Source organism: Nicotiana sylvestris, chromosome 10, assembly GCF_000393655.2.
Source record: "Nicotiana sylvestris chromosome 10, ASM39365v2, whole genome shotgun sequence".
NCBI lineage: Eukaryota > Viridiplantae > Streptophyta > Magnoliopsida > Solanales > Solanaceae > Nicotiana > Nicotiana sylvestris.
In genome coordinates, this window is record NC_091066.1 from 79,061,497 (window position 1) to 79,133,585 (window position 72,089).

Below are 72,089 nucleotides of genomic sequence, written 5' to 3' on the forward strand. Positions count from 1 at the left end.
GATGTTGAGAGTTAAACATGGTGTATGCTGAGCGGCACATTTACACATTGTTATTGCTTTATTTCTGTTTTTAAATTGTTTTACAGCTGCAAGTTTGGTTTTCTTCCGCAAAGTTAGGCTTACCTAGTCGTAGAGCCTAGGTGCCGTCACGATGATTCACGGAGGGAGAACAAGGGTCGTGACAAGATGGTATCAGATATCTAGGTTTATAGGAGTCATGGATCACAAGACAGTTTATTAGAGTTTCGTTGATCGGTACAGAGACTTCTGTACTTATATACGAGAGGCTATGTAACTGTTAGGAAAATTCCCCTTTATTTGATTTCCTTGTCGTGCGATAATTTTTGACATCACAATTCTAAACTTATGTCTTCTATTCTCTCGCAGATGGTGAGGACACGTGCTACCTGAGATGATCAGGCACCCGCGCCCCCTACTACAGCCGTCAGAGGCTGGGGTAGAGGCCGAGGACGTGCACGTGGTACAACCAGAGCATCTGCGCAAGCTGCCGTCGAGGTACCACCAGCGGATCCAGCTGGAGCCCAGGCACCTGACACGCCCACTGCTACTTCTTCTCCAGCTCTCTAGGAGACTCTAGCACAGTTCATGAGTATGTACACCACCTTGGCTCAGGCAGGGCTGCTTCCCCTTTGCTGCAGCCACATCCCAGGCCGGGGAGGAGCACAGACTCCTACCGCTCGCACTCCAGAGCAATGAGTGCATGTTAAGCAGGTCTCAAAGATCATTCCAGCACCGCCTGCAGTGCCAGTTCAGCCCGAGGACGAGGCAGCTGCTTCAGAGGATGAGCAGCGGAGACTTGAGAGGTTTAAGAAGTATGATCCTCCGGTATTCAGTGGACTAGCATCAGATGATGCCTTGGGATTTCTGGAGGAGTGCCATCATATCCTTTGCACTATGGGTATATCAGGATCGAGCGGGGTTTCCTTCACTGCTTTCTAGCTTCGGGGATCTGCCTATGAGTGGTGGCGCACCTATGAGTTAGACAGTCCAGACGAGGTTGTTTCACTGACTTGGATTCAGTTCTCAGAGCAGTTCCTGAGAGAGTTTGTTCCTCAGAGCCTCAGGGACGTGTGACTCACAGAGTTTGAGCATTTGAGCATGGGAGCTATGACTGTTTCAGAGTATGCTATCCGTTACACCAGATTGGCTAGGCATGCACCAGCCTTGGTTTCCACTATTCCCGAGAGGGTAAGCCGGTTTATTGAGGGGCTCATCCCCAGCATCTGGTCTAGCATGCCTCGTAAGTTGGAGATGGATATCTCTTATCAGTAGGTGGTGAGCATTGCTAGGAGGATTGAGGGTATGTATGCTAGGGAGAGAGAGGAGAGGGAGGCCAAGAGGTCTCGAGAGTCGGGCCATTATTCTGGTGCCCGTACCCCAGCTTCCGGTCATCATGGTAGGGGTTATATGAGCCGCCCCATTCATTCAACCCTTCCAGGCAGCAGTGCTCCATCTCCTCCTAGGCCTCAGGAGTCGTATTATGCACCTCCGGTTTCTAACGCGCCTCTTGTGCGAGGTGTTTTCAGAGGTCAGTCCAGTAGACCTAGCCCTAGCCAGTCACAACCACCACGTCCTCCCAGAGCTTGTTTTGAGTGTGGTGACGCATGCCATATGGTGAGGGATTGCCCTAGACTTGGGAGGAGTGCACCTCCACAGACTTCCCAGCCACAGCGTGCCCCACAGAGTTCTTAGGCTATGGTTACAGCTCCAGTTGCTACCCCACCTGCTCAACTAGCTAGAGGTGGAGGTCGGGCAGGTAGAGGTCACCCTAGAGGGGGAGGCCAGGCTCGATACTATGCCCTTCCTGCCCGTACTGAGGTTGTTGCCTTTGACTCTGTCATCACAGGTATTATATTGGTTTGTCACAGAGATGCATCGGTTCTATTCGATCCAGGCTCTACTTATTCTTATGTCTCTTCTTATTTTGATCCACATTTGGAGGTCTCTTAGGATTCTTTGAGGTCCCCTGTTTATGTTTCTACTCCTGTGGCAGATTCTCTCGTTGCAGACCGCGTTAAACGATCGTGTTTGTTTGCTCTTAGTGGTTTTGATACCAGAGCCGATTTATTGTTACTCAGCATGGCTGATTTATATATTATCTTGGACATGGACTGGTTGTTGCCCCATTATGCTATTCTTGATTGTCACGCCAAAACCGTGACGTTGGCTATGCCAGGTGTACCGCGTGTTGAGTGGAGGGGTACCTTAGATTACACCCCAGTAGAGTCATTTCTTTTCTTAAAGCTCAGCGTATGGTTGAGAAGGGGTGTGACGCATATTTAGCTTATGTGAGAGATGTCAGTATTGATACCCCTTCAGTTGATTCAGTTCCAGTAGTACGGGACTTTCCTGATGTGTTTCTAGCTGACCTTCCAGGCATGCCGCCTGATAGAGATTTTGATTTTGGCATTGATCTGTTACCGGGCACTCATCCCATTTCTATTCCTCCATATCGTATGGCTCCTCCTGAGTTGAAGGAGTTGAAAGATCAGTTACAGGAATTGCTCGATAAGGGTTTTATTAGGCCCAGTGTATCACCTTGGGGTGCTCCTGTCTTGTTTGTGAAGAAAAATGATGGTTCTATGCGGATTTGTATTGATTATCGCTAGTTGAACAAGGTTACCGTGAAGAAACGTTATCCTTTGCCTCGTATTGATGATCTGTTTGACCAACTTTAGGGTGCACGAGTGTTTTCTAAGATTGATTTGCGCTCAAGCTACTATCAGTTGAAGATTAGGGAGCCAGATATCCCGAAGACTGCTTTCAGGACTCGGTATGGTCATTACGAGTTCCTTGTTATGTCATTTGGGCTGACCAATGCCCCAACAGCCTTTATGCATTTGATGCACACTGTGTTTCGGCCGTATCTTGACTCGTTTGTCTTTATTGATGATATTCTGGTGTATTCCCGAAGTCGGGAAGATCATGAGCAGCACCTGAGAACTATGCTTCAGACTCTGAGAGAAAAGAAGTTATATGCTAAATTCTCGAAATGTAAGTTTTGGTTGGATTTAGTGGCATTCTTAGGCCACATGGTATTAAGTGAGGGCATTCAGGTGGATCCGAAAAAGATAGAGGCCGTGCAGAATTGGCCCAGACCATCCTCATCTACGGAGATCCGTAGTTTCCTTGGTTTGGCGGGTTACTACCGTCGTTTTGTGAGGGGGTTTTCATCGATTGCAGCCCCAATGACTAGGTTGACCCAGAAGGGTGCTCCGTTTCAGTAGACAGAGGAGTGTGAGGCGAGCTTTCAAAAGCTCAAGGCAGCTTTGACCACAACCCCAATTTTGATACTGCCTACAGGTTCGGGGTCTTATACAGTCTATTGTGATGCCTCGAGGGTTGGCCTCGGAGCAGTGTATATGCAGGACCGTAGGGTGATTGCCTACGCGTCCAGACAGTTGAAGATACATGAGAAGAACTACCTTATTCACGCTTTGAAGATTTGGCGCCATTATCTATACGGGGTTCCCTGTGAGATTTATACTGACCATAGGAGCTTGCAGCATTTGTTCAAGCAAAAGGATCTAAATTTGCGCCAGAGGAGGTGGTTGGAGTTGCTAAACGACTATGATATCACTATTTTAGATCACCCGGGCAAGGCCAATGTGGTGGCTGATGCTTTGAATCGCCGGGCAGAGAGTTTGGGGAGTTTGGCTTATTTTCTAGCATCAGAGAGGCCTATGGCGATGGATATTCAGGCCTTAGCCAGCCAGTTTGTGAGATTGGATCTTACGGAGCCCAATCGGGTTCTAGCTTGTGTGGTTTCTCGGTCTTCTTTATTTGATCGTATCAGGGAGCGACAATATGATGACCCTCATTTTCTTTTCCTCAAGGACAAGGTTCAGCACGGTGATGCTAGGGATGTGACCATTGGTGATGATGGGGTATTGAGGATGTAGGGTTGGATTTTTTTACCCAATGTTGAGGGGATTCGGGAGTTGATTCTGGAGGAGGCACATAGCTCGCGGTATTCCATTCATCTGGGTGCCGCAAAGATGTATCAGGATTTGAGGCAGCACTATTGGTGGAGGCGGATGAAGAAAGATATAATTGGATTTGTAGCTCGGTGTATCAATTGTCAACAGGTGAAGTATGCGCATTAGAGACCGGGTGGGTTGCTTCAGCAGATAGAGATTCCGGAGTGGAAGTGGGAGCGGATCACCATGGACTTTGTAGTTGGGCTCCCACGGACTTTGAAGAAGTTTGATGCTATTTGGGTGATTGTGGATCGGCTGATCGAGTCTGCTTATTTCATTCTTGTGAGAACTACTTATTCTTCGGAGAGGTTGGCGGAGATTTATATCCGGAGATTGTTCGTCTGCATGGTATTCCGGTTTCTATCATTTCAGATAGAGGTACCTAGTTCACATCACGGTTTTGGAGGGCCGCTCAGCATGAATTAGGTACTCGGGTAGAGTTGAGTACAACATTTCACCTTCAAACGGACAGACAGTCTAAGCGCACTATTCAGATTCTTGAGGGTATGCTCCGTGCGTGTGTGATTGAGTTTGGAGGGTCTTGTGATCAATTCTTGCCATTGGCGGAGTTTTCTTACAACAACAGCTATCAGTCTAGCATTTAGATGGCACCGTATGAGGCTTTCATTCTTGTGTGTACTACTTATTCATCGGAGCAGTTGGCGGATATTTATATCTAGGAGATTGTTCGTCTGCATGGTATTCCAGTTCCCATCATTTCAGATAGAGGTACCCAGTTCACATCACGGTTCTGGAGTGCTGCTCAGCATGAGTTAGGTACTCGGGTAGAGTTGAGTATAGCATTTCACCCTTAGACGGAGGGACAGTCTGAGCGCACTATTCAGATTCTTGAGGATATGCTCCGTGTGTGTGTGATTGAGTTTGGAGGGTCTTGGGATCAATTCTTGCGATTGGCGGAGTTTGCTTACAACAACAGCTATTAGTCCAGCATTCAGATAGCACCGTATGGGGCTTTGTGTGGTAGGCGGTGCAGATCTTCGGTAGGTTGGTTTGAGTCGGGTGAGGCCAGACTATTGGGCACAGACTTGGTGCAGGATGCTTTGGAGAAGGTTAAGGTGATTCAGGATAGACTCCGTACAGCCCAGTCCATACAGAAGAGTTACGCAGAACGGAAGGTTTGTGATGTATCCTATATGGTTGGAGAGCGGGTTCTGCTTCGACTCTCGCCTATGAAGGGCGTTATGAGGTTTGGGAAGAAATGGAAGCTGAGACCGAGTTTTATTGGCCCTTTTGAGATATTGAGGCGTGTTGGGGAGGTTGCTTATGAGCTGGCCTTACCTCCCATCTTGGCAGGAGTTCATCCGGAATTTCATGTTTCTATGCTCCGGAGGTATCATGGCGACCTGTCGCACGTGTTGGATTTCAGTTCAGTCCAGTTGGACAAGGATCTATCTTATGTTGAGGAGCCGGTGGCAATATTGGATAGGCAGATTAGAAAGCTAAGGTCAAAGAACATTGCTTCGATAAAGGATATGCACAACCGTTACCCTCATCTTTTCACTACTTCAGGTATGTCTCTATGCTCGTTCGAGGACGAACGAATGTTTAAGTGTAGGAGGATGTGACGACTCGACCGGTCGTCTTAAGAATTAATGCCCTGATCCTCTATTAACTGCTTCCCCAAGTTTAATTCTACTAATTTGATTCGCCGAGATGTTCGGTTTTGAGTTTCGGAGAGTTTTGGGACACTTAGCCCCTAAATGAGAGCTTAAGTGTTGGGAAGTTGACTATAGTCGGAATAGTGTGAAGATGGTCTCGGAATGGAAATATGATGGTTCCGTTAGCTCCGTTATGTGATTTTGGGGTTATGAGCGTGTTCGGATTGTGTTTTAGAGGTCCGCAGCTAATTTAGGCTTAAAATGCGGAAGTTTAATTTTTGAAGTTTCTGGTCCGATGGTGAGATTTTGATCTGAGGGTCAGAATGGAATTCCGAAAGTTGCAGTAGTTCCGTCATGTCATTTGGGATGTGTGTGTAAAAATTTCAGGTCATTCGGATGTGGTTTGATTAGGATTTTGATAGAAAGCATTTTTTGAGGAAAAATTGGAGTTCTTAGGCTTAAATCCTTGATTAATTTGAGTCTCCGATGTTGTTTTAGGTATTTTAAGGATTGGTACAAGTTTGAATAATGTATTAGGTGATATTGGTGCTTTTGGTTGAGGTCCCGGAGGCCTCGGGGTGATTTCGGATGGTTGACGGAAGAATTTTGAAGTTGAAGAGTTGTAGATTTTTTGCTGCTTCTGGTATTTTTGTATCTCCGGTTTAAGGACCGTAGATCCGGCTTTGGAGACCGAAAAAACGGAATTTGGGTGTCCCTTTAGTGTGTGCAGATGCGGAAGTTCCACCATAGATGCGGTTTCGCATCTGCGAAAGTAGTATCGCAGATGCGGCTCCTGTGCCATTTAATGAAAGTCGCAGATGCGACCAATGTTCCACAGAAGCGGGACCGCAGATGCAGAAATAACTGGGCTGAAATATGAAATTCAAGGGTTTAGTTTCAAAAGTTAGAAAAGTCGAATTAGAGCTCAGGAGAGGGCAATTTTGAGAGGGATTTGAAGAGAAGATCATTAGCTAACGATTCTTTACAACTTTCTAGTTATATTCCATCAATCTATAGTTAATTTCATCATCTAAATTCGTATTGGGGTTCGAGGTAAGTGGCTTGTCTAACCTTGTGTGGGGGACCTTCCCCTTAGGATATGATATATTTGGTAATTGAGATGCCTTGTACGTGAAGTGTCGAGTGCATACTCGAGCTAATTGTTGAAAATCCAGTTTTACTTTAAGTATTTCGATTGAGTTCCTTTATCCTGCTTTATTCTACTTGTGAATTTAGCATGTTATAGTTTAGAAAAGCATGTTTAGTTGATTTAATTGCCTATCTGCTTAAACTGCCTTAATTGCATTACGTGAAGCATGTTAGGCTAGAATTAACTGTTAGTTGGTACGAAATTTTGCATTTAATTGTGTATTCTTGTGTTGCTTCTATGTGTTTTTAATTTGGGACTACGGGACGGTATCCCGGGAGATCCCCTGTATGTATTTATGATCTGGACCGAAGTGCGGGATACCAAGAGATCCCTGGCACGTATATTGAGGATACCAAGAGATCATCGGGATACCAAGAGATCCCTTGCATTATTGAGGATACCAAGAGATCCTCGGGATACCAAGAGATCCATAACATATATTGAGGATACCAAGAGATCCCTAGCATACATTGAGGATACCGAGAGATCCTCGGGATACTAAGAGATCCCTGGCATATAGTGAGGGTACTAAGAGATCCTCGGGATACTGAGAGATCCCCGGTTATCATCCTTGTTATGAGTGGTACTTCCTAGTGTTTGCCATTATTTCTGTTTCCGTTATTGTACTCCTTATTAACTTTTGTAGATTCTTACTGTAGATTTTCAACTGTGATGCTTATCTTATACTATCATGTCTCATATTCTCTATATTTGTTTAATCTCAGTAGGACCCTTACCTTCCTCGTCACTACCTAACCGAGGTTAGGCTTGGCACTTACTGAGTACCGCTGTGGTGTACTCCTGCCCCTTCTGCGCATATTTTTTCATGTGCAGATCTAGGTACCACTGATCAGGCCTACTATCATTGAGAGAGGCGATTTCTTAGAGACTCCGAGTTACATCTGCCGCTTTCGCAGACCAAGGAGTCCATTTCTATTCCTGCCTGTAGTATTTAGCCTTTCTGTACTTTCTTTATTAGAAATTCCAGAGTTAGAGCTATGTAGTATTTTTGTTCTTAGCTTGTGATTCATGGGTTTCCGGGTATTGGATTTATGTTTGGTGTTGAGAGTTAAAAATGGTGTATGCCGAGCGGCACATTTACACATTTTTATTGCTTTATTTATGTTTTTAAATTGTTTTACGCCCGCAAGTTTGGTTTTCTTCCGCAAAGTTAGGATTACCTAGTTGTACAGACTAGGTGCCGTCATGATGGTTCACAGAGGGCGAACCAGGGTCGTGAAAAATTGGTATTAGAGCTGTAGGTTCATAGGAGTCATGGATCACAAGCCGGTTTATTAGAGTCTCGCTGATCGGTACTGAGATATCAGTACTTATCTACGAGAGGCTATGTAGCTGTTAGGAAAATTCCCCTTCATTTGATTTCCTTGTCATGCGATAATTTTGACATCACAATTCTAAACTTCTGTCTTCTATTCTCTCACAGATGGTGAGGACACGTGCTACCCGAGACGATTATGCACCAGCGCCCCCTATTGCAGCCGTCAGAGGCCGGTGCCGGAGTAGAGGCCGAGGACGCGCACGTGGTGCAACCAGAGCACCTGCGCGAGCTGCCGCTGAGGTACCACCAGCGGATCCAGCCGGAGCCCAGGCACCTGACACGCCTACTGCTACTACTACTCCAGCTCTCCAGGAGACTCTGGCACAGTTCATGAGTATGTACACCACCTTGGCTAAGGCAGGGCTGCTTCCCCTTGCTGCAGCCACTTCCCAGGCCGGGAAAAGACCACAGTCTCCCGCTGCCTGCACTCCTAAGAAGCGAGTGCATGTTGAGCAGGTCGCAAAGATCATTCCAGCACCGCCTGCAGTGCCAGTTCAGCCCGAGGACGAGGCAGCTGCTTCAGAGGATGAGCAGCGGAGACTTGAGAGGTTTAAGAAGTATGATCCTCCGGTATTCAGTGGACTAGCATCAGATGATGCCTTGGGATTTCTGGAGGAGTGCCATCATATCCTTTGCACTATGGGTATATCAGGATCGAGCGGGGTTTCCTTCACTGCTTTCTAGCTTCGGGGATCTGCCTATGAGTGGTGGCGCACCTATGAGTTAGACAGTCCAGATGAGGTTGTTTCACTGACTTGGATTCAGTTCTCAGAGCAGTTCCTGAGAGAGTTTGTTCCTCAGAGACTCAGGGACGTGTGACGCACAGAGTTTGAGCATTTGCACATGGGAGCTATGACTGTTTCAGAGTATGCTATCCGTTACACCAGATTGGCTAGGCATGCACCAGCCTTGGTTTCCACTATTACCGAGAGGGTAAGCCGGTTTATTAAGGGGCTCATCCCCAGCATCTGGTCTAGCATGGCTCGTGAGTTGGAGATGGACATCTCTTATCAGCAGATGGTGAGCATTGCTAGGAGGATTGAGGATATGCATGCTAAGGAGAGAAAGGAGATGGAGGCCAAGAGGTCTTGAGAGTCGGGCCATTATTCTGGTGCCCGTACCCCAGCTTCTGGTCGTCATGGTAGGGGTTATATGAGCCGCACCGTTCATTCAGCTCTTCCAGCAGCCAGCAGTGCTCCAGCTCCTCCTAGGCCTCAGGAGCTGTATTATGCACCTCTGGTTTCTAGCGCGCCTCCTACGCGGGGTGTTTTTAGAGGTCAGTCAAGTAGACCTGGCCCTAGCCAGTCAAAGATACCATGTCTTCCAAGAGCTTGTTTTGAGTGTGGTGACACACGCCACATGGTGAGGGATTGCCCTAAACTTGGGAGGAGTGCACCTCTATAGACTTCCCAGCCACAGCGTGCCCCGCAGAGTTCTCAGGCTATGGTTACAGCTCCAGTTGCTACTCCACCTGCTCAGCCAGGTAGAGGTGGAGGTCGGGGAGGTAGAGGTCGCCCTAGAGAGGGAGGCCAGGCTCGATACTATGCCCTTCCTGCCGTACCGAGGTTGTTGCCTCCGACTCTATCATCACAAGTATTGTATTGGTTTGTCACAGAGATGCATTGGTTCTATTCGATCCAGGATCTACTTATTCTTTTGTCTCTTCTTTTTTTGCTCCATATTTGGGGGTATCTCGGGATTCTTTGAGTTCCCCTATTTATGTTTCTACTCCTATGGGAGATTCTCTCATTGTGGACCGCGTTTATCGGTCGTGTTTGGTTTCTCTTAGTGGTTTTGAGACTAGAGCCAATTTATTGTTACTCAACATGATTGATTTTGATATTATCTTGGGCATGGATTGGTTGTCGCCCCATTATGCTATTCTTGATTGTCACGCCAAAACCGTAACGCTGGCTATGCCAGGTATACTGCGTGTTGAGTGGAGAGGTACCTTAGATTACACCCCTAGTAGAGTCATTTCTTTTCTTAAAGCTCAGCGTATGGTTGAGAAGGGGTGTGACGCATATTTAGCTTATGTGAGAGATGCCAGTATTGATACACCTTTAGTTTATTTAGTTATAGTAGTATGGAACTTTCCCGATGTGTTTCCAGTTGACCTTCCAGGCATGCCGCTGATAGAGATTGATTTTGGCATTGATCTATTGCCGGGAACTCAGCCCATTTCTATTCCTCCATATCGTATGGCTCCTCCTGATTGAAGGAGCTAAAATATCAGTTACAGGAATTGCTCGATAAGGGTTTTATTAGGCCCAGTGTATCACCTTGGGTGCTCCTAACTTGTTTGTGAAGAAAAAGGATAGTTCTATGCGGATGTGTATTGATTATCGCCATTAGAACAAGGTTACCATGAAGAACCGTTATCCTTTGCCTCGTATTGATGATATGTTTGACCAGCTTCAGGGTGCACGGGTGGTTTCTAAGATTGATTTGCACTCAGGTTACCATCAGTTGAGGATTTGGGAGCCAGATATCCCGAAGACTACTTTCAAGATTCGGTATGGTCATTACGAGTTCCTTATTATGTCATTTGGGCTTACTAATGCCCCAACAGCCTTTATGCATTTGATGCACGTGAGTTTCGGCCGTATCTTGACTCGTTCATCATTGTCTTTATTGATGATATTCTGGTGTATTCCCGAAGTCGGGAAGATCATGAGCAGCACCTGAGGACTGTTCTTCAGACTCTGAGAGAAAAGAAGTTATTTACTAAATTCTCGAAATGTGAGTTTTGGTTGGATTCAGTGGCATTCTTAGGCCACATGGTATCGAGTGAGGGCATTCAGGTGGATCCGAAAAAGATAGAGGCCATGTAGAGTTGGCCCAGACCATCCTCAGCTACGGAGATTCGCAAATTCCTTGGTTTGGCCAGATACTACCGTCATTTTGTGGAGGGGTTTTCATCGATTGCAGCCCCTATGACCAGGTTGACCCAGAAGGGTGCTCCGTTTTAGTGGACGGAGGAGTGTGAGGCAAGCTTTCAGAAGCTCAAGACAGCTTTGACCATAGCCCCAATTTTGATACTGCTTACAGGTTCGGGGTCTTATACAGTCTATTGTGATGCCTCGAGGGTTGGCGTCGGAGCAGTGTTGATGCAGGATGATAGGGTGATTGCCTACACATCTAGACAGTTGAAGATACACGAGAAGAACTACCATGTCCACGACCTTGAGTTAGCTGCCATTGTTCACGCTCTGTAGATTTGGCGCCATTATCTATACGGGGTTCCCTATGAGATTTATATTGACCATCAGAGCTTGCAGCACTTTTTCAAGCAAAAGGATCTAAATTTGCGCCAGGGGAGGTGGTTGGAGTTGCTAAAGGACTATGATATCGCTATTTTATATCACCCGGGTAAGGCCAATGTGGTGGCCGATGCTTTGAGTCGCCGGGTAGTGAGTTTGGGGAGTTTGGCTTATTTACCAGCATCAGAGAGGCCAATGGCGATGGATATTCAGGCCTTAGCTAGCTAGTTTGTGAGATTGGATCTTTCGGAGCCCAGTCGGGTTCTAGCTTGCGTGGTTTCTCGGTCTTCTTTATTTGATCGTATTAGGGAGCGGCAGTATGATGACACTCATTTGCTTATCCTCAAGGACAAGTTTCAGCACGGTGATGCTAGGGATGCGACCATTGGTGATGATGGGTTATTGAGGATGCAGGGTCGGATTTGTGTACCCAATGTTGAGGGGCTTTGGGAGTTGATTCTGGAAGAGGTACATAGCTCGCGGTATTCCATTCATCCGGGTGTCGCGAAGATGTATCAGGATTTGAGGCAGCACTATTGGTGGAGGCGGATGAATAAAGATATAATTTGATTTATAGCTCGGTGTCTCAATTGTCAGCAGGTGAAGTATGAGCACCAGAGACCGGGTGGGTTGCTTTAGCAGATAGAGATTCCGGAGTGGAAGTGGGAGCGGATCACCATGGACTTTGTAGTTGGGCTCCCACGAACTTTGAAGAAGTTTAATGCTATTTGGGTGATTGTGGATCAGCTGACCAAGTCCGCTCATTTCATTCCTGTGTGTACTACTTATTCTTCGGAGCGGTTGGCGGAGATTTATATTCGTAGATTGCTCGTCTGCATGGTATTTCGGTTTCCATCATTTCAGATAGAGGTACCCAGTTCACATCACAGTTCTGGAGGGCCGCTCAGCATGAATTAGGTACTCGGGTAGAGTTGAGTACAACATTTCACCCTCAGACGGACAGACAGTCTGAGCGCACTATTCAGATTCTTGAGGGTATGCTCCGTGCGTATGTGATTGAGTTTGGAGGGTCTTGTGATCAATTCTTGCCATTGGCGGAGTTTGCTTACAACAATAACTATCAGTCCAGCATTCAGATGGCACCGTATGAGGCTTTATATGGTAGGCGGTTTAGATCTCCAGTGGGTTGGTTTGAGTTGGGTAAGGCCAAACTATTGGGCACAGACTTGGTGCAGGATGCTTTGGAGAAGATTAAGGTGATTTAGGATAGACTTCGTACAGCCCAGTCCAGACAGAAGAGTTACGCGGAACGAAAATTTCGCGATGTTTCCTATATGGTTGGAGAGCGGGTTCTGCTTCGGCTCTCGCCTATGAAGGGCGTTATGAGGTTCGGGAAGAAAGGGAAGCTGAGTCCGAGTTTTATTGGCCCTTTTGAGATATTGAGGCGTGTTGGGGAGGTTGCTTATGAGCTGGCCTTACCCCCCAGCTTTGTAGGAGTTCATCCGATATTTCATGTTTCGATGCTCCGGAGGTATCATGGCGACTTGTCGCACATGTTGGATTTCAGTTCAGTCCAGTTGGACAAGGATCTATCTTATGTTGAGGAGTCGGTGGCAATATTGGACAGGCAGATTAGAAAGCTGAGGTCAAACAACATTGCTTCGGTAAAGGTTCAGTGGCGGGGCCAATCGATCGAGGAGGCAACTTGGGAGACCGAGCAGGATATGCGCAGCTGTTACCCTCATCTTTTCACTATTTCATGTATGTCTCTATGCTCGTTCGAGGATGAACAAATGTTTAAGTGTAAGAGGATGTGACAACCTGGCCGGTCGTCTTAAGAATTAACGCCCTGATCCCCTATTAACTGCTTCCCCAAGTTTAATTCTGCTAATTTGATTCGCCAAGATGTTTGATTTTAAGTTTCGGAGAGTTTTGGGACACTTAGCCCCTAAATGAGAGCTTAAGTGTTGGAAAGTTGACCATAGTCGGAACAGTGTGAAGACGGCCTCGGAATGGATATCTGATTGTTCCGTTAGCCCCGTTGGGTGATTTTGGGGTTAGGAGCGTGTTCGGATTGTGTTTTGGAGTTTCGTAGCTATTTTGGGCTTGAAATGCCGAAGTTTAATTTTTCAAGTTTCCGGTCCGATGATGAGATTTTGATCCGAAGGTCAGAATGGAATTCCGAAAGTTGCAGTAGTTCCATCATGTCATTTGGGATGTGCGTGTAAAATTTCAGGTCATTCAGACTTGGTTTGGTTAGGTTTTTGATCGAAAGCATATTTTGAGGAAAAATTGGAGTTCTTAGGCTTAAATCCTTGATTAATTCGAGTTTCCGATATTGTTTTAGGTGTTTTAAGGATTGGTACAAGTTTGAATAAGGTATTAGGTTATATTGGTGCTTTTGGTTGAGGTCCCGGAGGCCTCGGGGTGATTTCAGATGGTTGACAGAAAAATTTTAAAGTTGAAGAGTTGCAGATTTTTTGCTGCTTCTGGTATTTTCGCATCTGCGGTTTAAGGACCGCAGATGCAGATTTGGAGACCGCAGAAGAGGAATTTGGGTGTCCCTTCAGTGTCCGTAGATGCGGAAGTTCCACCGCAGATGCGGTTTCGCATCTGCGAAAGTAGTATCGCAGATGCGGTTTCGCATCTGCGAAAGTAGTATCGCAGATGCGGCTCCTGTGCCATTTAATGAAAGTCGCAGATGCGACCAATGTTCCGCAGAAGCGGGACCGCAGATGCAGAAATCACTGGGCTGAAATATGAAATACAAGGGTTTAGTTTCAAAAGTTAGAAAAGTCGAATTGGAGCTCGGGAAGAGGAATTTTTGAGAGGGATTTGAAGAGAAGATCATTGGGTATCGATTCTTTACCCCTTTCTAGTTATATTCCATCAATCTATAGTTAATTTCATCATCTAAATTAGTATTGGGGATTAAAAATTGGGAAACATTGGAAGAAACCTCTTAGGCTGAATTATTGAGTTTTGAATGGGTTGTTGACATCCGATTTGAGAGATATTTATATGGTTAGACTCGTGAGAGTATGAGGTTTCTGAAAATATTAATTTCACCCGATTCCGAGACGTTGGCCTAAGGGGCATTTTGGTCATTTTACCTAATTTCTCGTCTTACCTTTGAATTAAATTGTAGAATTAGTTGCTTGAGATGTTATTTACGATATGTAATTGAATTGAATAGATTTGGTCCATTTGGAGTCGGATACTCATGGCAAACGTGTGGTTTCAAGTTGATTTTGGAGCCGGTTCGAGGTAAGTAACTTATTTAACCTTGTGTGGGGTACCTTCCCCTTAGGATATGATATATTTGGTAATTGAGATGCCTTGTACGTGAGGTGTCGAGTGCATACTCGAGCTAATTGTTGAAAATCCAGTTTTACTTTAAGTATTTCAATTGAGTTCCTTTTTCCTGCTTTATTCTACTTGCGAATTTAGCCTGTTATAGTTTAGAAAAGCATGTTTAGTTGATTTAATTGCCTATCTGCTTAAACTGCCTTAATTGCATTACGTAAAGCATGTTAGGCTAGAATTAACTGTTAGTTGGTACGAAATTTTGTTTTTAATTGTGTATTCTTGTGTTGCTTCTATGTGTTTTTAATTTGGGATTACGGGACGGCATCCAGGGAGATCCCTTGTACGTATTTATGATCTGGACCGTGGTGCGGGATACCAAGAGATCCCTGGCAAGTATATTGAGGATACCAAGAGATCCCTAGCATTATTGAGGATACCAAGAGATCCCTAACATATTTGGGGATACCAAGAGATCCCTAACATACATTGAGGATACCGAGAGATCCTCAGGATACTAAGAGATCCCTGGCATATAGTGAGGGTACTAAGAGATCCTCGGGATACTGAGAGATCCCTGATTATCATCCTTGTTAGGAGTGGTACTTCTTGGTGTTTGCCATTATTTCTGTTTCCATTATTGTACTCCTTATTACCATGTGTAGATTCTTACTACAGATTTTCAACTATGTTGCTTGTCTTATATTGTCATGTCTCATATTCTCTATATTTATTTAATCTCAGTAGGGCCCTGACCTTCCTCGTCACTACCCATCCTAGGTTAGGCTTGACACTTACTGAGTACCGCTATGGTGTACTCATGCCCCTTCTGCGTATGTTTTTCCATGTGCAGATCCAGGTACCACTGATTAGGCCTACTATCGTTGAGAGAGGTGACTGCTTAGAGACTCCGAGGTACATCTGTTGCGTCCGCAGACCAAGGAGTACCTTTCATGTAGTATTTAGCCTTTCTGTACTTTCTTTATTAGAAATTCCAGAGTTAGAGCTATGTAGTATTTCTGTTCTTAGCTTGTGATTCATGGGTTTCCGGGTATTGGATTTATGTTTGGTGTTGAGAGAAATTCATGACTGCTTAGAAACATGGTGTATGCCGAGCGGCACATTTACACATTGTTATTGCTTTATTTCTGTTTTTAAATTGTTTTACGCCCGCAAGTTTGGTTTTCTTCTGCAAAGTTAGGCTTACCTAGTCGTAGTGACTAGGTGCCACTATGATGGTTCACGGAGGGCGAACCAGGGTCGTGACAAGAATAGATAGATAGATACAGATATAGATAAAAACAATTAAGGAATGGAATTCTAGTAAAATGGTTTCTGTTTGTTTTTCTCTATTGGGTAGGGGTGTCATTGGTTCAGTTCGATCGGTTATTTTATAAAATTTGTACCATATCAATTTTTCAGTTATTCCATTTTGTATACTAAAAGTAGACTTTTTGGAACCGTCCCAATCATCTCGATTTTTCTTCGGTATCGGTACGGTTCGGTTCATTTTTCTGCATTGTTTTAAAACGTCGTACAAAAGTCGCTAGTGGAAGTTAGTATGCGATAAATGTGTACTTGCAAAGGATTTTGACAAAATTTTCTTAATATTTTTACAATTTTAAAAGTAATTAAAAGGAATATGAAAGATGTCCAACATACAGATTCATCCCCCTATTCTATGATAGCATAAAATAATTTAAGCAAAGACAAGAGAAATATAAATCATATAAGAGGAAAGATACCAATCAAGTTGGGACTCAAGAATAGAGATTGTTAAAAGATTAGTATCCAACAAGAGAAATCTAAATCATACGAGAGGAAAAATATCCAATACCTTGTATCTTGCTACTGAATATCGCTAGAATAGCTAATAGCTTGCTACTCAAGATGTTAGAACTAATTTAATTTCGATATGAGTAACATAATAGGCTTGGAAGTATGGACTTTGGATATTAATTATTTGGTCACTTGTAGCCTTTTCCATAATCCCAAGACCTAAGAAATTTTTTTTAATGTTTTTTAAACTTAGTACATAAAATATATTTTTTCATATATAAACTTATTCTGTACGGTTCGATATTTTTTTGATTTATTTTTATAAATCTAAAGACCTACTTTATTATTCGGTATGGTTATAAGTTTAGACCTACGATTTTATTAAATAAACCTAATAATCGGTTCTGTACAGTTTGATTTGATTGATTTAGTCGATTATTAAATATCCATTGACACTCCTACTGTCACGACCCAAAATCCACTAGTCTTGATGGCACCTAACCCAACCCGCTAGGTAAGCAGACCAATTCGGACAAAATTCAACTTACCGCGCTCACTGGGTTGGGTGCAGACTCTGGAGGGGCTCCTTCAGCCCAAGCGCTATCATAAATCAGTATAACCGCTGCAGCGTATAGCCCGATCCCATAAATGTCACTCATAATCAGGCCCTCAGCCTCACTCAGTCATCAATCTCTCCAGTCTCTCGGGCTCACAATGCCATGAAACTAGCCCAAAATAATGATATGATATGGCAAAAATGGTAACAGAGACTGAGATATGATATGCATATGAATGTGTGTGACTGAGTATATAAAGCAAAGAAAGCAGATAGCCCAACTGCAGAAATGACCTCAATGGGTCCCAATTGGATAAGCATGTAGCCTAGGTATTGTTTCTAAAATGTATCACAGCTCAATAACTCAAGTGCGTAGAGATTTCATGGTTACAGATAAGATTAGGTAACTTCAAAGTACCACAGAAATAACAGAGTCACTATTCATATGGTGCCCATACGCCTGTCACCTAGCATGTGCGTCACCTCAACATCAATCATATAGCATGTAATTCGGGGTTTCATATCCTCAGCACTAAGTTTAGAAGTGTTACTTACCTCGAACAAGCCAATTCCAATACTGATCAAGCCAAGTGATGCTCCAAAAATGCCATCACGTGCCTAGCGACCTCCGAAAGGCTCAAAACTAGTCAAAAGCAACTCAAACACATCAATTAAAGCCCAAGGAAATAATTCCAAATGATAAAGATCGAATCCTTAATCAAAACCCAATACCGACCAAAAATCACACTCGGGTCCGCACCTCGGAGCCCGACAAAACTCACAAAATCCGGCAACCCATTCAATTACGAGTCCAACCATACTAGTTTCACTCAATTTCGACTCCAAATCGATGTTCAAAACTCAAAAATACATATTATGAAACATTAGGCCAAAACCCCCATATTTTCTCTTTAAAATTTATCAACCAAAAGCTAAAATCAAAGATAGATTAACGAAATATAATCAAAACCAAGTAGAGAACACTTACTCCAATTCATACAGTGAAAATTGCTTCCAGAATCGCCTCAATCCGAGCTCTATAGCTCCAAAAATGTAAAAATGGCAGAAACCCTCGAAATAGAGTACTTTATAATCTGCCTAGGCATACTCTTATACGAACGCAGGAAAACCATCGCGTTCACGATGAACAAAATGCACACTGCCACAAAAGACTCTATGCGTTCGCGATATAACCCATGCGAGAACACGACTCACATTTCGCAATCGCATTGAAGAATTCTCCAACTCCCAGCTGCCAAACCTCAATACTACGTGAACGCGACCGAGGAAGCGCGAAGGCGAATAACAAACCACTGCACTGACCAAATTACCCATCGCGAACGCGATGCTCCATCCGCGATCGGGAAGCATAACTGAAACACCAGAAAACCAGCAATAACAACATGGTCCAAAATAGTCCAAAACCCGTCTGAAACTCACTCGAGCCCCTAGGGACCTCGTCAAAATATACCAACAAGTCCCATAATATAACACGAACCTACTCGAGGCCTCCAAACACACATAACATCGAAATGATGATTCACACCTCAATTCGAAATATTGAACTTTGAAACTTCAAACTTCCAAAACCGATGTCGAAACATATCAAATCATGTCCGATTGACCTCAAATTTTGCACACACATCACATTTAACATTACAGACTTGCTCCCACTTTCGGGATCAAAATCTGACCCCAAAATCAAAAAGTACACTCCCGGTAAAACTTTCTAAAATTTCAACTTTCGCCATTTCAAGCCTAATTATACTACGGACCTCCAAATCACAATCCGGATGTGCTCCTAAGTCCAAAACCACCCAACTGGGGTAACGGGACCATCAAAAATCAAATCTGAGGTAAAATACTAAAATGTCAAACTTGGTTAACTTTTAAAAATTTAAAGCTTCCAAGTTGAGAATCATTCCTCCAAATCAATTCCGAATAAACTGAAAACCAAAACCGGCAATTCACACAAGTCAAAATATATCATATGGATCTACTCATGCTCGTAAACTACCGAGAAAAATGCAAATGCTCAAAATGACTGATCGGGTCGTTACATCCTACCCCACTTAAACATACATTCGTCCTTGAACGTGCCCAGAGCTGTTCTCAAAGCCAGCAAATCACTGTATAACCTTACCATGCACATACTCGGGGATGATCCCATGTCACCCTATCCCATATAAGTTTGATAACACAACATAATTAAAATTTCTTAATTCAATCTATCCCATAAACCTTAGAACCAATTTCCAACATCCAGAATTTCTATAAGATTAGAATCTCGCATCTATACACTGTATAAGTCTGAACAAGCTGTATCAAGCCATAATCATAACCCAAGATGTAATCACATGATATACCACATAACGCAATTACTCATAGCAATGATTTCTAATCACAATATGTTGGCCCAAGAACAGGTGAAGTTTTGAAGAATGACAAATGAACTCAGTCATAGACCAGGTCCATCATGTGAAGCACAGTCATGATCAACCTATACATGTGAGATGCACTTGAAGAAGATAAGTCCCACTGATCAAGCAGCAATATATCCTGATCTGATCGAAAAGGTTCCATATTGGATAAGGGGAGAAAGTCTCCTTATGTGAAGAGAACACAATCCGGATAAAAGATAGTGTTGGAGTTTGTATTGTTCAAGGACTCAACTTCGATGGAAGATCAGCAATTGAGTCTCAATCAAACTCTAATTACTAACTCATTAAATAACAGTGATTGTTCTCTTTTACAGGTATTGCACAAACCCAGAAGTTAAACTAAATTGAAAGCAAAAAAGCAAGGTAATTTTGCAAGCAATTTATGTCAGATTTGAGTGTGCACTCCTAAAGCTACTTGAACGAGATAGAAGAACCAGTTCTATTGTGTTTTTTTCTTATTCTAGTTCAATTGTAGTAGGTGGTTCAAAGTTGTACCTTTCCAGCTTTCATAGAAGCAATTGTATTAGGTACTTTGAGAGTTCAAGTTATAGGCTAACTTGAACTTGTCGCAACATTTAGAGGCTGGTTGCTACAAGGGGATTAGAGGTAATCCTTAGGTTTATAAAAAGTTTTGTAAATGTTGTTTTGGCTCAGTTATTTAGTGAAGTGTTGGGGAAAATCCTACTAAATAGTAGGTCGTGGTTTTTTCACCTTTTGAGCCGGATGTTTTCCACGTAAAAATCTCTGTGTTCTTTATTTTATGTACTTTTAATTCCACAAGCAGTAGTAGTTAGAACACCTAGAAGAACCTGGTTCTTCTAGATCGAAAATTGGGCACCACACAAATCACCCCCCCCTCTTATGTGGTATTGCCGCTTAAAACATCAATTAGTATCAGAGTGGTTTATCCTTGAAGAGGCTAACACCTTAGGAAAAGATAAACATGAGTGCACCACCTGGGAATTGGGAAGGGCAATCCACTGCTAGGCCTCCACTTTTTAATGGTCAGTACTATTCTTGGTGGAAGAATAGGATGAGGGATCACATCATAGGAGAAGACTATGATCTCGGGGACATAGTCATTGATGGTCCTCTAGCAACTACAAAGAAAAATGCTGAAGGAGTGGACATGCCTAAGACAAGGGCTGACTGCACTGCTAAAGACCTGAAGAAGTGGGAGAAAAATGCCAAGGCCAAGAAATGGCTTGTGTGTGGACTAGGTCCAGATGAGTACAGTAGAATTCAAAGTTGTACTACTGCTAAGGAAATCTGGGACACTCTGCAAGTGGCTCATGAAGGAACACCTCAAGTGAAGAGGTGCAGAGGAACACTGTTGTACTCCCAGTATGAGAACTTCACCATGAAGGAAGGTGAAACCATACTAACTAATGAACTTAAATCTCTTGGAAGGATTATTCTCGAAGAAGACAAAGTTGAGAAAATTTTGACCAGGGTTCTGCCAGTCTCTTGGGAAAGCAAAATAACTGCTATTCAGGAATCAAAGAACATTGCTACCCTCAAGCTAGATGAACCAATAGGAAACCTTATTGCCTATAAACTGAGAAGGCAGACCATGAAAATGGATGCACCCAAGAAGGAAAGAAGTCTGGCTCTCAGAATTGCTGAAGGTTTAGATCTAGAGGATGATGAAATGGCTATGATCACCAGAAATTTCAAAAATTACTTGATGAAAGGAAAGGGTTCTTCAAGAAGTACAACCTTCAACAAACCAAGGGCTCCTGAGAAACAGACCAATGAGGGCTACTACAAGTGTGGTAAGACTGATCACATGATCAAGAACTGCCCTCAATGGGAAATTGAGTGGAAGAAGGAAAGGGCTGAATGGAAGAGCAAGAAGAAGGAAAAGATTCAACCAAAAAGGAACAAAGGATCAACAAAGTCTATGGTTGTTGCTTGGGGAGAAACATCAGATGAGGAATCAGAAGATGAAGTTGGAGATGATCAAGCTCTTATGGGCATAGGAGAATCAGATGATGAACAAGAGGTAAGTATTCTTCATCTCAAAGACAATATTAAATTCCTGTCTAAAGAAAGGTTGTCTGAGCGATTACAGGATTTCATTGATGAGTTTGAGATAATTAACAATGAAAAGGAAGAGTTGTTTAGGGAATATATGATCCTAAGAGCCAAGTGCAAAAATCTAGAATCTAGGACTAATGAGAGTGAAAGTGAAAATACTGAGTTGAATAACCAGGTTCTTGAACTTGACACTAATGTCCTAGAACTTAGGTCAGAGAACGTAAAACTGAAACTAGGAACAGGAAAGAAGAAAGATGATCACACCCATCTCACCTTGGAAGAAAACTTAGGAAAAATGAAGGATGAGCTATACAGGAAAGATGAGCAGATAAGAGTACTAAAAAAATCTAGGGAAGGTAAAATAAGAACTAGACAGAACTTGCAAATAGAACAAGGCTTCTGATGCACTCTACTGGCTACACAAACATCATAGTAGCAACAAAAGAGGACTTGGTTATGGAACTCAAGCACCTAAGTGGGATCCTAAAAGCAAGTACCTCACTCTTCCTGAAAATAAATTTGCACACATTGTGGCAAGACTGGCCATTACAAAAATGAATGTAATGCATAAGAAAAGGCCAGCCAAAAGAACAAAACCGTTGTTCAAGAAAAAAAATAGGATGCCTAGGTGGGCTAGAAGGAATCTGATTTATCCCTTTGCCCATAGAAAGGGACCCAAACTAGTTTGGGTTCCTAAGACTAACCCCTGATTTCTTTTTGTAGGTCCAAGTGAAGGGAAGCAGCCAAATATGGTACATAGATAGTGGCTGCTCAAAACATATGACTGGAAGCAAGAACTAGTTCCTTTCACTTAAGGACTTAAAGAGAGGCAATGTCTCCTTTGGAAATGGGAAGAAAGGTGATATCATTGGGGTTGGAAAGGTAGGTAAGACAGACTCTCACTCCATTGAGAATGTCTACTTGATAGATGGCTTGAAATACAGCCTTATCAATGTGTCACAACTGTGTGAAAGAGATAACCTTGTGGCATTCACCTCTACTAAATGCTTTGTGATTAATCTTACCACTAACAAGATTGTTTTGCAGGGAAAAAGAGTTAACAATATTTACATTGTAGATTTGTCCACTCTCTCAGAAAATGAACTAACCTGCCTATGTGTGCTGGATAATCATCCTCTCATGTGGCACAAAAGACTTGGTCATGCCAGTCTGAATCAGCTAAACAAATTGGTCTCTAAGGACTTGGTGATAGGGTTACCTAACATCAAGTTTAAGGAAGACAAAGTTTGTGAGGCTTGTACAAGGGGGAAGCAGGTAAGATCATCCTTCAAAAGCAAGAAAATGGTAAGCACAACCAAGTCGTTGGAATTGGTCCATATAGATCTATGTGGTCCAATGAGAACCATGAGCAGAAGTGGAAAGAAGTATGTAATGGTACTTGTTGATGACTATTCTAGATTTACCTGGGTACTGTTTCTAACATCTAAAGATGAAGCATTTGACATGTTTACTGCCTTTGTTCGAAAAACTCAGAAACAATTAGGAAATCAACTTGCATCAATTAGGTTTGATCACGGAACTGAATTTGAGAATGCTAGGTTTGCTGAATTTTGTGATGAGAATGGTATAGATCATAACTTCTCTGCTCCTAGGACACCTCAACAAAATGGAGTAGTTGAAAGAAAGAATAGGACTCTTGAAGACATGGCTAGGACTATGCTTCTTTCTAGTAAATTTCCTCATAGCTTCTAGGAAGAGGCTGTAAATACTGCATGTTACATTATCAATAGATGCATGACTAGACCTCTTGTAGAGAAGACTCCCTATGAGTTACTTGAAGGGAGAAAACCAAATATATCCCATCTTAGGGCATTTGGTTGCAAGTGCTTTGTGCACAATAATGAAAAAGACTCCCTAGGTAAGTTTGATCCTAGAAGTGATGAGGGAGTATTCTTGGAATATTCTTCACATAGCATAGCATATAAAGTGTTCAATAAAAGAACTTTGTGTGTAGAAGAAAGTGTACATGTAGTATTTGATGAAACTAACATTCTTTCTGAGAGACAGGAACACGAAGATAAAGCCATTGGATTGGTAAAGGATATGACTGAAGCCTCAGCACAAGTCAAAGTGGCACCAAAAGAAGGAACGGGTGATGGAATATGTTCTTCCATCCAAGGCAACCTGACAGGGGGAACTAATCAAGGAGGAATTGAAATAAATCCCCTAAAAGAACTTGTTCATGACCTTGTTCCTCAGCAACAGAACATGGGAGAAACATCTAGCAAAAACCAGTTGGTTGTGAAACCTTACAAGTATCAAAGTTCTCATCCTATTGAGAACATTATCATCGATCCAACATCTGGAGTCAAAACTAGATCACAATTAAAGAATCAATGTGCTTTTGATGCCTTTTTATCTCTTATTGAGCCTATAAATGTTGTTGAGGCTTTGCAGGATGCAGATTGTGTGATTGCAATGCAAGATGAACTCAATCAGTTTGAGAGAAGTCAAGTTTGGCATCTAGTTGCAAGACCCAAGGACAGATCAGTCATCGATACAAAGTAGGTCTTCAGAAACAAACTCGATGAATATAGAACAGCTACAAGAAACAAGGCAAGACTGGTGGTCCAAGGTTACAGCCAAGAGGAGGGCATAGACTATGATGAGACCTTTGCTCCAGTTGCAAGACTAGATGCAATCAAACTCCTCATAGCCTTTACATCACACATGGAATTCACTCTTCATCAAATGGATGTCAAAAGTGCCTTCCTGAATGGCTACCAAACAGAAGAAGTGTTTGTGAAACAACCTCCAGGGTTTGAGAGCAAGGAATGTCCTGAGCATGTGTACAAGTTAGACAAGGCTCTCTATGGACTCAAGCGGGCCCCAAAAGCATGGTGTGAATGATTTTCCAAATTCCTGCTGGAGCATGGTTACAAAAGAGATAAAATTGATAGTACCTTATTCTTTAGGGAAAAAGGTAAGGATCTCCTTGTTGTACAAATATATGTTGATGACATAATCTTTGGGGCCACTACTAATAAGCTAAGTAAGGACTTTGCAAAATTAATGGGGAGTGAGTTTGAAATGAGCATGATGGGTGAGCTTAACTTCTTCATAGGCTTACAGATCAAACAAAGTCCAAATGGAACCATGATCCATCAGCAAAAGTATGCAGAGGAGCTAATCAAAAAGTTTAAAATGGAAGAATCTAAAGAAATAGACACACCCATTGCAACTGCCACTAAATTGGATGTTGATGAACCTGGTTCATCAGTTGATCAAAAGTTGTATAGGGGTATGATTGGTTCACTCTTGTGTCTTACTGCTAGAAAACCTAACATTGTTTTCAGTGTAGGGCTTTGTGCTCGCTTTCAGGAAAATCCTAAAGAGTCTCACCTGACTGCTGTAAAAAGGATACTAAGATACTTGAAAGGCACCACTGACCTGTGTCTTTGGTATCCCAAAGGTAGCAATTTCAATATAGTAGGATATGTTGATGCTGATTATGCAGGTTTTCTAGTGGATAGGAAGAGCACCTTAGGTATGGCACACTTCCTTGGTTCATGTCTTGTGAAATGGGCTACTAAAAAGCAAAATTTCGTGGCCTTGTCAACTACTGAAGCTGAATATGTTGTTGTTGCTTCTTGTTGGGTTCAATTGCTATGGATCAAATAGCATCTGGTAGATTTTGGTATAGAAGTAGGTTGCATTCCTATATTCTGTGATAACACTAGCGCTATAAGTATGACAATGAACCCTGTTCATCATAAAAGGACCAAGCACATAGATGTTAGGCAGCATTTCTTAAGAGACAACTATGAGAAAGGTTTGATCTCCATAAAATTATGTGCTACTGATAAGCAAATTGCTGACATCTTCACTAAAGCACTTAATAGAGAAAACTTTGAGAGGAACAGGTTGGAATTAGGGATGATTAAGATCACGTAATAGGTCCAGCTCAGAATATTAAAAAGAATTTGGCTAGGAATTCTAACTTTGTGTAAATATCTAGATTAATTCTTACTCAGTCTCATACTTTAATTAGTATACTTCTATGACATGTGTATATATGACTCACTGATCTCTTACAAAGTTTTTTCTATTATGGCATTTGAGACATGTTCAAGAGAATTCTAAATGAAGAACCTGATTCATCAATATGATTTCATATGAAAGCTCAGGTATGGTTTCAATACTTTGCACAATTAGAAAGATTAACAATTCAATCATGAGCAGAAGTCCTATACTTGCCAAATTCCTAGAAAATTCTATCCGTTGAAGCATTGAACCATTTTCGTCCATTTAGAACTCTAAAACCATGATTTTTGCCTAATATCTAGGGAAGCCAAATAATCATCAAAAGTCTGGAATTACAGTTTGATTAAACTTTTATTTGACCCCTGAAAAGTTGTCGATACGGAATTAATGTCTAATTCTCTTTAAATACATACCACATCTCTAATCTTCTTCATTATTCTAAACCGTCAAAAATTCTCTTCTTCAACTCTAATTTCTCTCTTCTCCAAAATTCCAAATTAACTCAAGAAACGAACAAAAATGTCTAACCCACAAGATCATCATGGTTCTCCTACACCAGCATCACCCTCAAATTCATCCTCATCTACTCCTCCTAGTGAATCCCCAAAACCTAAGTTTCGAAGGCAGAAAATGTTGGCTCGAAAAACTGTATCATCTGGGGATCTGAGAAAGGTTTTAAATGAAAGGTTGAAAGCTAGCTAAGTGAAAGAAATCCCAACTCCAAATTCTGATTCTAGTTCTGAGTCTGAATCCTTTCAATCTGCGACTGAGGGGGAAGGACATGGGTCTTCTGACTCTGAAAAGACTCAAGAATTCCCTACTGAGGTAAGTTCATCTGTTGTTCAAAACTTTGAAACTAGGTTTGTTCTAGTTGGACCCCATTAGGGATGTTAAATTGGCTAAGACGAGTAGGAGTAGAGGTAAAAAGAAGTCTGAAAAAGAAAAAGAGAGAGTGGGTGCATGTGGTGAAGAGAGGGGAAATGGGAAGGGAGCAACTCTTGCTATATGTGGGGTTGCACAAGAGAGGTTAGAAGAGAGTGACATGAAGTCAGGGGGAAGTGGGTATGGGGAGGATGCTGAGGGGTTGGTTCATCTAAGCAAAAGGAGAGATGGACCTGTTTCATCTACTAAAGAGACCCTAGCCGATCTACTAAGAAAGACTAGGACAATTTATGAACCAAAGAAACGCAAAGCTACTACACCAAAAGCCCCAAATGTTGCCAAGCCATCCAAGAAAAGAAAAACTTCATCCCCAAAACCTACTATCTCTTCAATGCCTAAGGGAAGAGCCACAAGAAGCAGGGTAAAACAAAGTGAAGCTGACTTACAAAAGGCTCTAGAAGAAAGCAAGAAAAAGAAAATGGAGAAGGGAAAGGGAAAGGTTGCAGAATCCTCTAAGGTTGTAGGGGAAGAGGAGATGGAACTGGTCCATCAAGAAAGGGGTACAACAGTGGAGGTTCCTACACCAAAACCTAAGAAGTCCAAGACTTCTTCCAAGAAGTCTTCTTCTGTACCTGTGTCTACTGAACCCTCACTAGCCAAGAGGACAAGATCTGCAGTGAAAGCTAAACAAGCAAAAGTTCAGATGATGAAGAGTGGAGTGGAGAAGAAGAAGAAGAAGAGGAATCTAAGAAGGAACAGGACTAGTTTGTCATCTTTGGCAGGAGAAAACTTTTGAAAGGTAGATTGTTGAAGGACCTGGTGGAACTAGAGATGATGAGGTTGGTTGACTCTTTAACTACTCAAGGTTGGAAGGACATGGTCCTTCATATGGATGGGAGACTAGCCATAAATGAACTAATTATGTTCATGGCTAATGTTGATATTAAGGATGGGGTTGTCAGTAGCTTGGTGAAGGGAGTCCCAATGCAATTTGATGCTGCAAAACTAGGAGAAATTTTGGATATACCCTATGAAGGGTTTGATGACTACACTAGGCAAAGGTGGCCATGCCTAGACTCCCTACCTACCGCTCTTGAGATCACAAAGAGGTTCTGTGATTCAGAGGATGTGAATGAAGCCAGGGCTGTGCAGAAAAATGAGATGAGGGTTGAGCACAAGGTTGTGTTTGAGTTTGTCAACAAGTGCCTACTGCCTAGACAAGAGAGAAGACATACTGCAAATTACATGGACCTAGTTCTTATGGAGTGCCTTGAGAGAGGAAAGCAGAACAACTGTCCTGCTCTCATTGTAAAATTGCTAGACAGGGTCATCAATGGATCCAAGGCTCATGCTACTCCATATGGCTTCATACTAACCACTATTCTGGACAGGTTGAACGTGTCTTTGAAGAAATGGGAAATGACATCAAGCAAGGAACATTTTAGCATTAAGACTCTATTGTCTTGTGACTATCCAATCAATGCCATCCCAGTTAAACCTGGTTCATCTCTGAAGAAACCCATCAACAGCAAGGTTAGGACTTTGGTTTAGGAATATGGAACTAAAGATGCTGAAATTGCTAGGCTGAAGGCTCGTGTGGCTGAATTGAAAACTGAGAGGGATAGCCTTAGAACTGAGCTAGTAAAAGAAAAGGAGAAGAGTGATGGAATCCTTCAGAATATGCTGAAAACTCCAGACTCAATCCTCTAGTTCCTCCAAGCCTTAGGTCTCCTAGCACTTGTCTTCTGGACCTGTCTAGTACCCCCAGTAAACCCCAGTGACCCGGATTAGGGATTTTTCTGTTTTTGCTCATGTTTTGAAAGTTTTTATTTCTTTTTGTGGATTGGTAAAGGCAACATATCATGATCAATGACAACACCTATTTTCTCTTGGTCTATGATGATTTTGACCTACATAGTTTAAATATGTGTGTTGATTATTGATAATTACACCATGTTTTCACTTGCAGTTGCCCTAGTGGCCATGAGTACTTATTAAAATCTGGAATTCACACTGTGTATGCAACTTTTCGATGATGCCAAAAGAGGGAAGAGATATTGTGCTTTATACTTCCAGGTCTTTTAATCAGTAAAAAGCACAGAGTTTGTCATCATCAAAAAGGGGGAATTTGTTGGCCCAAGAACAGGTGAAGTTTTGAAGAATGACAAATGAACTCCGTCATGGACTAGATCCATCATGTGAAGCACAGTCATGATCAACCTATACATGTGAGATGCACGTGAAGAAGATAAGTCTCACTGATCAAGTAGCAATATCTCTTGATCTGATCGAAAAAGTTGCATATTGGATAAGGGGAGAAAGTCTCCTTATGTGAAGAGAACACAATTTGGATAAAAGATAGTGTTGGAGTTTGTGTTGTTCAAGGACTCAACTTCGATGGAAGATCAACAATTGAGTCTCAATCAAACACTAATTACTAACTCATTAAATAACAATAATTGTTCTCTTTTACAGGTATTGCACAAACGCAGAAGTTAAACTAAATTGAAAGCAAAAGAGCAAGGCGATTTTGCAAGCAATTTATATAAGATTTGAGTGTGCACTCCTGATGCTACTTGAATGAGATAGAAGAACCAGTTCCATTGTGTTTTTTCTTATTCTAGTTCAATTGTAGTAGGTGGTTCAAAGTTGTACCTTTCCAGCTTTCATAGAAGCAATTGTATTAGGTACTTTGAGGGTTCAAGTTATAGGCTAACTTGAAGTTGTCGCAACAGTTAGAGGCTGGTTGCTACAACGGGATTAGAAGTAATCCTTAGGTTTACAAAGAGTTTTGTAAATGCTGTTTTGGCTCAGTGATTTAGTGAAGTGTTGGGGAATATCCTACTGAGTGGTAGGTCGTGGTTTTTTCACCTTTTGAGCCGGGTGTTTTCCACGTAAAAATCTCTGTGTTCTTTATTTTATGTACTTTTAATTCCACAAACAGTAGTAGTTAGAACACCTAGAAGAACCTGGTTCTTCTAGATCGAAAATTGGGTACCATACAAATCACCCCCTCTTGTGTGGTATTCCCGCTTAAAACATCACAGTAGCTACTCAAAACGACCCTCAATACTAGTAATAAACTTCATATCAAATAGAACCTCGTCCTAAACCTTCATACCCTGACAATGATGTAAGAAACACACAGAAACCCTTAATCACTCATCAGATCGACAGGTCATAGAGCCTTTTCTCCTTCGACAAGAACTATAACAAATTTCTAAGCCAACTTTCGATATTATCCTTCCAAACATGCTATAATCAAATCTGATAGTATCCATTTTAGGTCCAATGACCTCATCTCATCCAACACGACCGCTCAGTGACATGTCACATCAATACAATATAAAGCCATAAATCGTGCAATCCGTGCACCAATAAGTAACATTCCAATGCATTCAATCATGGAAAAATGACTCAAACAAGAGAATTGCCCCACAAGATTAACAAGTACCTCCAAAACGAAATGCTGAAAATCCATTACACATCGTAGAACCATAATATATGAATCTAACACAAGGGATCATACCTTAATATAACTCAGCTACAATGTGTGACCTCATCCAAATGCTGGTCCATATTATATACCTCGAGCCACCCTGCTCAAAATCAATAACCACACTAAATTTGACATCAAGTACCCAAAGTGCATTACTATAACCACGGAGAAGCAAATGACACAATGCCACATCAATCCCGAAAGAACATAACCAATACGCCATCAATCATGTAATAATCAATTACTCATCTTGCTCAAATTCTACTACAAGACCCCAATAGAACCGCAACATGTGTGCATATAACCAACGAGTCACAACTCCTCGTAGCATAGAAGAGTAACTCACAGATCATCTAAGAACACGAATAAGCTCAACAACGACCGAATGACACATCCCTCAACAATAGAAGTATGGAGCCAACTAATCTGATCGGTATAGAATACACATCCTAATTGGGCCTACCAATGGAGCCCTAAATCAGCTCTAGTCACCCACAATAGATAAATAAACCTCCAAAAGTCCACAATGATTGAATCATAACACATACTATCATCTGGTTAGCTTTGGCCACAACTTCACAGTCTACAACCATGAAACAATCTGCTCCTGAGACCTCCCAGTCTCCAAATCCATAGAACATACGAATCACCATATTTGATCCCAACTCCACCACCAAAATGTCTAACACATCTCTCATACATGATCATCCCACGACGAATACTTCTATAATTCTTTCATGCCATATCACAAAAATTAGAATATCAATAGTCGATCAACTAAACGAGTACAACAATACCAATTAAGTATCCATAAATCAACACACAACGTGCCTTCTGAAGTGTACACTCTCCTCAAGCAATACCAAATAGTAATATCATTCACCTAGTCATCTGAAATCGTCCATGTTGCCTAAGAATTCATGCCCTTCCCTTCAAAACTAAATCGTGACCTTGCGCATGCAAATCTCAATTATACAAAACTCACCACACCTATTATGCCATCATATGAAAAAAATACGAAAATCTCAAAATCAACTTTGGGTGGCAAGTAGATTACATATTCAATTATCCAAGAACCTTCCGTTTGATCTCATCCAGGAGAAAATCATAATACGCATCATAAACATGTTCCACACACCAATAGGAAATATACACCTCGAACCATGGTAGAAACCATTGGGAACTCTTTGGAATCCACTTGAACATAACCAAATTATCATAACTGAATCCTTTTAACTTAACCAAGCCACATAGGTCACCAAACACAAGAGTATTTCCACAAAACACCCGCAGAGACATACCACATCATAAGTACCCCAAAAAGGACTAATTGTATCCATTACTATGTCGATCAACCTACTATCAAGCTGCCATATTTCTGCGAGTTCCTTCTGAATTACGCTCAAGTTGACACTTCTCTTTGCCAGAACACCATGATCCTTAACCAAAACTCACCCCACGAGATCCTAGAATAAAACCACACTGCCCTGAGGCCTATAAGCTACTAAATTCCCTCTTACGTACCCCAAAGCACCACAATCGAGGCACCCACTCTAAAGAGACCTTATGTGAACCTAAAATTATTCCCTTCAACTTCTTGATACTGAATGTATAATCCACAATGATATAGAAATCTCGCGAGTCTCAACACCATCTCATGTAAATCTCAAACTCTAGCCATATACCAATCCGCAAAATTCTCAATTGCCACATATAACTCTTGAATCCATTAGAATATTTTCGAGAGTTATTCACTCTATTCATATCTCAATTGCGCCATCCAAACAGGTCGAACGACATGTGCCCCATTAGCACGATGACACCCAAATAAGTAATCCCCCATTTATGCAACCAAGAAAATTCCTACTCCATGCACACTACATCATTCACGGATAACCACTCAATCATTCCATGCTTTCCATATACCCACAGAGTGTAATACAACTCGTATCCAGAAATTCCCTTACTCGAGTCATCCTTAATCTAAACCTCTACAAGTCATAATTGATTCACAAATATACCTCAAACCGAAATCAATACAACATATAACCATAAAATCAACTCATCGATAGAAGACTCCCCCACTTGGCTCAAAGCTATGGAATAAAACATCTGATAACTTCAATAACTATACCCCCATTACTGCCACCATACCGTAGTGAAATTCAACTAAATCCTTCATAAGTTCATGTAACACAAATCATCTAATACCCCAATCATCTGCAAATCTCGCATTCATCCTCGTGATGGCCAGATCAACTATTATAATCGATCCAAACTCAAGTCGCACAAGTATAACCCACTAGTAGAAAGAAAACCTCCATGCAACATCATAAAAGTCACACACCCATAGATTACCTCGTAGGTTACAACACACCTGCTTAGCCTCAAACTGACATCTCTTTATACCCTTTCACAACCACAACTACTATGCAATTACTTAATCTTCCTGATTCTAAACTCATCAACAAGACATGAGAATCTAATTCATTCCACAATTAAACAACATGAAATATCCTCCAATATACTCACAACTTGAGACTATACATCAAATCAAAATGAAAATCAAGAACCCAATCGTCCTTTCTACATCTCAAGCAAAACTCTTCTCGTCAAATTCAATCTATCTGAACACATCCCGCAGTCACATCATACTTATCATATAGCCATCCGACCACTCATCTTTTCATAAATTCCACTCATAGGGATGCTACCAGATATATAAGTCCAAAATCATGTGGTCACACAATCAAAATCTCTGTGCTCAATATACAGTCAAAACCCAGCCTCAAGTCCTCCAGATTGGCCCATCATCAACACACTAAAATCACATCTCGCACCTCATCCATGGAATCACAAGTCGTCGATGCACAATTGATATCGAGCGCTCATGTGCACATACGAATGCGTGGAAGGAATTTAAAGGATTATGCTTCAAGTTGAATTTATGTTGCACGATAAGAAAAGAAAGATGGGAAGTATATGCTAAAGGCCTTGTAGCCTCTCGAAGATAGGTATGGATGTCATCATACCGATCCGCAAGACTCTACTAGACACTTGCTCATGACTTGAAGAACCTATAAACCTAAAGCTCTGATACCAATCTTTCACGACCCAAAATCCACTAGTCGTGATGGCACCTAACCCAACCTGCTAGGTAAGCCAACTAATAACTATCCAATTCCAACAATGTTTAATAAGACAATTGAGCAAAAGAAATTATCTGAATCTTATACATTTTCCAAGGACTGGTAGTACAAATCATGAGCTTCTAAGAATAGAGTTTATAAGGCTGGTATGAAGTAAATACATCATCTGTTTGAAAATTACATTAATAGAGTTTTAAGAATATAAGGTTACCATGAACAAGAGGCAGCTACAACCGGAACGCAAGCATGTCTTCAATCCCAGCTCCCGTCGATCACAGCAACATCAGTAGCCAACATTTGCACCCAAGGTGCAGAAGTTTAGTATGAGTAAAACCTACCACATGTACTCAATAAGTAACAAACCTAACCTTAGGTTGAAAGTAGTGATGAGCTGGAACAAAGGTCGGGTCCAACATCTAATAGCCAACAACAGTTCATAACAAAGCAAAATAAGTAATAAAAAAAGTAACTCAGAGATAAAATGCTCAGCCTTTTCATAGTTTCCCGAAAAATAGTTTTGATTTTTAAGTATGTCAGTGAAAGCCCAAATCCTTTACCGAAATTATCGAAAATATGAGTAAGTTTGAAAACTATGAATTTTTCCCAAAAATCCTTTCCACAATAAATAACATGTTTCATTTTCTTTCTAGATAACTAGTTTGAAATAACTTTCTATGCCCATATGTCAATATGTGCGAGAAGTCATGAATGACGTGATACCGTAAAACATGAGAAAAATGCATCTCTATGTCTGGATGTCATGTGGGCATGTCAATGCCATGTATCTCAGAGATGAACTCATGTACTCACACTCTCAGAGTACTCAATCTCATTGTCTCACACTTACTCATCATGCTAAATCACTCAGTACTGTATATGGCCAATTCGGCCCAGGGAATTCTCGAAATATATACATCAACTGACCAACAGTCGCTCAGTACTGAGTAGGGCCCAATCCAGCCCACGGGGAAGATCCATCCCCAGGTATATAAATGCTTCGGACAAGATCTATGTCCAAGGAAGATGCATCCCTCAATATAATCAATCACGCTCACTAGGGGTACGTGTAGACTCCGGAGGGACTCCTTCAGCCCAAGCGCTATCATAAATCAGTATAACTGTTGTGGCGTGCAGCCCGATCCCATAAATGTCACTCATAATCAGGCCCTCAGCCTCACTCAGTCATCAATCTCTCCAGTCTCTAGGGCTCACAATGCCATGAAACTAGCCCAAAATAATGATATGATAGGCCAACAAATGGTAACAGAGATTGAGATATGATATGCATATGAATGCGTGTGACTGAGTATATAAAGCAATGAAAGCAGATAGCTCAATAGTAGAAATGACCTTAGTGGGTCCAACAAGATAAGCATGTAGCCTAGGCATGGTTTCAAACATGTATCACAGCTCAATAGCTCAATTGCGTAGAGATTTCACGGTTACAGATAAGATCAGGTAACTACACAGTACCACAGAAATAACGGATTCATAATTCACATGGTGCACGCCCACACACGCGTCACCTAGCATGTGTGTCACCTCAACATCAATCACATAGCACGTAATTCGGGGTTCCGTACCCCCAGCACTAAGTTTAGAAGTGTTACTTACCTCGAACAAGCCAATTCCAATACCGAGCAAGCTAAGCGATGCTCCAAAAAAGCCATCATGCACGTAGCGACCGCCGAAGGGCTCAAAACTAGCCAAAAGCAACCCAAATACATCAATTAAAGCCCAAGGAAACAATTCCAAATGATAATGATTGAATTCTTAATCAAAACCCAAAACCGGCCAAAACTCACACCCGAGCTCGCACCTCAAAACATGACAAAACTCACAAAATCCGGTAAACCATTCAATTATGAGTCCAATCATACTGGTTACACGCAATTCCGACTCCAAATCGATGTTCAAAACTCAAAAATTCATATTATGAAACTTTAGACCAAAACCCCCAATTTCTTCTTTAAAATTTATCAACCAAAAGCTAAAATCGAAGATAGATTCAGGAAATATAACTAAAACCGAGTAGAGAACACTTACTCCAATTCATATAGTGAAAATTACTTTAAGAATCACCTCAATCCGAGCTCCATAGCTCCAAAAATGTAAAAATGGTCGAAACCCTCGAAATAGAGTACTTTATAATCTGCCAAGCATCCTCTTACGCGAATGCGGAAAAACCACCGCGTTTGCGATGAAATAAATGCACACTTCCAAAAAAGACTCTACGCATTGGCGATATAACCCACGCGAACGCGATGACCACAGATGCCACAGCTTCGCGAACGCGTCTCACCTTTCGCAATCGCATTGAAGAAGTCTCCAGCTCCTAGCTTTCAAACCTACTGCGCGAACGCATACCCCTGCACGCTGACGCAAAGAACACCAAATCAACCTACCCCGAATGCGATCGAGGAAGCGCAAACGCAAACTACACTAACCGGCATTACCCATCGCGAACGTGATGCTTTATCCGCGATCGCGAAGCACAACTGAACCACCAGAAAATCAGCAATAACAACATGGTCCAAAATAAATCGAAACCCGTTAGAAACTCACTCGAGCCCCACGGGACCTCGTCAAAACATACCAACAAGTCCCATAACACAACACAGGCCTACTTGAGGCCTCAAAACACACATAACAACATCGAAATGACGATTCACACCTTAATTCGAAATATTGAACTTTGAAACTTCAAACTTCCACAACTTATGCTGAAACCTATTAAATCATGTCCGATTGACCTCAAATTTTGAACACAAGTCACATTTGACATTACGGACTTAATATAGTTTCAAAATTGAAATCCGACATCAAATCCACTTCCGATCAAACTTTCCAAAATTTTAACTTTCGCTATTTCAAGTCTGATTCTACTACGAACCTCGAAATCACAATCCGCACGTGATCCTATGTCCAAAATTACTCAACGGAGCTAACGGGACCATCAAAAGTAAAATCCGAGGTCAACTCTTTCAAATTTAAAGCTTCCTAGTTGAGAATCATTCTTTCAAATCAATCCCGAATAACCTAAACCAAAACCGGCAATTCACACAAGTCAAGATACATCATACAGAGCTACTCATGCCCGTAAACTATCGAGCGAAGTACAAATGCTCAAAACAACTAGTCCGGTCGTTACACTTACCATTGGGTTTTTAGCCATTTTTTCTTAAATACGAAAGCCTTTTTGTTGGATTGATAATATTTTTTAGATACTAATGTACCACTTGACCGTCTAATAGAAGTTTACATCTAGCTTTAATCCTAAAAAAATATATTACAGATAAAATAAAAAAACTGACTTCCTTTTTTCTCTTCACCTTTCTAAGTAACCTACTTGATATAAAGAATGAACTGTAATACATACCCTGACTAATAAGCAGGGGGAGACTCAACAGTTCTTGTGGCCTAAGATGAAACCGTATTGAGAGGCCCTTAGATTTATTTTATAAAACTTTTACACTAACAACAAAATTTACTTTCTAAACAACAAATTAATCATTTAAGACAAAAATTAGCGAAATTTTAAAAAGGGAAGAAAAGTGCCACGACCCAAAATCCACTAAAGGTCGCGATGGCGCCTAACACTTCCATCAAGCAAGCCAACAGTGAATGATTAACTTAATTACTCACCTTAGTTTCTTTGAAATCATAATTTTCATTAATTAAATAATATGAAATAAAGTTTATAGGGTAACGTGATAATGAATGCCAATAAAAATAACAAACAACCCGTAAGAAACCCCAAAACTCGGTGTTACAAGTGCATGAGCATCAACTAGGAAATATAATAAGATACAACATCTGTTTGGAATGCAAATTAGACAGGAGAATAGAAATAACCCTGATGGAGACTCTGCAGGCTGCGGATCGTAACATGAAGTGCAGATCACGGTAAGTCCCCGCAATATCCACACCTCAGCGCCCAAATGACCACCAGCTAAATATGCCCCAGCACAAAATGTGCAAGTATAGTATGAGTATGTAAATCAACGCGTACCCAGTAAGTATCTAGCCTAAACTCTGAGGAGTAGTGACGAGGGGTCGACATCGACACTTACTAGAGGTCCAATTAAATAAATGATACGATAATTCATACAATTTTAAAGTAAACAACAATAGGGGAGTAATATGAAGTTTCAAAATGTTCCAATTATTTCTTTTGTAAGCTTAAATTTCTCGATCATGTATCCCACCTCAATATCTCATAATAAATTCCAAGTGCCAATATCAATCATATAAGAAGTACCATAAAATGTCGGGCGTCAGTGAAAAGTTATCTCGTGAATATTCGGACCACTAGCGATATAACGCACGATTCTGCCGATGTCGTTCGGCCCGATCCAGAGTGGTGTGTACACTGCCTAGGGTCAAATGCCACAAACCAGAGATGCACCTTTATATTCTGCCGAGGCGTTCATCCCTCTCCACAAGAAGGGAAGGAATTTATCCCATTCCAAGAGATACTGCCGAGGCGTTCGGCCCGCTCCACAAGAAAGAAAGGAAGTTTTCGAACCATAAGATATGTGCTTACAATAAAGTACATGATCACAATAATAAGTACATCTCTTTACATTATCGAATACCTTAGCCACAACTCAAAGTATTGAAGCTTGACCTGATACTTTTATTTCTAAATCAATTTCAGTTACAACTTTATTTAATTAAGCCAATAGAACAAGTTCAAATAATTCAATTATTATATGATAAGGTCCTAAGTGTACCCGTACATAGACATGCTTTAGCTATGTACGGACTCTCGTCACCTCGTACGTACGTAGCACCCACAACTAGTTGCACATAACAATAATTATCACCCAGGGGGTAGTTTTCCCCTCACAGGGTTAGACAAGAGACTTACCTCGCTCCGAAGTACCATAACCGACTCCAAAGCTTTTCCAACAACTCAAATCGATTCCCATCGCTCCAAAACTAGTCAATCAATGTGCAAATCCATAAATATATACTCTAATATTCATTATAATTCAATTTATAGAAATTTCCTAGTCCGCTCGAAAAGTCAAAAGTCATCCTCGGGCCCACGTGCCCGGATTCCGAAATTTTTTGAAGATAACCATTGCCCAGAACACCACGAACTCAAATATATAATTTATTCTCAATTCCATGCCCAAATGCATGGAAAAATACCAATTTCTAGATTTTTCTTCAAAATCCCAAATTTCTAAAAATTTCATGTCTAAATTAATATATATAACCCTTGTATTTAGCTCACAACTAGTAGAAATCACTTACCTCATGATTGACAATGAAAATGGCGCTCCAAAATCGCTCCTAGTTCGGCTCCCATGGAGGAAATGAGATAAAAATGGCCAAATTCCCGATTTTTTAAAATCACACTGCCCAAACCGACCTTCTTCGCGAACGCGGCGAGTCCCTCGCGTTCACGAAGAAATACCATCTCCTTCTCAAAAACTCCCTTTCGCGAGCGCGAGTCACTGCTCACGAAGGATATGCTTTACCAAGCGAACCTTCGCGAACGCGTTTCACCCTTCACGAACGCGAAGGCTAAAATTCCCATAGGCCCAGTTTCTCCTTCGCGAACGCGATGCCCCAATCGCGAACATGTAGCTCAAACGTCAGCCGCCAACAGATCCTTCTTCGCAAATGCAGAAATCCCTTCACGTTCACGAAGAACAACACCAAATCCCAGACATTAGCCACCACAACTCAGCCAAACTTGGTCCGAAACCACCCCGAAACACACCCGAGGCACTCGGGACCCCGTCCAATCACACAAACCAGTTCCATAATATAACACGGACTTGTTCGAGGCCTCAAACCACAGCAAAAAACATAAAAATCATGAATCGCACCCCAATTCGAGCTTAATTAACTTTAGAACTTCAAACTTCTACATTCGATGCCGAAACATATCAAATCAGTTCCGACTTACCTCAAATTTTGCACCTAAGTCATAATTGACATTACGAACCTACTCCCAGTTCCGAAATCAGAATCCAACCCCGATATCAAAAAGTCCACTCCCGGTCAAACTTCCAAAAACCTTCAACTTCCAACTTTCGACGACCTCGAAATGACCTATGGATCTCCAAATCCACATCCGGACGTGCTTTTAAGACCAGAATGACCATACGGAGATATTCCCAGGCTCGGAATCCCAAATACACATCAATAACATTAAGATACACTTCAACCCAAATTTATATAATTCTTTCAAAATGCCAACTTTCCATAATAGGTGCCGAAATGCTCCTGGGTCATCCAAAGCCCGATCTGGACATACGCCGAAGTCCAAAATCATCATACGAACCTATTGGAACCTTCAGACCCCGATTCCGAAGTCCTTTACTCAAAAGTCAAACCTTTGTCAATTTTTCTAACTTTAAGCTTCCAAAATTAGAGATTTCTTTCCAAATCAACTCCGAACTTCCCAAAATTCAATTAAGACCACACGTGCAAGTCATAATATCTGAAGTGAAGCTACCCATGGCCTCAAACCTCTGAACGACGCGCTAGATCTCAAAATGACCGGTCTAGTCATTACATTCTCTCCCACTTAAACATACATTCGTCCTCGAACGTGCTAAGAACTGCTCTGGAGTTGTCTGAAATCACCCTTTAACCCCTTGAGCACCTACCCGTGCTACCACAACCCAGTTGAGCAAATTAGCTCAAGCTAGTCTGAAGATTCTCCTTTTTATTTAGTCTAGTAAGCCTTAGAGCCAAATTCCAACATCCAAAATTTTCAACCAGGCATGTTTCCAACATACGGGCACCGTACCAATCACTACACACCGTACCAAAGCATGATTGTACACCTTTACTGAAGTCACACCATGCACCACATAATTCACACAACCATAATAACATACTCAGACAACAATAGCCGAAATCTCATGAATCCGACGTCCACAACACACCTCATGACACATGTAAGTCCTGTTCCAACTCTCGCAATTTTTCCGCGACGGAAAAGATGTGTAGAAATTCATAACCACCTGCCGAATCAATAAATCATTGAGTCTCTCCTCCTGACAAGAACTATTACCTTATTCCGATCTAAATAATGATATTTGCTCTTTAATATGCCTTATATAAGTCCGATCGCACTGATCCCAGGTTCAATATTCTCATCTCCCCCAGTACAAGCTGCTCGGTAATAAGCTACCTCAAATATTGACCAAGATCTGATATGATGCCACAATGCGCCAACAAGCTACAAGCTCAAATGTAATACATAAGGAAGAACGAACCCTGGAAAGAACTATCTAGTCTGTGTACGAATAAAACGGCCATCAAATACTATGAGCCTTTCTCAGAGAAAAGAAACAGGACACACGAATAAGTAAAAGGAACCATGCTCAACATCTCGTTATTGCGGCGTGCAACGCCCAATGTGACATTGTTGCGGCATGCAACCTGATCCACACGACATACCCATGGTGGCATGCCACTCAATCCAAACAATATACCTGTGGTGGCGTGCCACCCGATCCAAACGACATACATGTGGCGGATGTCACCCGACCCACACATAACGATCAAAATAAAACACACATCAAGTTGTAACGCTTATACTCATGAAATGTTTGAATATCAACCACAAGCATGTCAAGTGCATAATACAAACCTTGGGGAGACGAATAGCGCCATATGCTATGAAACTCAAGCACAACTAAGGTGCGATATATGATTTGCATCTCAAGAGCCATCTTGCTCACATAACACCACAGCTACGTAGGACCTCAACACATGTGCGAAAAATCAAGCCACCTCATAACCCATAAGGCATAATATAGACTACACGGAATAGTTGAAGGCAAAAATAACATCCAAGGCCCGAAGACCCCTCTATAAGCAATGTTATGCTGAAATGTACACATCCATCATGATACAGAGCACACATTCACATTTAGATCTATCCACGGACCTTAAGCCGATTCTGATCATACCGTACTGAGCTAATAACCTTTCAAAGATCCACAATAACCTTTTTCACATGATACCCAAGAATAGCCGTCAAATCTAGAACAAACTTCCACAGTTCACAACCAAGTGAACAGAGCGCCCTTCAGGAATAAATTCTCACATTAGCGATAATACCACAATCTCCGTACTTGGTTTCAATCTTTAATCAATCAAGTGACTACATGTCACACTTATACAATCTTCCCATGGAATACACTCCCACGACCTTCCGCACCAGGTAACAAGTCTGTACATCCATACAACCGACCATACTAATGCTTTAAAGCGAATCGGGAATCCGCAAATCAGTACACAAGACCTCTTACACATGGCACCGATTTCTGGTGACACTAAAGACAATACTAGCTTACTCTAAACATTTGAATTCTTTCCTGCTCATCCGAGCTCGTGACATTCTTGTCAAAACTAAACCTCAACCTTGATCCTTAACTTCAAACTATCATGTCACTCACTACACCTAACATGCTAATACGCGAGAGTATAAGAATTTCCTCATAACTCTTTAACCACTAATAGAATAAACATTTCATTATATAGAACCTTTCATTTAACTCATTTCAGGAGAATCTTTGCAACCCGCGACTGAATTCCCAAAACCGCAGAAAATACAATCCTTAAGTAGTGGTCTAAACCACCATAACTCTTCTGGGATCTATCTACACATAACAAGCCATTATAATCGAATGCCTCTAATAGATCAAATTACGGCAGCCATCAAGCCTTGCACATACTGCCTCTAATCACATATATAACTTAACACATTGAAGGAACTGATCACTACCACAATCATGCCGATTCAACCATTACTAACCGAACCAACTTCTTCTAACTTACTCTGGACATTCCTTAGAAATAACAATAACTCCATTCAAAATATAACAAACTCAATCCACAATCATCCTGAGTGACCCCATTTCACAAGACCATATTGTCTCAAAACCCACGAACCATCGCATACCCTCCTTGTGTGCACATTCGCATCTTCAACTGGTACACCCATTTTGATAATTTCTCTATGAATCCCAAGTTATTTTCTCCCACTCCTCCAATGCTACACCGCAGACCAAATATAACATTGAACACTCCAAGACCCTTTCATAATCCGATGTAAAAGCTTGATACTTAACCATATCATAGACTCGAAGTCCTTAGGCACTGCACTTTAATTTTGAATCCACTAGGACCGTTGTTGAGAGCCACCCACTCCGACTTGGTCCCGAATATAATCAACTTCAAGGCTCTGCTAGCACATAAATACCCTCTTAAAGAAGAACCTGGCTGAATTACCTTCTTTGTACATCACATCTACATGAAGCATAAACTCTGAGTCTTCCCAAAGCCTACACATGAATCGATAAGGACAAGTATAGCACACATCCCCAAATCCTTTGCTCAAATTACCACTGATGTTTTCTTTCCTCAGTCGTAATAACCCATTAATATGCCAATAACCAGAAACCTCACGAGTAGACAACTATGTGATCCAATCATAGACGGTGGGGCTCTCCCACTTAGCTTGAAGCTACAATTACATACCCCTAGAACCCACCAAGATTCCTTTTTACTCATTGACATGATCTCCCATAATCGTCCCACCAAATTTCTTGAAATCTTCCTGTTAAACACTTCATGAACATTCTGAATCACTAGCCATATTCACGTATTTGAGCTCTTACTGGATAACTAGTAGAATTCTTCGTAGAAGCTTCGTCAACACCACACAACTGCTAACCTACTCATAGGAGATAATCTACCTATGCACATTCTATGCCGACATCTTCTAACGACACTGCACTAGGTACAATTACTACGAAATCAGTAAACCATCCTGAGCCCGTGCTCATTCACAAGTTGTACAAGTTCGTTCACTCCACATTGATATCATATAAGTGCCATAATACATTCCAACCTGAAGTCATGCTGCATTCTTCTTCATACCAAGCAAACTCCTTTCTGTCGTATCGATTCCTCCTAGTATAGTAGCTAACATTCCAAATTAAGTCCGTAGACCTAGTCACTGTCCATTACGATTCCCAAATTTCTCCAAACTTCCCTCTAGGCATGTGGCTATCCCACCACAAAACTCCTATGCTACTCTGCCATTTTGGCTAAACCATCTTCTTTGTGTAACTGTTCGACCTCTACTTTTCGTACTTGACCTGTTAGTAACTCAACCACCACGAGACACCTCCCGCCATGTCCTTCCTCACTCTTTACTACCGAAATGTTGCCTCAAATCAAATTCATACCTGTAGAACCAAAACCAATGAACTGCTATCAACCCTAAACCTCCTAGAAGATCATCTTTCCCGAGCCATCAACATTAAAAACACCAATTAGAATTCTGAACCGCTGCATACCGCTATCTCTGACGATCGTTTCTCAGGCACTATTTCGCAGCACCCTACCCCGTAGGCAAAACCAAGAGGCCATAACACCGACGAACCTTAATGCATTCAAACAAGGACGATGACACCGTATTACAAATGAGAACTCCACCACATTATAAAATACCAAATCTCATTACTCCATCAACCCAAACCTGAACATTCATAGTCGGACTATCTTTCCTCCACCGGAACTAAATATTGTACCTCTAAGCCGTGAACTAGGAAATCCTTTTATCAAGTCATTCACTGTCGTGATCCATAAATAAGCACCCTACCATTACTCTCACACTATGTGATAGCAATGCATGAGTCATCATAACAATCAGTGCCCAACTTCAAAACCATATGCAATACTGATACTGAGCTAAAATGATAGAGCATCCTTCCGCCAAGCAACAACAATACCCCAATTAAATATGCAGGGATAAACATCCTACACCATATTTACAGTACCATTACAATTCCTTGACCCCAGTTGATAACAAGCACTGAACATCCTATAAGAATGAGTATGAAGTAAATTAAGGCATAAGCCTTAAAGGGATCAAATCGCACGATGAGGAATCGAGAAGGGAAGTGTTCCTAATAGCCTTGTAGCCTCTTAAAGATAAGTACAAACGTCTTCGCTCTGATCCGCAAGACTATATTAGACTTGCTCATGACTCGTGAGACCTAAGTGAACCTAATGCTCTGATACCAAGCTGTCATGACCCAAAATCCACTAAAGGTTGTGATGGCGCCTAACACCTCCATCAGGCAAGCCAACAGTGAATGATTACCTTAATTACTCATTTTAGTCTTTTTGAAATCATAATTTTCAGTAATTAAATAATATGAAATAAAATTTATATGGTAACGTGATAATAAATGCGCAATAACAACCCTTAGGAAACCCAAAACTCAGTGTCATAAGTGCATAAGCATCAACTAGGAAATATTATAAAATACAACATCTGTCTGAAATGCAAATTAGACAGGAGAACATAAATAACCCTGATAGAAACTCTGCAGGCTACGGATCGTAACATGAAGTGCAACTCACGGTAAGTCCCCGCAACATTCGCACCTCTGCGCCCAAAAGACAACCCGGTATATATGCACCCGCACAAAATGTGCAGCAAGTATAGTATGAGTACATAAATCAATGCATTACCTAGTAAGTTTCTAGCTTAACCCCGGAGGAGTAGTGACGAGGGGTCGATATCGACACTTACTAGAGGTCCAATTAAATAAATAATACGATAATTCCTACAATTTTAAAGTACACATCAATAGGGGAGTAATCTGAAGTTTCATAATGTTCCAATTATTTCCTTTATAAGCATGATTTTCTCAATCATGTATCCAACCTCAATATCTCATAATAAATGCCAAGTGTCAATATCAATGAGATAAGAAACACCATAAAATGTCGTGCGTCAGTGAAAAGTTATCTCGTGAATATTCGGACTACTAGCAGTATAACACAATTTTGCCAATGTCGTTCTGCCCGATCCAGAGTGGTGTGTACACTGCCTAGGGTCAAATGCCACAAACCAGAGATGCACCTTTATATACTACAGAGGCGTTCGGCCTGCTCCACAAGAAAGGAAGGAATTTATCCCATTTCGAGAGATACTGCCAAGGTATTCGGCCCACTCCACAAGAAAGGAAGGAAGTTTTCGAATCACAAGATACATGCTTACAATAAAGTACATGAGCACAATAATAAGTACATCTTTATACATTTATCGAATACCCTAGCAACAACTCAGGGTATTGAAGCTTGACCTGATACTATTATTTTTAAATCAATTTCAGTTATAACTTTAATTAATTAAGCTAGCAGAACAAGTTCAAATAATTCAATTATTACATGATAAGGTCCTAAGTCTACCCGGACATAGACATGCTTTAGCTACGTACGGACTCTCGTCACCTCGTACATACATAGCACCCACAACTAGTTGCACATAATAATAATTATCACTTAGGGTAGTTTCACCCTCGCAGGGTTAGACAAAAGACTTACCTCGCTCCGAAGTTCCATAACCGGCTCCAAAGCTTTTCAAATAACTCAAATTGATTCTCATAGCTCCAAAACTAGTCAATCAATGTGCAAATCCATAAATATATACTCCAATACTCATTATAATTCAATTTATAACAATTTCCAACTCTGCTCGAAAAGTCGATAAAGTCACCCTCGAGCTCACATGCCCGGATTCTGAAATTTTTTAAAGATAACCATACCCATTCTCAATTCCATGCCCAAATTCGTGGTAAAAATCTAAAAATACCAATTTCTAGGTTTTTATTCAAAATCCCAAATTTTCATGTCTAAATCTATATATAACCCTTGTATTTAACTCACAACAAGTAGAAATCACTTACCTTATAATTGACGATGAAAATGACGCTCCAAAATCGCTCCTAGGTTGGCTCCCATGGAGGAAATGAAATAAAAATGCCCAAACTCTCGATTTTTAAAAAGAACACTACCCAGCCCGACCTTCTTCGCGAACGCGACAAGTCCCTCGCTTTTGCGAAGAAATACCAACTCCAGCTCAAAAACTCCCTTACGCAAATGCGATTCACTGCTCGCGAACACAATGCTTTACCAGGCAAATTTTCGCAAATGCGTTGCACCCTTCGCGAACGCGAAGGCTAAAATTCTCATAGTCCTAGTTTGTCCTTCGCGAACGCGATGCCCCAATCGTGAACGCGTAGCTCAAAAGTCAGCCGCCAACAGATCCCTCTTCGCGAATGCGATAATCCCTTTGTGTTCGTGAAGAACAACACGAGACACCAGACATCAGCCACCACAACTCAGCCAAACTTCGTTCGAAACTACCCCAAAACACACCTGGGGCCCCTGGGACCTCCAATCACACCAACCAGTTCCATAACGTAACACGGACCTGCTCGAGGCATCAATCAAATCAAACAACATCGAAATCATGAATTGCACCCCAATTCGAGCTTAATGAACTTTAGAACTTTAAACTTGTATATTCGACGTATCAAATCAATTTCGATTGACCTCAAATTTTGCACTCAAGTCATAATTAACATTACAGACCTACTCCCACCTCTTGAATCGGAATCTAACCTTGATATCAAAATGTCCACTCCCGGTGAAGCTTCCAAAAAACCTTCAACTTTCTACTTTCGCCAAACGACCCCTAAATGACTTACGGACCTCCAAATCCATATCCGGACGCGCTCCTAAGATCAGAATCACTATACGGAGCTATTCTCAGGCTCGGAATTCCAAACGAACATCAATAACATTAAAATACACTTCAACCCAAATTCATGAAATTCTTTCCAAATGCCAACTTTCCAGAATAGGTACTGAAATGCTCCTGGGTCATCTAAAGCTCGATACGGACATACGTCCAAGTCCAAAATCATCATACGAATCTATTGGAATCTTAAGACCCCGATTCCAAGGTCGTTTACTCAAAAGTCAAACTTAGGCAATTTTTCTAACTTTAAGCTTCCAAAATTAGATATTTCTTTCCAAATTAACTCCGAACTTCCCAAAATTCAATTTTGACCACACGTGCAAGTCATAATACCTGAAGTGAAGCTACTCATAGCCTCAAACAGCCGAACGATAAGCTAGAGCTCAAAACGACCGGCCGGGTCGTTACAAAGAGTAGAAAGAATAAAGTGGTGGATTATCGAATGTTGAGGTCCAGAACTCAAAGTGAAGATTTTTAATTGGCTATCATCACAATCAAGAAAAAGAAATAAACGTACAAAATGTAATAACATAGTTTGAGCATTAATAGTGTCAAAAATATGTACTCATTCTGATCAATTTAAACGATAATTATAGTTCATTCGATTAATTAGTAGTAGCACTTATTGGTGAATATCTAAAATTAATTATAAATACCCTAATATTATATGTTGAATTATACTAAAAGAAAAACAATGCATTATTATAATGCTTTTGTGTTCATGCAGTTTCAAAATTCAAAAACGATTGTAAAAGAAATTCATTATGTTGTCGATATATATCTTAATTTCTATATAAAAAGGATAAAATTAAAATTGAAAAGTGAAGCAAATATACTAATTAATGAGTGAAAATCTTATCATAATTTATAAACTTATTGGTATAAAATAACCTCAATCAAATAACTAAAAAATATACTATAACACTTTTTTATAATAATTATTTATATAAATTCTATAGTATAATAGTAGTCATAATAATAAGAGCTTAAGAGCCCGTTTGGCTTAGCTGATTTAGAGTAGCTGATAAGCATAAGGTGTTGAAAAACACTTTTAAGTGCTGAAGCTGATTTAAAAAATAAGCAGTTACGTGTTTGGATAAAAAAATGCTGAAATTAATAATAAGAAGCTGAAGAACTGGGTATACAAAGAGTTTTGTTTTAAAAAGAAGTATTTTAGGGATAGAATAGTAAATATTTTGGTCAAACCTAAAGTGCTTATAAGCTGAAATTTGATAAGTTGAGGGAGACCAACTTATGACTTTTGACTTATTTTTGGCTTATAAGCACTTTTAATTTTAACAAACGCATAGATAAGCCAAAAAAGTGCTTATAAGCCAGTTTGACCAGCTTATAAGTTAAGCCAAATACCCTCCGAGTCAATTTGGGGCCTTCAAATTTTGGGGGCGAAAAGGCAATGCCTCACTGACCAAGTCTTTAGAGCCGCCTATGCTAATACGCCACCTATTTAGAGTCCTTCGCCGTATTCATTACATATATTGAAACCTAGATATGGTTATTCCAAAACCCTAGACCTAATTATTATTCGAAAATCTTAGATCTGGACTAAGAGCTGCTTCAATGGCAAATAAAGTAGAGGCTTCAAGCTCCACGAGAAATTCTCCAATACTATCTTTGTACGGATATGCAAATGACGGATATGTGTGGTATCGCAAGAATTTTAGTGTTTTGATATGGTAACGGTGAGTTGATGTTTTACAACGTAACTACGGGTGAATCTGAAGACCATCCTTCTTGGGAGTTAATTGACAATGACGATTATGGCCGAGCTTGTAACCCAAAGGGGCCGGGCTGGAAGATTGTAAAGATATTGGAACACTACACCATGCACGAGGAAAAGTACGAGCAATGGTGAACAACTCAACATTGTATTGGTTTAATATTTACGCCATGTATTTGTATGGATATGATCTTGTTGAAAAAAGATGGTTTCAATCGGAATGTCTCAAAAGGGAACTATGGACAATTCCACCCATGAGTCGGTTTAGTGATAATAGTTCACTATTAATACGGTGTTTATTTGACCTCCATAATGGGAAATTTTTACTGATTGTTCCGAGAGGTGCTGGAAAATCGTCAGCTGCAATCCTTGCAGTTGTCAAAGACAGAGATTCTACTTCCTGAGCCTCATTTCAGGCCCTACGATGGGATGGTGAGGTAAGAGTCAGAAACCTAAATGGCAAGTTTTTGAACTCAAAACACGTTTTTACCGTTTTAAAAAAAAAAGTTATTTTTTTATTTAAAATGTGGTATTATACTATGTTTTACTTTAACAAAATTTTAGCCGTTAAAGTAAAGCGTAGTATAATACTGTGTTTTACATATAGAGCAGTATTATATTGGGGTTTACTTCTTTTTTGGGCCCACCAATAAGTGTTCTGCGGTTAACTGACATAACAATAATTCAAATATATAAAGCGCGGTATTATACTGTGTTTTAAATAAAAAAATTCTGCACCCTGAGCTAGGACTTGCCTTATTTAAAGGCGTTAGGATTTTATGAAAATCCATTCTTCAAACTTCCGTTCATACTTTTCTTCTTGTTATCAAGCATTTTTTTATAATGTATGAAGAGCCAAAATAAGGGTTTCATTATATTGGGGGGAGGGGGGAGGTTGTAATGGAGAATAATCTGTGAGTTATAATAGTTCACTTCCACAGTATTATGTTAAATTGTCGCTTACAATGGAGTACGATAAATTGGTATCGTTGTTACGTAAGAAAACGAGTGAGAGGAAATGTTCGGTGAACCTTAAAGTAACCGGTAGATTTCCATATTCTGTGACTCCGCAGGGGTTTGCTTATTATTCTGAGTTTAACATCAAAGTTGATGAAATTCTTAGAGATTTTTTGCGGATTCCGGATGAATACAGGGAATTTATTGTAATAAAATTGTTAGAAATATACGTCAAGGTTGAAGACGTTCCCAATAATAAGGGTGTGCATAGTAGGGATAACCCCCAGGCATCGGGTGGTTATTCTGGAGCAGTTTTTGCCGGATAGATTTTTGATGAAAGAGCTTGCCTTGATTTAAACTTATCACCACCGGTGAATGAACAGCGAGGAAATAATATTTCGACTTTATATAATCCACAAGGCGACTGGTAAACTTAAATTTTTCTACGCTTTAGCGATGTTTATTTTATGTTTGAATTGGATTTGTATTAACACTCATATTTTTCATAGGGGGTACCGTCTGAATATGAATTTTACAAGTTATGACCCCGCTTCTAGTTGGAATATGCGTAATTCTGGCGTGTTGGACCACGGTGGTCCATCCGGGAGTCATCACCAACAAAACAAATGTACATCATGGAACGTCAACACAATATAAATTGTAAGTAAAGTGATATAGCTATATGTAAAGTATTTATCAACTTGAGTAGCTTATCATTTTGTTCTTTTTGTGTAGTGAAAACGAGCAACTTGATGTTCCTAATTTCACACAGTTGCCCATAGACGACGTATTGACTCGTGATTTGACAGATGCACAGAGTCAAGAAGATGATAGTGATTATGACAACAATGCTGATGAGTTTGGAGATGACACACCCTTCCCTGATGAGGGTGATGATGAGGAGGAAGTGAATGTCGAACCTGAGCTGACGAGGGAGGATGTTTCTCCACCTCCCGTTAGATCAAGAGTGTACGAGTCTCACGTGCCTTTTCATGAGCGGAATATTCTCTACCTTGATAATTTGCCAAGTATGCCGGATATGGATGCCCTCACAAGGGATGCTGACGAATTTCGGTCAGCAATGTGGGAAGAGTCTAGACCAGCAGTGCTGCCAAAGGGCATGTATTTTCCCGATAAAGCTCACCTAATCAGGGTTGTAAAAATCTATAGCGTAAGAGAGTGTCGTGAGATGATAGTAAGGGAGTCAACTACGGAGGTATACAAGGCTGTATGTCGTAGAGACTTTATAGATTGTCACTGGATATTGCATGCTAGCAAGAAAAAATCGGGGTTGTGGAAAGTAGGTAATAAGCACCCACAGATGTGAAATGGACGCATTCAATGAGAATTACTTCAACTTGGATATAGACTTGATTTCTCTTGTCTTGATTCCATACTTGGAAGTGTCCATTAGGTTCAAGATCAAAGAGTGTATTACAGTCGTCCACCAGGAGTATGAGTGTACTATAACCAAAAGAAAGACATATCTCGGGCGCAAACGTGCTTTTGAAATTATTTACAGTGACTGGGATAAGTCATTTTCATCTATACCCAGGTGCATGGCCGCACTGCAACACTTTAACCCCGAGACTGTTGTTGAATGGAGGCGTGAGCGGAGTCCGAAAAGACTGGAATATATTTTCAACTATGTGTTCTGGTCATTTAAACCAGCAATTGATGGTTTTGTGCATTGTCATCCGGTAATTTCCACAGACGGTACTCATGTCTATGGAAAGTATGATATTAAGCTTTTGATCGCAGTTGTAGTAGATGTCAATGGACAAATATTTCCACTAGCTTTTATCATTTGTGCCAATGAAAGCGAAGAGACGTGGACACTTTTTTTGAACCACTTGTAGCAGCATGTTGTCAAATACCGTTCAAGTATTTGTCTAATATCTGATCGACATGGTGGTATTTTAAGTTTTGTACAGCATTTGCCTGAATGGTAGGAACCCTATGCATACCACCGTTACTATGTGAGGCACCTGAAGGCTAATTTCCAGAAGAAATATCATGACAAGGCCTTGCATGATTTAATGTGGATGGCTGCAATTGAGCACCAGCAGGGCAAATTCACGGGGCACATGAAAGCAATCTGGCAGTTAGATCCACGAGCCTATACTTGGCTGATGGGACATAAGCTTCACATGTGGACATTGCATGCTGATGGTGGAAGATGATGGGGAGCCCTGACTACAAATGTGTCGGAGTCATTCAATAGCTTATTGAAATCTGAACGTGGATTGCCAGTCACTGCCATGGTCCGGATGATATTCAAACAGATTACGGAGAGGTTTGTTGAAAGCCATAGAGCTGCATCGGAATTGATGGATAGGGGTGTTCAATTTATGCCAATAACGATGAGAAGATATGAGAAGTACATGAGGTGAGCACATTGGCATTCATTTTTACAGTACGATCACGACCGGGGTGTTTTTGAAGTTCGCACCGCTATCCGCTGACACTGGGAGAATAATCTACAGATGGTGAATGAAGCCAGCAGGTTGTGTTCATGCGGAAAATGGACCGTCTACCATATGTCGTGCGCACATGCCTTGAAGTGCTTTCAACAAGTTGGTTTAGGGGAAACCAACTATGTTGATAGGCCATATAGTATTGCTGCATACGTAGACGCATATAGTGGGTAGTTGCAGCCATTGGGTGCTGAGCATTATTGGCCACCGGAACCATTTAAAATGGTATATAACAAGGACTATTTGTGCAAGCTGCAAGTGAAAAAGAGAACACGTATACGGAACCAAATAGATGTCAGTGATACCGTTTATGCGTAAATGTGTCATATGCTCGCAAGCAGGACACGACCAGCGTAAATGTCCTTCAGCTGGTATGGGTGGCGGTGGTAATCCAGCTCCTGGTGCAAGTTCGTCGAATGTACCCAACTATCAAGGATACACCCACTATTTTGTTTTCGTAATGTTTTTTGTAATAAAGGTCTGTACTTGTGTATGTTGCAATATCTATCAAATAAAATTATGTTCCACAATCTTGTTACATCTTATTTTTTAACATGACCTTTTGAATTGGGATGATGATATGGTAGTTTCAACATTCAACTTATTGGTGTTAGTAAAGAAGACAAATATGAAGATTGAAATTTCATAACTTAATATTCGAAGAGATAAAAGCACAACAACCATAACTAAAGCAACATACATGAAAATAAAAGATAATAAAGGATAAATCAAGACATTGTTGTTTCGTTTCAGAAAAATTAAATATGTATAGCGCGGTACAGTACTACATTTTGTGTGTTGTCTTGTCTTTCTGTAAAGCTTAACCGTACAAAAGCTGTTTCATTTCAACAAATTTAATATGTATAGCGCGGTACAATACTAAGTTTTGTGTGTTGTCTTGTCGTTATGTAAAGCTGAACCGACTGCGCAAAAGCTGTTTTGTTTCAGAAAAATTGAATATGCATAGCATGGTACAATACTACGTTTTATGTGTTGTCTTGTCGGTTTGAAAAGCTGACCGACTACACAAAAGTTGTTTTGTTTCAAAAAAATTGAATATGTATAGTGTTGTACAATACTACGTTTTGTGTGTTCTCTTGCTTATAAATAACGGGCGCATTGTAATTATTTTTCGCGCTTAACAATAACCAATAGCAAATATTTCCATAAAAGCAAGGTGTTTCTTTGCTTTAACAAATGTCTCAACCCCTTTATGTCCCAAGGTGCGAGTGCGGCAAAAAATGCATGATGCACGATTGTTGGGAAGAAGCTGGACGTCATTACTGGGCGTGTATGAACAAGTTTTATAGGGTTCCCGATGAACCTGTTTGCAATTTTGAGGTATGGATTGATGAAGCCTGTTAGCAGGAATACTACAAAGAAGAGTTGTATTCTCCAGTGGCGAAGCTAGAAATTTTCCTAAGAGTGTTCAAATTTAAAAGAAGTGAAAAAAATTCCGACAAAGGGTGTTCAATATGTATTATATACCTCTAAAACTTAATATTTTACTTATATACATAGTATAATTTTTGGACAAAGGATGGTCAGTTGACCACCCTTATCACTATGTGGCTTCGCCACTAGTATTCTCTTAATTGTTTGTGTTTGAAGTAGTGGGAAAGAGAGCGACAATCTAAACGAGAAGTTGCTGAGTTGAAGTAAAAACTCAAGGAGGTGAAAGAAGAAAAAAATAAGCTGGAAGACAAATTGAAGTGGTTGGAGCAGAGAATACTATGCGGTCGTGACTAAATAATGACATGTACATGTTGAGCATAGTAGTGTATCTTTATGTTTTCCGTGTCATGTGTTTTTATTAGTTGTACTGAATTTATGTTATGTTAGGTTTGCTATGTTTGTGTTTGTGTTGTAGTGTTAAAATAAAATTGTTGTTCAAATTGTGTTAAAATAAAATTGTTGTTAAAGTAACATTCTTGTTATTATTTATATAATGTATTATTTATATAAAATACAAAAAGAAAACAATGTGTCCCACAGCCTGTGGGCTTCAATGCAGCCGCTGGCCTGAGATGCATCCCCTGTCGCCCGGGTATACTATCAGGATCATCCTCATCACGTCGCCTCTTTATATGAGGAAGCGCTGTAGCATGATCGTCAGTAGTGCTGGTAGGATCGGTAGAAGGGGTCGTCGGTCCGCCTGCAACCTACAAAACAATTACTAAGCTTAGTAAATGAAAATGTATATTAGTAATGTACGTGTTAAGTCAAAAAGATTTTCTTACCATGGTCTCATCGGGCTCCTGAATATAAGCATCTGTAGTGTCCTAATCATCGCATAAAGTGGCCTCCGTGACGGGCTGGGATGAAGCCTTAATAAGAAAATAAAAAATTAATATATGGCAGATCATTGAGAAAAAAAACAAATTAAAATTTAATAGTAATACAAACGTACCTGCGCTTGTGATAGATTCGCCGCACCCGACGACGATGAGTAAAAACTCAACCTGCGCCCACCATCCACGACTCGGGTCGGCCTATCCTCAGCTGCGATCGATGGGCCTAAAAAGAACTGCTCTATATCTGCGGTGAAGCTCGTTCCCTTATCAACGATGGATCTGACGGCATGACCTACGATGCTGGCAGCCCTAGCTGAAGGTTGTACGATGGCATACTACTAGAAGGCTCGTCCTGTTGAGGGATGTAACCTGGCTGATCATCTCCAAGATCCTCAATAGGTGCCTCAACTCCCCCTTGCTAGGGACCACCTCCTTTCCATCCCCCACAACCCTGTAGGGAACCCCTGGCTCGTGCCCGTCCCCTCGGGCGTACGACAGGCCTACCCTGATTGTAGTGCTCTAGCGCCACATACTCAGCAGCATAATCTAACCTATCATCCTCTCTGGCTCGCTGCAGTGTCCGGAGAGCCAGCTCTACCACCAGCCGGCCATACTCAGTGACTGTAGGATTATCAGCATGTTGCTGCATCTGCAGTCCCAACTGGTAGAATAAATGATGACCAATAGCCTGCACAACATTTAAAATATTAATTATAGAACGCTATATCATAGTTATAAGTATGGGTTCCAAAAAAAAATATACCAGTGTCTCGTGTCTCCCGGCATATGGTCTGTACCGACCGCCAACTTGATGAATTTTTTTTGGGGTTCCCGATCATCAGTCGGGTAATGCGGCGGTACCAGGACGTATAAATCTCAATAGTCGGTGCCTGGATCTATAAAGGTGGGCCGGAATCAGGTCCTCTCACTGGTCCCAAGTAGAAACCTGCGCCTCTAGCCATAATTGGGCAGGCCAGCTATCAAGTCGTCGATGTATGGCGTCCAGATGAACTATCAAATAATAACATAAAAGTGAGTATGCGCAGCATAAGTGAATTTATAACAAGTAAGTTTAGGTACATATTTACCTATGCGGACTCCAGCATATCCAACACATCCCTGACAAGGGGGAGATTATGATGAGCATCAATGGCTCGGTAATTTCCACACCGGAGAACCCACCTCCTATCTAGAGGGAGAAACGGAGGTGCTACATCCGAAGATAATGGTGGTAGAGGTGGTTGCAACGGCAGGAACCGCTCTCATGCTCAAACCTAACATACAAGGTCGACGTAAAATTTAAGAGTCATTTTGATTATATAGAATTGGAAGTAACGAACAGAGTATTCGAATATGTTTTCACCTGTAGAAGCGGCAGACAACCACATACGTCGCTCTAGGTGCCATGCTAACCCGGCACATACTCTTGTACAGGTAAGCGAGAATAGCAGCACCCCAGCTGTACTGGGGTAACTCATCTAGTTGCTGAAGATGATGTAGAAATCACATACTCACTAGATTTCCCAAAGTGCTCGGGAACAAGACACCCCCAAAAACAAGGAGCAGTTCCAACCTCGTGTACCGATGAATATGTAGAACATATGTCTCGCCTGTGATGTCGGGGTGCTGTGAGCATGTGATTTTTGCCCTATATGAATTACTCCCACAAATTCAAAACAAAATAATTTTTTCCATTATTTGCAATTTCGTGGAATTTCGTAGCATTTTTGTTATTGTTTGCATTTGTCTGTGCATGTTTAATTTTGTTTAAATTATGAAAAATACAAAAATATGTTACATTTGAATTTAGGATTTAATTTTGCATTTTTAAACCAATTAGTAATTTAGTTGCTTTACAAAAATGGAAAATCACAAAAATGGTTTATTTTGCATTGTTCAATTTTTAGATTTGAATTTTGTTGGTTTTACTTTAATTTATTATTTAATTAGTTGTAATAATTATTAGGTTTAATTAATTTAATTTTCTAGGATAATTTGGTTTAGGAATTAAGTTGGGTTTTGTTTTATTTTCATTTTTAGAAAAAAGAAAAGGAATTAAAAGAGAATTGAAAAAAGAAGGAAAGAATTGAGAAGGATCAAATTTTACGCCAAATTAATTAAATTCCCCAGCCCAAATCATTTTCTTCCCAAACCCATGTAAACCCGACCCAAATCGTCCCTAAACCCGACCCACTCCCCAAATATACGCAGAAGAGATACACGGAGACTCCCCAAGCCCTAAATCTCAAACGAACATTGTTCCTCCATCATTCTCACTCGAACCAAGCCCCAAATTTAGTCCAACTTCGGGCGAGTGAATCCCAAATCCTTAACCCACACGTCCCTCCTTCTCTCATTTTGCCGTTGCTAACGGTTTCTGATGCAAGATTCCCCTCCCCTCTCACTCGCTCGAATTCAAGTTTTATCATACGATTTGAAGGTTCTGGAGACGAGATATTGGATGAGTGTAAGGCGTTGGATTGATTTCACTCAATTCGAGCCCCACATTCATCAAGGATTCGTCTTCAAAAGAAGCCTTATCCGATTTTGTGAAGGAGGGAGATTTTTCTAGAGTTCTTGAGTTTTTTGGTGTGAGGTTGCTTCAGGTTTTTCTTTTCAACCTTCTTCAGAAAAAGAAAAGAAAAAGCAATATATATATATATATAGTCTGAGTTCGATTTCATTCAAGTTTTACTGCATTTCAAGATTCATCAACAAAAATCATCAAAAACAGATTTCATTTTTTTTTTTTTTTGCATTTCTTCTTTCTCCTGATTTCTGGTCCTCAACAATGGAGCTTGATTAAAGTTTGAGTTGGAATTTGCGTTTAAGTCCTAAATCTCGGTATCGTTTCAAATTTCTGTCTGAGCTTTTGATCTCTACTCGCTTTTGTTGTTGATTGCTAGTATTAGCTATTGAATTTCACTTGTATTCCTCGTTCGAGCAAAGTTAATCAGAAGTGTTTATCGATTCCAGGTTCATTTCTTCTTCATTTTTATTTGTTTTTCCGTGATTCTGTGTCGTGTGCTCATGTTCTATTATGTTTTAGTCTAAGACTGCCTGAAAGTCAGTGTTTGTTGTTTAGATTAAAGGCTGAGTTCTGTTGGCCTTGATTCAGGTTTGTTTCTGTTTTTGTGTTTATTCTATATTGGACGAGCGATTGTATGCACCGATATAATGGTTGCAGTTGTATAAATTCGCCCACTCGTTTGTTAAATTTGAGCAATGAAACAAATTCATGAAACCTTAAGGGTGGAAGCCTTCTTGTTTGATCATTTCTGCTGGTTTAGCTACAGTTTGAGTGCTAAGTGATTGTTGGGCTTGGTTCACTTGTGAATTAGTGGATTGACACGCATTTAGCTTCACTATAAGGCCACAGAGATTAATGTTCACGTTTCCAACAGTCATTTCTGTCCTTAGGCTTCTTAAACAGAATTAAACATGAAAATTGTGAAGTATTATGGCTGCCTAGTAGCCATCAAAGTTGGTATATATGGGAATGAGTTTTGAAAAAGAATTCTTGTTTGTGTGTGGAGTTTAAACTTGCAATAAGCCATGAGACTCCTTCTAATCACTGTCCATTTGGTGGTCAATTAGTTCGGCAGCTTACGGATATTCATTAAACTTCGATTTGTTTGGTTTTCACTTGTATGATTGGGGCGTAACTAACTGCATATCATCTGAGCAAGTTGCCAATAAGAGGCATGTTCATGTGTTCGTATCTTAAGTATTCTTGACTGTATCTGTTGGTTTTTGTTCGATTTCGGTCATTGTTAGCTGTGCAATCTCGTCTGTTGTAGATGCTGGAGTATTTCGGCCTCTGAAATTTCTTGAGCCAGGTAGTTTGAGCTATGAGGGGCACTGTGTTGTCATTATTTCGCTGATTCTGTATAGCTAGGCCTACCAGTTCTTCTTCACCTCTATTTGGTCCAATTCTTGTTTGTTTCGCTGTTGTCCGAAATGTGTTTGCAGTTTAAATGACTACTGCAGGAGATTTTACCGCTATGAAATCTGTATCTATGTATTCACTTCAATACTCTGCCAAAGGAATTGTGAACCATTATCGTACTTTCTCTGAGTTTGTTGTAAGTCTTGTAACTCCTTTGCTGGTGTAAGTTCAAAGCTAGTGTTAAGAACCTTGTGTGATATTTTGTGTCATCTATTAGAGTTATCCGTTGGTTTAGTTAGGATAAAAAGCAATCCAGGTTCGTGATAGTTTCAGCTTGACTGAATTATTTGTTTAGTTGAATTTATTCAATTGCCGTTTTATTTCTTTCCGATAAATTTTGTTCCTGAAACACATTAACATCATCGATTAGGTTGTAATTTGATTCGATCTTTAGAAAATTTTTTCTCTTTGATGAATGATTCAACCTGGGTTTGCAACATATGAACTGAGGTATTGAACAATTCGTTCCATTTGTCTGTGTCGAAAGAACTCTTTTTGCTTCTTTGAGCTTCGCCATTGCAGCTGAAAGAAATCGATAGAGCTTAACATCTTGATTTTAACCACTAGTTAGTTTGGTTTTTGTTGTTGTGATTCTGTAATAAACTCAGTATGTTAGTGGCTAAATGTAAATATCACTGTTTGGTATTATTTGTTTAGTTAAGTGATATCCTTTACTCAATTGTGATTATCGAGTGGCTAGTTCTGCATCCTCACTAAGAATGAATAGCATAAGTTAAACATGTATCAATTGTATGAGTATGTTCAATCAATTCCTGATGCATGGGTTTGGCTTTTCATTGGTTTATGTAGTCTAAATCCAAGGCTCTTGACCTTCCCACATAATCCCTAGAAATCGGGGCGTGCCATTTAGTTAAATTTTCCATGGCCCTCGCAAAGTTGCAAATGCGTAGTTGTTTTAAGCGCGTTACTTTAATAATTTACCTTCCTAAACTCGGGTGCGCATTTATGTGACCCAAATATAAATCTCCACAACGTTAGATAAAATATGTCGAGAGTCGTGGGTGCATTTATGTGATGTGGTTCAAGACGTATTTTAAATGACGTTGCAATTTTCTTTAAAAATGATTAAAAGCGGTTATAAAGTTAAAATTGGCGTAGGTTCATAATTGTTTAAAATCATATGATTAAGCCGAATATAGCAGTTGAGCGATCGTGCTAGAACCGCGGAACTCAGGAATGCCTAACACCTTCTCCCGAGTTAATAGAATTCCTTACCCGGATTTCTGGTTCGCGGACTGTAATATAGAGTCAATCTTTCCTCGATTCGGGATTTAATACCGGTGACTTGGGACACCATAAATTATCCCAAGTGGCGACTCTGAATTTTTAATAAATTAATCCCGTTTCGATTGTCACTTTAAGTTGGAAAAAACTCCCTTATATATACCCTTTCCGAGGGGGTGTAGGTAAAAAGGAGGTGTGACAGGTGCAATACCTCCAAATGTTTTCTAATAGTTGTCACAGAAATGCGACTGCCCCCTGAAGCTGCAGCCTCACCCTGTGGCCTGAAACCAGTAAACTGCTGCAACAAGTCCAAATACTAAGCACGCGTCATAGATCTCATATACTGAGGCAGTGCAACGACCAGTCCATCAGCAGGCAGCCTATATAAAACCTGAACATCCTGAAGCGTGATGGTGGCCTCGCCAATGGGCAGGTGGAAAGTGTGTGTGTCCGGTCGCCACCGCGCTATCAACGCTATGATCAGAGACCAGTCGAGCTGCAGCCGCCCAATCTCAAAAATCCTATAGAAGCCTGTATCACGCAGGCGCTGGACTACGCGGGAATGGAAACCTCTCTCCCTCATAAAGTCCCACACGCCGTCCACTCTCCTGGTACGGAGAGTCTGCTCCACTAGCTCTCCCTCCCATACGTAGGCGAACCTATGATCGCCCTGTAACACTAATATCTCATCCGATAAAGGTCCAGGATGCACAGCCGGCATGTCCATATCGTCTACTGTAAATTAAACAACATTAATTGTGTGTTACTTTTATAAATTAAATATTTAATTATTTAATTGGACAGAGTATATATCTATGGGTTTCAGGCTCGATATTTGAGGCCCAATAGCACCAAGCTATCCTGAATTCTTATGTGTGTCAATTTTAATATTTTTAGAATTTTGTTGTGTTATAATAATTAATATTTAATTATTTAATTCGACGGAGTATATATCTATGGGTTCCAGACTCGATATTTGAGGTCCAGTAGCACCAAGCTATCCTGAATTCTTATGTGTGTCAATTTCAATATTTTTAGAATTTTGTTAGTTTTATAAATTAAATATTTAATTATTTAATTGGACTGAGTATATATCTATAGGTTCCAGGCTCGATATTTGAGGCCCAGTAGCACCAAGCTATCCCGAATTCTTGTGTGTGTCAATTTTAATATTTTTAGAATTTTGTTTGTGTTATAATAATTAATATTTAATTATTTAATTCGACGGAGTATATATCTGTGGGTTCCACACTCGATATTTGAGGCAGTAGCATCAAGCTATCCTGAATTCTTATGTGTGTCAATTTCAATATTTTTAGAATTCTGTTAGTTTTATAAATTAAATATTTTAATTATTTAATTGGACAGAGTATATATCTATAGGTTCCAGGCTCGATATTTAAGTCTCAGTAGCACCAAGCTATCCTGAATTCTTTTGTGTGTCAATTTCAATATTTTTAGAATTTTGTTAGTTTTATAAATTAAATATTTAATTATTTAATTGGACAGAGTATATATCTATGGGTTCTAGGCTCGATATTTGAGGCCCAATAGCACCAAGCTATCATGAATTCTTATGTGTGTCAATTTCAATATTTTTAGAATTTTGTTAGTTTTATAAATTAAATAATTAATTTTTAATTGGACAGAGTATATATCTATGAGTTCCACGCTCGATTATTAATTTGACAGCATATATTAATTTGTTAGTTCTGTGTGTTTGTTTTATAAATTAAATAATTAATTTTTGGAAGTGTAATTGGATAGAGTTTGTAGTTAGTAGATACTTAAACTACAGAAATTCTACACTAAAAGGCTCTATATTTTACTACGCTAAAAACTCTATATTTCACTACGCTAAAAGGCTCTATATTTTACTACGCTATAAGGCTCTATATTTTACTACGCTATAATGGCACTATTCTTTAAGCAAATAAATAATGTAAACTAAATAAAAACAATAAACATATTTTAATAACATAACATTCACGAAATTACATATAAAACAGTAAAAGAAATTTATGAACATTTTTATTAACTAAACAAATTATTTCTCAACTTTTAACTATTTTTTTTAAACACTAGTAATTTAATCCGGATAAAAATAACATACAAATTTAATCGCAAACAAAACACAAAACAACGTGGAAACACATTCAAGACAACTAATATGGATTATTATACGAGTTTCGACATAAACTAAATCGGAATACCTCGATGTATGTTTTTAGAAATGTCGAAAAATTAAAATTTTGAGCCCGAAATGAGGAAACCACAACAATCGAAGGCTTGGGTTGTATGCGGGACCTACAATCTTCACTTTTTGTGTGACGGGTGGGGTCCACTAGAATTTATTTTTTTTAGAATAGGGGGGACCGCTGTTGCAATATTTTAATGGAGGGGGAGGAACCAGTGTTATGTCGTGGGGAAGAAGGGGGGGCTTAAATTTAATATGTAAATCGCAGTATAATACTGCGCTATATGAAAAATGCAGTATTATGCTGCGCTTTACTTTAACGGCGAAAATTCCGTTAAAGTAAGACACAGTATATAATACCGCGTTTTAGATAGAAAAGTAATCTTTTTTTTTAAAACTGTAAAAATGTGTTTTGCGTCCAAAAACTTGCCATTTAGGTTTCGGACTCGAGGTAAGTAGGAGCAACTTTTTTGTCATTCATGATTTATGCATCTTCTATTGTTAACATAAACTTCTCTATATTGTACGTGGTTGAATTGGAATATGTGAAATTTCCTTTTTGTTCGACAGAATTATTACTGCTTGCAGTTAGATACGGTGTCTATAATTTGCATTACATGTGTATGCAATGTCGTCTTATCTTCTTCTATTTTATTGGATTTATCTTTTTAATTTCATTTTTATGCCATAATTTGAGTAATTCAGATGGAGATTTGAATCATAAATAATATCGGTTGTATACAAGCGTATGGATCTTATAATCTTAGACAGTGAGAAGATGATTCCGATGATGCCCTAGGTGAATACGGACACTCGGTGAGAAGATTATAGGACAAAGAAATCAACAGAAGGAAAAAAGAAAATGTGCCAGGAATTAATTTGGATACTTGGGAGAGGAAGAGAAAATGTTATTAAATACATAAACGATCAATTTAAGTTGTTCACAACGGCAGACAAACACCTCAACTGATCCATTTATCATTTAAACACTTCAAAAGTTATTAAGTGTATCAAGTAAACACCTACATGACAAAGATACCAATATTTTAGTTACATTTGGACGCGTGAGGCTTTTATCAGACTTGTTCTCTCTGATGTTTAGAATTAAATTAAATTTTATACCTGGGTCCCACACTATATTATCATTTTTTCTCGCTCAATAATTTCTAAGCTATAATACCAAGCCTTTTTCACCCAAAATTCCATATGAACCTTCCTCACCCCAACATCATTAGCTCCACCACCTAAAATCATGTAACGATTCCCACATTGGAATCATCATGGAAATGGAAAACAAGAACTAAAAAGAAAGAAATGAAATGCAGAGGAAAAAAAAGAATCAATTTTCATTCAACAAGACAGATACATTGCTACAGTACTAAATATATAGACCTAAAATAATCTACTATCCCTTAGCTGGCAGCCCTAACTAACCATAGGGGTTCAATTGCAAATAATATTAAAAGATGGACTACATTGTAATATCAGATATTTTGGCATTCATTACAATCCACCGCCTTTAAAAACAACCTTGTCCTCAAGTTGGAATTCAAACAATTGAGAATGTAGTCCACCAGCCAGTTGTCTTCTTTGTATTGCAGAAACTTGCTGCTATGAATAGTGGTCATCGTATGTTTCCAAACATTGGGAAGACATGATTCAATGAAGAGCAATGAATTTCCAACAACAATATTGGATACTATGCCACCAACTAGCCACAGATGATCACAACTTGAGCACAAAGGCAAATGGTCTCTACGAAAGCAACATTATAAGTTCCTTCAAACATCCTAATCAGCTTGTTACTCTCATGTCCTTTATTAGCAAAGGATACATAAAAAGTTTCATAGTTTGTGTCAAGTTGTTCATGATAACTAGGCAAAGCAGTGCACTGATTGAAAATGTTCCGAAAAGATAAGAAAATTCAACTGTTGTAGCCAAGCCTTCATTCGTAGAATTTTCCAGCTTAAAACTACTAACCTTTGTTTGATTAGCCATATAACTAAGAGAGCCACTAACACTACAAGGTAAGCGATAACCAAAGGTTGAAGCAAATGATACAGCAACCAACAACGGGCCAACTTGGAGCAAAATCATTGATGTTATCACTGCAAATGTACCAGTTCTGCTTGGTACAATATACTTCAATGGTGAACCCCAGTGACTCTTTATCCACCATTTCTTCACATCATTTCCCAAAAGGACAACTTCAGTTAGTATCATATAGTGTACTGCCATGAGCAGCAATTATTGCTGGAATAATTTTTCATCATTCTAATCAAACTCTACAGTGTAGTATACTAACTGTAATATCTTTGCTACTAGTAGCATCAGACTCTCTTGATTCCATAACACAGTACATTGAACCAAGAGCTTCACATCAAACAAATCATAATAACCAAACTCCATCCTTCCTAGATCAAAGAAATCTTTGTTGAAGCTCTTCAAACTGGAGCATAGTATACCACACGCGTCAAACTCTTCACCTATTGCACATCTCAAGTGACCCGTATTATGATCATCCAACCTATAGGCGATAGATACATCTACTACCACTCTGTGATACTCTACTCCAACAGCAAATGAGATCCCATAAATAGTCAAGGACACTGACATAGCTTTAAGAACACCAGTAAATGTGATCTCATTAACTTTCACCAGTATTTCCATCCTTTCTTCATGAAAAATCAGCAAATCATTTGTACCGTTTTGACCTATAAAACCAATCATATTAAGTAGGAGCCAAAATAATAGAAGTAGTAACATGGCCACATGGCAATTGTACCAAAAGGACTCAAAAATAAATGATCCATTCAAGTAGCTCATTAGTAAAATAGAGGACCTCAAGCATCACAACTGAAGAAGATATCCAGCCACTATTAATCCAGCCACATATCTTCCCAACAACTTCAGACCAGAATGAGGGAATGACACTAAGCGAAATAAGCATTGCATTACTGGAAACACTATGCAATAGTAATCTTTCATTTTGTTGCGCACACACAATCAACATATCATTCCACATACCTAAATTTCTAGAAGCATTATACGCTCCTTCAATTTTACCCCGTTTGGGATACAAAGTTATCAAGGAACTTCTCATGAATTAATCCAGATGAATCATGACTCCTATTAATACCCAAACAACTTAATAATTTGCAGTAATGGACCACAAAATCAGCCACTACAGGTATTGAAAGTCTCAATTCCTTCTCGCTTTTACCATTCAAATTAGAACAATACAACATCACAATTTCCGAGATCATATTTCTATTCAGTATTTCTTTGAATAGTTTGACAGCAACCCAATTCTTCCCACATTCTGGGTACCTACTCATTATAGAATTCTTTGCTAACACCTCACATCTAAATCCCATTTTCAAGGTTCCTAAACAAATTAATTGTCCAAAATGATAATCGAAAAGCAACACACACATTTCCGGCATACCAAAGGAAACATGAGCAGTTACAATTGACATTTTAGCTTTAGTAGTAACACTCTTACCAGCATCCGCAACTTCGATCTCTATTTGTGTAACAGTTGAAGCAATTTTACTATTTTGTATTGGTCCCTTATATTCAACAGATAAAATCTTATTGTTATTTGGCAATAAGTAGCCTTGGTCTCCTAAAGGAACATGAAATGATTCTTTATCTGCTATTTGGCTAGGAATCTTAGTTGTACCTCTTTGGTAACTTTCATCAAACACCTGATCTTCCTTTGTTTTGCCCTCCTTCTCCTCTTTATCCTTCACCTTTCTTCCATCCTCAATGTCGTTATTTTCAAATTTCGACCGTCCTAGTGTTTCTTCTTCGTCCTCATCTACTACTTGCTTTGTGACGCCTTTTTGGTGAGACGATGTTACTACCACTGACTGCTTGTTGTTCAACATTTCAGTTTCGTTCTTTTAAGGATTTTTATTAAACACATGCTCCTCATTTATTTCAGACTTCTTCTCAAGGCTACCTTCAACTTTTAGGACCTCTTGTTGCGAATCCTCACCCATAGTAATTAGTTTCTGAACATCAAGATCAACTTCATTTCTCTTAGGAATTTCATCAAACACATCTTCCACCAATTTAGACAGAGGAACCTCTAATGGATTTTCTTCATCATCATATACTGCTTGCTCTGCCATATCGTTCTGGGCAGATGATGTTACTGTCCTTTCTTGCTTAGATAAGTTCATGCATCTGTGAAAATACCTCATACTCACCTTTCCGAAATAAGCAGGATGGTTTTTGCCAAAGGGAATTCTGTGATGGTGCATATTGCTTGCATTTCCTCTACCTCCTGCATGTTTTCTTAGTTTTTTGATACGGCCACGACAGGCACTGAAGTACCCTCTCTTTTTCATGTTCCTCCAGAATTTTGTCGTCATCGCTAGAGGATCTCCGTGTGTAGGCGCAGTAGCTATCACCGACACTATAGTACCACCCCCATCTGAATGATATATAAACCCGCATAGTTACTGTCAAATTTTTAAGCACATGGAATATTTTAAGAGTAAGCACTTATGGGTGAATCGAGATAATTACATCCTTCAACCGTTGGGTTAGCAAATCTATCGGTGAAATCACCACCAGAATCACGATAAACACTTGGATTTGCGCAGGGATACTGAAGATATGCGTACGGGTCACCGAAAACCTATTGCTCACTCGCCGACCTTCGGAACTCATATTGATTTTGTGAACTATGGAAGGTCTGAAAATGATTTTGATACCATTCTTTCATATGTTATAGTCTTCTATTCGATCTGTCCATAAAATCTTAAATTTGTTGCTCCAATTGATTTAAACTTATGTCTGACTCCGCCATTAACATCGATGAATAGCCGAGAATCGTCGGCTCTGATACCAACTGTAAGGATACCCTTTGGAATCATCGTGGAAATGGAAAACAAGAACTAAAAGGAAAGAAATGAAATGTAGAGAAAAGAAAGACTCAATTTTCATTCAACATGACTGATACATTGCTACAGTACTAAATATATAGACCTAAAATAATCACATATCCCTTAGCTGGCAGCCCTAACTAACCATAGGGGCTCAATTTCAAATAATATTAAAAGGTGGGCTACATTGTAATATCAGATATTTTGGTATTCATTACAAATCACCACGACACCACCTTCCACCATAAATCCACCACTTCTATTTCAATCTGGACGCAAAAAAGAGTATTAAAAAGCAAACAGAAGCTCGCATCGAGTTCAACCATGGATAACCTCTAAAGGTTCAGCCGCGGATTTCAGCCGTTGATTTCTACTTTTTTACTTATACACGATGGACCATCAAGGTTCATCCATATATGATAGTCTTCAAGACCACTGGATTTGGCACCACTCTTTTAGCCTTTGGATTTTTGAGTTCATTAACCCTAGAAATAGAGGAGAAAAGAGAAGAAATGAGGCAGGACAGAAAAAAATAGAGTACCGGAGCCTTTCTTGCCCATACCTTTCTTGCCCTGCAGTGTCACAAATCTGGTCTTTGATAATTTTGTCATCGACATGAATAGTTTGAGTGGAAAACTTGACACCAATGGTGGACTTAGATTGCTGGTTGATTTTTTTTTAGTAAAGCGAGAACGCAAGTTGGATTTGCCAACTCATTTCCTTTTCCTTGTGGATGTTGCTCATTTACATATATAAATTGTTAATTATTGAAATATTTTTTGTCCTACAATGGTATTGGCTTTGTTGAATTAGGGATGAGAGACAGATAGGACGTAAGAGGGAGATGGGTAAAAGGAAGAAGAAGAATAGGTTTGGGGGTGGGGGGAAAGGTGCAGGGTGTTGGTCTGCTTAAAATTAAAAAAAAGGATTTTTCTCTTCTTCTTTAAATGTATTTATTTGTTAATTACAAACTAGTGTTAGAACTCGCGCGATGCGCGGATAATTTGACAAAAATTATCTATTTTTTTAGTGTTATTTATTTATCTTTTATTTTTTTAATTAGTTCATAGTATAAATATCCTAACATTAACTTTATCCCCCACTTTTCGTATGTCCATAATATAATATTCCTTTTAATTGTAATTTTCAATCATCAAAACCACAAATAGATAAGCCTTTTTATAAAAACATCTACCAATATTTTTAATTATTATGTGTTATATATATAATGAAATTATGAATTCTTGGGATGACCCAAAAGGTCATCACTTGTGTTGCAAGTGCATTCAGTGTTCCGAGGCCTAAAAAACCTCCCTTTTACCACACCTTGATTTGCGTGCGTGGTCCGGACCTATATCCGGAAAGTCGTCTATGTGAAAATATGAGAAATAAAATTTTAGAGTTAAAAATTTGATTATGGTTGACTTTGGTCAAAATTTGTAGGAAACGGACCCGAATCCGTGTTCCGACGATCCCGAGAGGTCCGCAGTAAAATATGGGACTTGGGCGTATACCGGAAAATGAATTCCGAGGTCCCAAGCCTTAGAAATCAATTTTTGAAAGAAATTGTTTTGCTGAATTATCTAAGAAATAAAGAAAATAATTAATGTTTGAAACCATTGTTATCGGGCCCGTATTTTGGTTCCAGAGCCCGGTAAAAACTTTTCATAGTATTTGAAAGATAATTGTAAAGTTTGGTAAAAACGGATTTTATTTGACATGAGTTGGACTTCCTGTTGGAGAGTTATGAACTTTGAGAGTATTGATGAAAATATTGAGTTTGAGGTTTAATTTATGATGTTACATGTTAGTTTGATGATGTGATCGTACGAATAAATCTGAGGGATATTTTTGAGGTTGTGTGTATACTTGGTTTTGAGTTCCAAGGGCTCGAGTGAGTTTCGGGTAGGTTCCGAGATGTCTTAGGCTTAAAACCAGATGTTGCAGGTTCAGAGAAGTAGCGGGTCTCTGAACCCGCCAGTGCGCTCTGCAAGAAAACGTGTGCGACCACGGAAGGGGCCAGTGCGGTCCGTGGTCGGCCTTGTGCGGTGCGTGGTGGAGGGTTGTGCGGCCACAGTCGACTTTGTGCGGTCTGCACAGGGGCACTGGACTGCAATATCCTCAGGAAGGACTGTGTGGCCGCACTCCATTTTGTGTGGTCCACACAGGGGGTTTGAGAGGGGTATAAATAGACGGGATTTTCAGTTATTTTCATTTTTCAAAACCCTAAAAAAAACATAGGAAGCGATTTTTCAAATAACTTTTCTTCTCCAAAATATTGGTAAGTGATTTTTAACTCATTTTCTTCATTCCTTAACATCTTTTAACATGATTTCAACTTCAAATCAATGATTTTCATGGGGGAAATTGAGTGTTTTGAGTAGAACCTATGTTTTCAAAAAATGGGGATTTGGACCTCAATTTGAGGTTCGATTTCAAAACAAATTATATATTTGGGTTCGTGGGGGAATGGGTAATCAGGTTTTGGCTTGAACCTCAGGTTTTGACCATGTGGGCCCAGGGGCGATTTTTGACTTTTTGGGTAAAACTTTAGAAAATTCATTTTCATGCATTGGAGTTGATTCATTTAGTGTTTATTGACGTAATTAAGTAACTTTGACTAGATACGAGCAAATTGGTGGTGGAATCAAGGAGTAAAGCTATAGTTAAATCGTGAATTGTGTTTGTGGCATCGAGGTAAGTATTTGGTCTAACTTTAGCTTAAGGGATTAGGAGTTGTGTCTTATTTGCTACATGTTAATTGCGGAGTATGAATAGGCATGGTGACGAGTATATATACATTGGTGTCAAGCATGCCCGTGAGTTTTGTATTACAATTGTTATGACTCCGTTGTGGTTTATTGCGCTTCATATGTTATTATCACCATTGTTCCATTGCCGGGATGTTTGTTTTGATAGTATTGTTCCCTTGCCGGAATGTTATTGAAATATCATTGTTCCCTTGCCGGGAAGTTGTTATATTACTCTTGTTCCCTTGCCGGGATTCCTTGTGATTATTGTTGGCTTGTAACTGGGAGCAGGTGGTACGCCTACCACAAGATATAATAAAATGGGAGCGGGTGGTATGCCTACCACAAGATATAATAAAATGGGAGCGGGTGGTATACCTACCAGAAGATATAATAAAATGGGAGTGAGTGGCATGCCTACCACAAAATATAATAAAATGGGAGCGGGCGGTACGCCTATCACAAGATATAATGAAATGGGAGCGGGTGGTACGCCTACAACACGATATAATGAAATAGGAGCGGGTGGTACGCCTACCACAAGATAAATGAAATGGGAGCGGGTGGTACACCTACCACGAGATAAATGAAATGGGATCGGGTTGCACGCCTGCAACAAGATGTGAAAAGAAAGTGAAATCTGCCTTTGTTTTCCTTATTCTTGTTAGTGGTTGGATTTTGATTCCTTTATAGTTCTCTTGATATTCTGTTTTACCTGTTTTCCCCCGAAGCATGTTTCCCCTTCCCATCTATATTTGTTTATTCTATTTTACTTTCCGTTGTATATTATATAACTGCACAGATTTATTTGGTAGTCTGGTCCTAGCCTCGTCACTACTTTGCCGAGGTTAGGCTAGACACTTACCAGCTTATGGGGTCGGTTGTGCTGATAACACTCTGCACTATGTGCAGATCCTGGAGCAGCTTTTGGACCATAGTGTGGAGGCTATCTTCAGTCCACGCGGAGATCTAAGGTAGACCTACAGGCGTCCGCAGGCCCTGGCGTCTCCTCTATTCTTATTTCCTGTTTCTTTTTCCTTTTATTCATAAACAGTGTATTGTCATTTTCTTCAGACTTTCTATGTAGTAAATCTTAAACCGTATGTGACACTGTGACACCAGGTTTTGGGTGCTTAGGGTTTTAAGAGTTGTAATAGATGCAGATTTCAGATATTTAATTGTTATCTTCCGCTTAAATATTTAAAGTTCCGATGTTTTCATGTTATCATCTTATATTTGTTAAATAATTGGTTAATGAAGTAATTAGATTAAAGGTTTGGCTTTCCTAGCTCACACTAGTAGGCGCCATCAGGACTCTTGAGGGTGAGAAATTCGGGTCGTGACAAGTTGGTATCAGAGCTCTAGGTTACATGGGTCTCACAGTTCACAAACAAGCTTAGTAGAGTTTGAGGGATTGGTACGGAGACGTCTGTATTTATCCCCCAGAGGCTATAGAGTTAGGAAGTACTTCACATTTATTCTTTCCTATCGTGCGGTTTGGTTCCTCAATGCTAATTGAATTTCTACTCTATTCTTTCGCAGATGGCGAGAACGCGCACTTCCTCATCCACTGACCAGTAGCCCGAGCCCCCAGCAGTAGCTCCACAAGGGGCAGAGGGTGAGGCCGAGGCCGTGCTAGAGGCCGAGGTAGGGGCAGAGCTTAGCCCATAGCAGCAGCACCAGTGGCGGAGCCTCAGGTTGACTTTGATGATGAGGTTCCGGCCCCAGCAGTTCCGGTGGGCCCAGCTCAGGTCCCAGAGGGGTTTATTGCTACCCTAGTTCTTCAGGATGCTCTAGTCCGTCTAGTGGGCCTCATGGAGACTGTCACCTGAGTAGGCTTACTTCCTGTAGCACCAGCCGTCTCTCAGGATGGAGGAGGAGCCCAGACTCCTGCTACTCGCACTCCGGAGCATGTAGCTCCCCCGATTCAGACTCCAGTAGTTTAGCTTGTTGGAGCAGTTCAGCCAGGTGTGGTAGCTCAGACCAGTGATAGAGCGGCTATGTCTGCCGATGCTTTGTGGAGGTTGGATGGGTTCACCAAGCTCTTCACTACTACTTTCAGCGATGCATCTACTATGGATCCCCAGGATTATCTAGACACCTATCACGAGGTTCTTAGGAACATGGGGATAGTTGAAACCAATAGGGTCGATTTTGCTACTTTTCGCTTATCTAGATCTGCCAAGACTTGGTGGAGAGATTATTGCTTAGATAGACTAGCCGGATCGCCAGCCTTGACTTCGGAGCAGTTTACGCAGCTATTTCTGGAGAAGTTTCTCCCCATTACTCAGAGAGAGGCCTATCGGAGGCAGTTTGAGCGCCTCCAGCAGGGTTCTATGACTGTTACCCAGTATGAAACCAGATTTATCGACTTGGATCATCATGATCTTATCATACTTCCCACCGAGAGAGAGAGGGTGAGGAGGTTCATTATTGGACTTATTCAGCCGATTTATCTTCAGATAGCTAGGGAGGTTGGGAGTGAGATATCTTTCCAGGAGGCGGCCAATGTGGCTCGGAGAGTTGAGATGGTTCTGTCACAAAGAGGTGGTCATGGATCGGACAAGAGACCCCGTCATTTAGGCCGATTCAGTGGTACCTTGTCTGGAGGTAGGGATTCATATGGTAGAGGCCATCCTCCTAGACCTTTTCAATCAGCACTTCAGGTTTCTCACGGTGCTCCAAGTAGCCGTGGTCCTCAGATGCAGTATTCCGATCAGCAGTCCTACAGTGCACCACTAGCTCCTATCAGTGTACCGCCACTTCAGAGTTTCCAGGGTCGTCAGCCCCAGCAACCGAGGGCTTGTTTTACTTGTGAAGACATGAGGTACATTGCTAGGTATTGCCCTCGAGCAGCAAGCAACATCAGGGTTCCCATGCCATAGTTCAGGCACCAGTTGTTCCACAGCCAGCCAGAGGTAGGGGTAGAGGTGCTAGAGGTGGAGGTAGAGGTCTTAGAGGTGGAGCTCAGGCCGCTAGAGGTGGAGGCCA

General features: G+C 40.3%; 3 protein-coding genes across 3 annotated transcripts; 2 read left to right on the forward strand and 1 right to left on the reverse strand.

The window, feature by feature from the left end:
- The first annotated feature begins 24,515 nt into the window (after positions 1 to 24,515).
- On the forward strand, positions 24,516 to 25,097 carry LOC138879587 (uncharacterized mitochondrial protein AtMg00810-like). The gene has a single exon (XM_070159201.1). It carries the CDS (start codon positions 24,516 to 24,518, stop codon positions 25,095 to 25,097), a length of 582 nt encoding a protein of 193 aa, XP_070015302.1.
- A 69-nt stretch (positions 25,098 to 25,166) lies between these two features.
- Positions 25,167 to 27,138, forward strand: LOC138879588 (uncharacterized). Its single transcript, XM_070159202.1, has 3 exons — positions 25,167 to 25,339; positions 26,198 to 26,285; positions 26,332 to 27,138. Exons 1-3 carry the CDS (start codon positions 25,167 to 25,169, stop codon positions 27,136 to 27,138), a joined length of 1,068 nt encoding a protein of 355 aa, XP_070015303.1.
- Positions 27,139 to 65,358: 38,220 nt separating this feature from the next.
- Positions 65,359 to 65,832, reverse strand: LOC138879590 (uncharacterized). Its single transcript, XM_070159203.1, has one exon. It carries the CDS (start codon positions 65,830 to 65,832, stop codon positions 65,359 to 65,361), a length of 474 nt encoding a protein of 157 aa, XP_070015304.1.
- Positions 65,833 to 72,089: the final 6,257 nt, after the last annotated feature.

What these genes read in the sequence shown, in the direction of transcription:
- LOC138879590 (XM_070159203.1), bottom strand. Translation starts at nt 65,832, where the DNA reads ATGACGACAAAATTCTGGAGGAACATGAAAAAGAGAGGGTACTTCAGT.
- LOC138879588 (XM_070159202.1), top strand. Translation starts at nt 25,167, where the DNA reads ATGACAATGAACCCTGTTCATCATAAAAGGACCAAGCACATAGATGTT. An exon ending in GAAAACTTTGAGAGGAACAG is followed by an intron (nt 25,340 to 26,197) that starts GTTGGAATTAGG and finishes TTCTGATTCTAG; the next exon opens with TTCTGAGTCTGAATCCTTTC. An exon ending in CTCAAGAATTCCCTACTGAG is followed by an intron (nt 26,286 to 26,331) that starts GTAAGTTCATCT and finishes GGTTTGTTCTAG; the next exon opens with TTGGACCCCATTAGGGATGT.
- LOC138879587 (XM_070159201.1), top strand. Translation starts at nt 24,516, where the DNA reads ATGGGTGAGCTTAACTTCTTCATAGGCTTACAGATCAAACAAAGTCCA.